The sequence below is a fragment of the Podarcis melisellensis genome (assembly GCF_964234715.1).
Source record: "Podarcis melisellensis genome assembly, chromosome: 7".
NCBI classification, from domain to species: Eukaryota; Metazoa; Chordata; class Lepidosauria; order Squamata; family Lacertidae; genus Podarcis; species Podarcis melisellensis.
In genome coordinates, this window is record NC_138539.1 from 7,549,614 (window position 1) to 7,621,702 (window position 72,089).

The 72,089-nt window shown below is 42.0% G+C and overlaps 6 protein-coding genes across 6 annotated transcripts; all 6 read right to left on the reverse strand.

Annotated features, from left to right (window-relative positions):
- Positions 1–2,374: 2,374 nt before the first annotated feature.
- Positions 2,375–3,343, reverse strand: LOC309374128 (proto-oncogene Mas-like; the record flags this gene model as incomplete). Its single annotated transcript, XM_081918982.1, has 1 exon — positions 2,375–3,343. The coding sequence occupies one exon, from the start codon at positions 3,341–3,343 to the stop codon at positions 2,375–2,377; it is 969 nt and encodes a 322-aa protein (XP_081775108.1).
- Positions 3,344–13,483: 10,140 nt separating this feature from the next.
- On the reverse strand, positions 13,484–28,014 carry LOC309374105 (proto-oncogene Mas-like). Its single transcript, XM_081918942.1, is given in 4 exon segments — positions 13,484–14,114; positions 14,644–14,925; positions 14,927–15,333; positions 27,704–28,014. Coding segments are annotated over 4 exon segments (1,059 nt in total). The 5' UTR covers positions 27,732–28,014; the 3' UTR covers positions 13,484–13,772.
- LOC309374126 (mas-related G-protein coupled receptor member H-like) lies at positions 23,453–25,553 on the reverse strand. Its single transcript, XM_081918980.1, has 2 exons — positions 25,285–25,553; positions 23,453–24,506 (listed from the first exon to the last, which is right to left on the reverse strand). The coding sequence occupies exon 2, from the start codon at positions 24,464–24,466 to the stop codon at positions 23,495–23,497; it is 972 nt and encodes a 323-aa protein (XP_081775106.1). The 5' UTR covers positions 24,467–24,506; positions 25,285–25,553; the 3' UTR covers positions 23,453–23,494.
- A 3,437-nt stretch (positions 28,015–31,451) lies between the features above and the next one.
- LOC309374127 (mas-related G-protein coupled receptor member H-like) lies at positions 31,452–32,420 on the reverse strand (the record flags this gene model as incomplete). Its single annotated transcript, XM_081918981.1, has 1 exon — positions 31,452–32,420. The coding sequence occupies one exon, from the start codon at positions 32,418–32,420 to the stop codon at positions 31,452–31,454; it is 969 nt and encodes a 322-aa protein (XP_081775107.1).
- Positions 32,421–38,694: 6,274 nt separating this feature from the next.
- LOC309374796 (mas-related G-protein coupled receptor member D-like) lies at positions 38,695–39,663 on the reverse strand (the record flags this gene model as incomplete). The annotated part of the gene is made up of 1 exon (XM_081919976.1): positions 38,695–39,663. The coding sequence occupies one exon, from the start codon at positions 39,661–39,663 to the stop codon at positions 38,695–38,697; it is 969 nt and encodes a 322-aa protein (XP_081776102.1).
- Positions 39,664–44,110: 4,447 nt separating this feature from the next.
- On the reverse strand, positions 44,111–45,061 carry LOC309374797 (mas-related G-protein coupled receptor member D-like; the record flags this gene model as incomplete). Its single annotated transcript, XM_081919977.1, has 1 exon — positions 44,111–45,061. One exon carries the CDS (start codon positions 45,059–45,061, stop codon positions 44,111–44,113), a length of 951 nt encoding a protein of 316 aa, XP_081776103.1.
- Positions 45,062–72,089: the final 27,028 nt, after the last annotated feature.

Genomic DNA, 72,089 nt, shown 5'->3' on the forward strand with positions numbered 1-72,089 from the left:
AACCAATGCCTAAACAACCACTCACGGTTTTGTATTTAAATAAAGTTGCGGCCAAAATTATGCCAAAAACCTTAAACAAAAATTAAGTGTGCATTGTGAGTTATTTGGGGGGTGGCTTGGGGACCTCGACATGCAGTTTGGTCAGGCTCATGTTTGCAGCTTCGAGAACACTGTCCAACCATCTTGTCCTCTGTCGTCCCCTTCTCCTTGTGCCCTCCATCTTTCCCAACATCAGGGTCTTTTCCAGGGAGTCTTCTCTTCTCATGAGGTGGCCAAAGTATTGGAGCCTCAGCTTCACGATCTGTCCTTCCATTGAGCACTCAGGGCTGATTTCCTTAAGAATGGATACATTTGATCTTCTTGCAGTCCATGGGACTCTCAAGAGTCTCCTCCAGCACCATACTTCAAAAGCATCAATTCTTCGGTGATCAGCCTTCTTTATGGTCCAGCTCTCATTTTCATACATCACTACTGGGAAAAGCATAGCTTTAACTATACGGACCTTTGTTGGCAAAGTGATGTCTCTGCTTTTTAAGATGCTGTCTAGGTTTGCCATCGCCTTTCTCCCAAGGAGCAGGCATTTTTTAATTTCGTGACTGCTGTCACCATCGGCAGTGATCATTGAGCCCAAGAAAGTAAAATCTCTCACTGCCTCCATTTCTTCCCCTTCTATTTGCCAGGAGGTGATGGGACCAGTGGCCATGATCTTCGGTTTTTTTGATGTTGAGCTTCAGACCATATTTTGCACTCTCCTCTTTCACCCTCATTAAAGGGTTCTTTAATTCCTCCTTGCTTTCTGCCATCAAGGTTGTGTCATCTGCATATGTGAGGTTGTTGATATTTCTTCCGTCGATCTTATAAAAGCAATGCCTATACAAACAATGTTTTATCTTGCTTGTGTATTTCTCTCCCTACAATCCCTAATAAGCAGGCTTCTGGGTGTTTTTTTAAAAATAAATGTATATTTCAACCTTTTTTAAAGTTCATTATATATCATTTCCCAGAAAGCCTTCACCTCCTTACACACTCACCACATATGATAAAAGGTACCATCTCTTTCCTTATATTTCCAACATCGGTTATTTGTTCTATACATTTTTGCTAGTTTCACTGGTGTTAAATACCATCTATACATCATTTTCATTACATTTTCTTTGAGCAGTAAAATTTATCCCATCTTTTCACAATCTTTCCCAATCTTCTAACTGTATATTATGCCTCATATCTTTTGCCCAATATATCATTAACGATTTAGCTTCTTCATCTTTTGTATGCCGTTCCAAAAGTAACATGCATCTTTCACAACATTTTACCTTTATTACTTAATAAATCCAATTCAAACCTAGATCTTATATATTCACATCCATTTTTCTTGTTGTCTTCTTTAAACACTTCATTTATTTGACGATAATGGAGCCAATCATTTACCAAGGTATTTATATCCTCATAAGATTTTAATTTCCATTGATTATCCATCTCCATCACCAAATCTCCATAAGTGGCCCAATTTCCACCCCATATTTAACTTTTTTATAGTTGTTGCCTCTAACGGCAACAGCCACCATGGTGTTTTACATTCTAATAAGTCTTATATCTATTCCACACATCATATATTGATTTTAGAATTATGTGGTTCAGAAAACCTTCATGGACTTTTACCTTTTCATACCATAAATATGCGTGCCACCCAAATCTATTATCAAATCCTTCCAGATCTAGTAAATCTGTATTTTTTAACAATATCCAATCTCTTAAGAAACAAAGGCAAGAGAGAAACCTCCTCTCTTTTGGTATCTGTAATTAATTTAAATTTTATTCTTGGTTTCTTTCCTTCCCAGGTAAATACTGTAATTACTTTTTGCCACTCTTTAAAATCACGAACACCATTTATAATCTCCTATGTCTTCCTACAGGGAAATAAATCAAAGGGTTAACACAGCTTTTCAGGCAGGCACCAAAGTGGTCGTAATATAGGATATCCAGGGAGCTTCTGAACTGAAATAAAAAATGCTGATGCATAAGGCATTCAAAGTGTGTGTAGAGGTTCCTTTCTGCCAGCCAAATCTACTTTCCCACCCTAGCCTACATCTTTCCCCAGCAACTCCAACTGCAAGCTCAGAGCTCCCTGAATACATTAAATGCTCTTCTCGTGAATGGACCCAGGCTTCCTCCATAGTCGTATACTATCTAGATTTATAAAATAATAGGAATAATAAGAAGTTCATCAAGTCCATCCATCTGTTCAAGACTGAGATTCTATGCACACTCTGAAATCAATAGCCAGCACTGGGCACAGGTCAACAAGATTACAGACAGAAAGTTTCTGTCATCAGAATCACAATGATAAAGACATTTTGGCAATATTTTTCAGCCATCATAACTGAGTTTCCAAAGAGATCTCCCCTGTTTCTGCAGGGTTTTCTTCCTCTTTGAAAGCATTCTGGAATATGGCTTTCATGCTCTGCCTATGTCTGCCTCTTTTCTGTCTTCCAACCAGGAAATAAATCAAAGGATTAACACTGCTGTTCAGACAGGTGAGTATGAAGGCATATTTTGAGAAAAAATGAAGACCTGAATCAAGAACAAAAAGAGTGATGAAAACGGCATTGAGTGGGAAAGAAAAAATGATGAAGAAGAATAGAGCAAGCAGGACTATAATTAGAACTTTTCCCCTCCTCCTCTCGTGTGATTTAAAGCAGACCCTGACAAAAAGGATCAGAGTGGAGACAGTCATGAGTGGGAGGCAAAGGAAGCCATTCACAATAAACTGAATGCCCAGTATGTTAGAAAGATTGAAATCAGCCAGAAGGAGAGTGAAGTTAATTGCAAGGGGAATAGAAGAAAGTCCCCATATTGAGGCACAAACAGCGGTGGACATATTTGGTGGTCGGTGGCATCGATGCCAAAGTGGGAAAAGGACAGCCACACACCTGTCAATGCTGATGGCTGTCAGCAGAAATTGACCAGTGGTGTACATAAATAGGAAAATCAATTTAAGCATGTAATCTTCAAGGTAAGTGAAGTATTTTCTCACTATGAAACACATTCTATTAATCGACACAACTGTGAGTAAACCAAAGTCAGCTATGGAGAGGTTCAGGATGTAAGTGGTCGAAGGAGTCCTCTTAATGCAGAAGCCAAGCAGCCAGATGACAGCCCCATTCTCCAAAAGCCCCAAAATGCTGATTAAAAAGCAAATATATACACGTATAAACCGTCCTAATGTCAATCTTGAAACATTATCAGTAAAGCTATTGTTAGAGAGAACAGTTCCATTGTCCGTTCCGTAATATTCCTCTCCAGCATTCATTGGGGACGGTGATGGGAGGGTGTAATTGATCATCGTGATCAATCTTTGCTTTTCTACTTTGTCCAGTGTTTTCCTGCTGGAAGAATTTATAGGATGGTGGAATTAGTCTTTATTAACGGAAATAAGCAAAGACAAAGCTAAAGCTTTCGAGATTAGTCTTTCATGCTTTTATAGCTATTTTGGAGTGGGTTGTTGAGGTGAAATGACTTGCTCTTTAACTGCCAGGTGAAGGGGCCAGTGGGGCTTGCAGCTACCTGAATATATTTGGGGTTTCAGAGAGTCTCTATGATAGGGTTCCCCTTTTCCCCAAAGTAAAAAATGCTTCCCAGGGCAAGCAACATAGATCTGTGGTGCAACATCTGCCTCCTGTGCAGAAGGGTTCCATCCCTGGCACCAACCATTAGGGCAGACCCTTGTCTGAAACCCTTGAGAAGTGCTGTCAGCCAGAGTCACACAACCATAGAATCTTAGAGTTGGAAGGGACACAAGGTTTATCTAGTCCAACCCCCTGCAATGCAACAATGTAAAGCAATACTGGGCAAATTGGAAGCAGCCAATGTGGCATTGTGATTCCAATTTTGGAGTAAGATCTGCTAGACCAGCCATCAATTTCCCACACAGACATAAAACTCACTGGATAACCTCAAACCAGAGTTCCTCAGCCTGACCTACATCACAGGTTTGTTGTGAGGAGAAAAAGAGGAGCAAGACGAACCATGTACACCACCTTGAATGCCTTGGAGTAAAGGTGGGTAAAAATAAATAAATGGACTGAATTTTAGAAGGCAGCTTCCTATACTTTTCTGTTTCTAAAACCTCATACAGAATCTTTCACAGCTGTGTTATCTTTGAACCTTTTAACCCTAGGCGTTGAAGCTGTGCTTGTCAATCATCATCATCAGTGCGAAATTTTGCCACACCAATTACTCCTCCTGATTAATTTCTAACTTGAGCTTTTTGCTTACCTGTGACTAACGTTGGATCAGATACTGTGGTAGAGAAAGAGAACCAGAAGTAAGTAATCCTGTGCTGGAAGATTTGCAGACACCAATGCAACTCCCAAGTCTCAAGGAAACATTCAATGCATTTAAGAGCTCATGACAAGATGTGCTGGAATGTGCCTGTTTCCATTCCTTTATGCTTAATCAGTTTGCCAGTGTCACGTGGCAAGAAAAAAAATGATTATCAGTGGGTTGTCAATATAATGTTTAGATGATTATGATCATGCACAGTAACAGCTACATTTGTAAAGTATACAAAAGTGCTTTGAAAGGCTCCATTACACTTCAAAAGCCTGCAAGTAAGTTTTAAGCACTGAGGAGCACTTTGCTCCCCACGCAGGAGATTTCCAAAACACCGGGGGAAAGAAAGCCCAGCTAATTACCTGGAAAGTGCAGGATGATGGTAAGCTTAGGGATACAGAACCTTTTACCAGCAAGAGGACATCATTCTTTTCTGCGAAACCTCCTAGAAGGAAATACATATAGCCAATCTACTCCCACTCTTAATCAGAGAGTCCTCTTTTGATAAAAGTAGGATGCTTGAAATCTCTCAAGCCTCTTTGCTCCCAGATGCAAGCTACAAAAATTTTATGCATGGCAGGAGAGAGTGCAGGTAGGTAAGGAAGGCCCTTCTCATGGCAGAATTGGGGTGAATGGGAAGGATGAAGGCAGGAAAAGGTGCAGCAAGGGTTTGTGAGTACATTTGCTCCTCTGCTACAGGCAGCAAAATGTCTTGCGCCAGCACTAACACATCACATCCTTTCTTCTTGCTTTCCCACCCTCATTGGTGTCCTCACATATTTCTTTTCTTCATGCTCCTCCTCAAAGGCAACCTTTATGGTGAAGCATCTGGACTCCTTTGTCTTCATCTCTTCTTCAGTCTGTGTTGGTATCCAGCCCAACCATGTTGTTGTTATTGTTGTTGTTTAGTCGTTTAGTCGTGTCTGACTTTTCGTGACCCGATGGACCAGAGCACGCAAGCCCAACCATACACACATCAATTCTCAAGCCATGCATACGTTCAAAACTCTGAATATATAAATACAGAAAAGTACCTTGTACAAGGCAAGACCTTTTTTCTACCCAGCTCACATTGCTGACACTGACCAGCAGGGATATAGGCAGGAATCATTCCTGTCCCTACCTGGAGCTGCCACTGAGTGAATCCAGGACTTTCTGCATGCTAAGCCAAAGCCCTGCAGATGAGCAAGAGCCCTCAAAACACCTGCAAGCATAAAGTGCATATGTCTCTTGAGACTTTGATAAGTGTTTTCGCTTCTTCTTCTTCTTTTTTTTGGTATATATATATATATATATATATATATATATATATATATATAGGCTATAGGTTCATTTCCTGAACACACAGGAGATTGCTCAAGTATCTAGGCCGAGAAAAAAGAAACCTGCCCATGACTTATTGGAACACCAACTAGCGGATATGAACACTGAATCTGGAATCTTCTGCATGCAAACCACCTAGCCTCAGATTTTGAATACAAAACTCTATGTATAACTCTATATCATACACTGAACTGTGATTTCTATGCAAGGATATGAGAGGTTATTCTTTTGTTCCATTGCTCTCCTAATGAAAACCTGCTGTTTACTGTTGTTTAGGGCCAAACATCTGCAGGGTCTTTGAAGGGACATTCAACATCCTAGTGTTAGACCTTAAGCTACTACGGCTATCAGGCACTGAGATTTCCAGAACTCATTCTTTCCTAGCCTGCCACTTGGGATCCCTATAATTATGTTCATGTTAGTGTGCAAAATGCTTGCTAAATATACAAAAAAAGTACAAAAACACAGGGAATATTGCAGCCAATGGATACAGTAACATAAGAGCCATGAGAAGTTTCTTCTGGAAAGTGGCGAATTCCTGTAGATTGTTCCCCACTCCCACATGTCACCCCCTGCTAACGACTCAAAACTCCTGCCATTTCTTAAAAAGCTCCACTTTCCTCATATTAGATTCCCCCAAGGATGCAGCATCCTCAAATATACCATTGCTTGAAGGTATGTAACTCAAACCACTGCCATTTCCCCCCTCTCAGTTCCCTCCATTCGTACTTTACTCAAATGTCTGCTGTTGTTTTAAGTCACAATTTTCCCCTTGAAAAGTGCCTCTTCTTTCATTGGTATCTCTTCTTGTTTCCATCTTTGGGCTAATAATATTCTTGTTGCAGGGGGGCTGCTACGGGTGCATTGGAAGATGGCCGACAAGACCATCTCTCCAGCTCACACGAGGTAATTAAGAGGCAAATATGGGAGTAATTAGCCTACCGAGTTTTTCCAGGTGGAATGGAAAAACACTGCCTCGTCTGCGGTTGCCTATAAATCACCTCTGAGTTCGAAAGAAGGAGGGGCTGTGGGCACTAGACGGATAGCACTCGTGTGGGTTTTTCGCACTGCCAGACGCTACTTCTGATCGCGACCTAGTTGCAGGAGCTCAAAATAAACAATTGGAGAGTAGCAAATGCACATGTTTCGAGTGAAGAAAGGGAGTATTGATTGCTAACTGAAACAACCTCTCTGAAGCTGAGCGATGGGTTGGACTGAACAAGAAAATAAATCAAAGAAGACTACATCAAAGATGTTGGCATGTCGGAACGGGGTGGAAAGGGGGTGGGGACTTTTCTTTTTTTCTCTATGTGATTACCTAACACCCCCCCCCCCAAGAAGAACCGTTGCAATAATCGACAACAAGTGAGATGGATTAATGAGCTGTGTGGAAATGAATTATTAACTAAAGGCTTTGCTTTGGGGAAGATCTGGAAAGGAAATGGAAGGCATTTGGGGATGACGCAGTTCTAAAAGAGAATCGCCATGACAAGACAGGCTCTGTTGCAGGATTGACGGTCAAGACGGGGAGGAAGCCATGGCTTTGTTATCATATTTGACTCTGTGTCTGATCTGGCAGAACCCCCTGAAAAGATTGATGTTGGAACAACAGGTCTGTGAAAGCTAACGAGCAAACGCTGAGACACTATTTTATGGAAGTGCCGAAATGGCGTCTGCCGTTTGAATATGACTTTTGGATTAATGTGAAAATCCACACAGGACTATAACAGTGTTTGTTTCAACTCGCTTGTGGAGACTTTCAGAGGTTATAAAGAAAGGAAAAAAATACGATAAAAGCAAGAAAATTGGAAGATGATTTGCAAAGGAAAACAACAAAGAGATGAATGGACAGAACTGTGAACATCAAAGCAGCAGAAATAAAAGATGATTGGACCCTTTCTGAGCTCGAAGCATGGGTACCCCCAACAAATTTTTTTTAAAAAAATCGGTTTTGTAATTTGTAATTCGGAATTAATGTGATTTGATTGGTCAGTTAATAATAATTATTTTTTTAAAAAAAATAATATTCTTGGTGCAGTTGTTGCATATAAAAACAATGTTTTATCTTGCTTATGTATTTCTCTACCCACAATACATAATAAGAAGGCTTCTGGGTTGTTGTTTTTTATAAATGTATATTTCAACATTTTTATTTTATTTCATTATATATCATTTATTTTATTTATATATTATTTATTTATTTCATTTCATTTCATTATATATCATTTCCCAGAAAGCCTTCACCTCCTTACACTCCCACCACATATGATAAAAGGTACAGTACTTTTCTTTACATTTCCAACATTGGTCTTTTGTTCTATACATGTTTGCTAGTTTCACTGGCGTTAAATGCCCATCCTTGCTTATAAAACCTAGCCAGGAAGGGCAGGGCAATGGGCTTCGCGGCGTGGTGAATGCTTCTATGAGGGAGCCTTCCCAGACCCACTGAAAGAGGAGGTTATCAAACAGATTCTTAAAAAAACATATTTAGATGCGGCCAATATGGCCAACTATTACACAGTCTCAAATCTTCCATTCCTGGGCAAGGTGATTGAGCACTTGGTTGCTGAACAACTCCAGGCACGCCTGGAAGAAGTGGACTATTTGGTTCCCTTCCAGTTGGGATACAGGCTTCATAATGGGACTGAAACTGTCTTGTTCGCACTGGTTGATGATCTCTGATGGGCTAGGGACAAGGGTGAGAGCTGCTTCCTAGTTCTGCTGGATCTCTCAGTGGCTTTTGACACCATTGACCATAACATCCTTCTGGACCATCTAGAGGAGCTGGGAGCTGGGGGCACTGTTATACATTGGTTCCGCTTCTTCCTCCTGGGCTGTGTTCAGAAAGTGGTGGTGGGGGATGAGTGTTCAGACCCCTGGGCTCTCACTTGTGGGGTGCCTCAGGGTTCTGTCCTCTCCCCCATGCTTTTCAATATTTACATGCAGCCACTGGGAGAGATCAACAGGGGGTTTGGGCTGGGTGTTCATCAGTATGTGGATGATACCCAACTCTACCTCTTTCAAATCAGAACCAGCGAAGGCAGTGAAGGTCCTGTGTAAGTGTCTGGAGGCGGTTAGAGAATGGATGGCGGCTAACAGACTGAGGTTGAATCCTGACAAGACAGAAGTACTGTTTTGGGGAGACTCCCAAAAAGAACAAAAACAGTGATGAAAAGTGCATTGACTGGAAAAGAACAAATGACGAAGAAGAGGAGAGACAACAAGATAACTGCTATAAGTTTAGCCTGCCTCCTTTGTTGTGATTTAAAGCAGACTTTGATGAAGGGGGTGAAAGCGGAGATAGTCATAAGTGGAAGGCAAAGGAAGCCATTCACAACAAGCTGAATGTTTATGATCTCACTTCTTTTAATTTAGCTAGGACGAGCATGAGGTGAATTCCAGGGGAAAGGAAACAAAATACCCATATTGAGGCACACATAGTGGTAGACATATTTGGTGGTCAGTGGCATCCATGCCAAAGTGGGAAAAGGACAGCCACACATGTATCAATGCTGAGGGCTATCAGTTGAAATTGACCTGTGCTGTACAAGAATAGGAAGATAAGAAAAAGAATGTAAACTAGAAGGGGTTTCTGGATATATACTTCTAAAAGAACCCATACTTCTAAAATAAGATTCACTATGAGTAAACCAAAGTCAGCTATGGAGAGGTTTAGGATTTAATTGGTGAAAGGAGTCCTTTTAATGCAGAAGCCAAGCAGCCAGATGACAATCACATTCCACCAAAGTCCCAATATGCTGATTATAAAATCCCAAAGTATATACCAATGACCATTTGGATGACTTTGAAAGTGTACTGAGCACATCAATGGATGATCAATTTATATTCTGCCTCCTCTGTGATGCAGTATGCCTCTGGTAACCAATATGCAATATATACTGTCCGAATGTCAATCCTGAATTATCAGTGTGGCTATTGTTAGAGAGAACAGTTTTATTGAAAGTTCCATAATATTCTTCTCCATCATTCAAAGAGGGCAGTGATTGGATGGTGTTATTGATCTTTGTGATCAGTCTTTGCTTTTCTACTTTGTCCGGTGTTTTCCTGCTGGAAGAATTTAGAGAAAGGTAGAATTAGTCTAACGGAAATTAGCAAATACAAAGCTAAGGCTTTTCAGATTAGTTTTTCATGTTTTGAAGGTATTTTGGAGTGGGTGTTTAAGGTGAAATGACCCTTGCTCTCTAACTGCCAAGTAAAGGGGCCAGTGGGACTTGCAGCTACCTGAATATCTGGGGGGTTTCAGATCTTATCTGTGATACGGCTCCCATATTCCCAAAAGTAAAAATGCAATATTATAACAAATGTAAGAACCTAGGCAGGTATAGGGTGGTATATAAATTTAAATAAGTAATATTAATAATAATTATTATTTATGATGTCATATTATTATTTTTCTCACTCTCCTATAATACTAGAAATCAGGGCCACCCAGTGCATCTAAATGCTGGACAATTCAAGACAGACAAAAGAAAATGCTTCTCTGCACAGCAGATAGATAAACTGTGGAATCCACTCACAAAGTATATACTATTGGCCACCAACTTGTTTCCTGTAAATTTCTGTGTGAGATGTTTATTTTCCATTTTTTTCTTCATTCTTCCTGTTGTAATCCAACATATACAGCATCTCTGCTTCCACTTCTACTTTTTTGTTCTCTCTCTCCTGTTCTCAAAGTCTGCAGTTTTTCCTGCGTCACACGCCATCTTTGTTTGTCAAAGTCTAACAAAATGTCTGGAGTCCTGCCAAAACCCCGGGTAAGTCTCCAACTTATCTTTCTCATCCAACACTCAGCCGCTAATGATCTGGTATCCCTCCAGAGCTGTGGTACATCTTCAAAAACCATAGCCCTAATTGTGATTCAGTGGAAGATTGGTGCTTTAAATTGTATCAATATTGTCACAGAGTTCTATTTTTGTAACGATTCATATATATTATCTTATTCTCATTAATTTTCTTTTGCTTTTTATCAATCCATTAGCACCCAGGGGGAAGTTTTCCAAATAATTAAGGCAGCAAACACCATGTATATGAAGAAAGGGTAAAGCCGCCCCTCCCCCAGCATACTGCACTTCACTATGAAGAAAATCTTCTCTCCAGGTCGAAATGTTGCTGCTCAGTGGCTGATTCATTTAGCAGATTATCATGTCCTATTAGTCCAGTACACATCTCTAAATTACATCCAATTTCATTCTAAAAAACAGAAGAACCTCTGCCCATAATGGCTGCATCAGATGGTTACCAATAAGCAAATTGCTTTGCACTCAGCACCTCCTGTAATTCATGTCGGGATGAGAGCTAGGTATCAGACGATCTGCAAGTGGAGTTCACCCCCTCCCGAACACTGTGGGGGGAGGGCTTGCAATGACAATTACCCTCAAATCGTCCTTGTTTATGATCTGTGATCGATATCCACTAACATGGGAGCTGCCTTCATTATGGCAGAAAGCACCAGAAGTCTCAGGCTTCACTCATCTGAGACCTCTGGGTATAGGGCAGTATATAAATGCAATAAATAATAATAATACATACATTCAATAAATAATAATCTGCCGATAAAAAAATGGAAATGCAGTTTATATCGGGGCCCAGTACGGGCCACATGTTCTCCTGCAATGATTTTGCAAAGTTTTTTGCAGATAAAATTGCTCAGATTCGGGAAGAAGTAGACTCCACCGTGGGTGCAGGGCCGGGGCGGGAGAGTGCTAGAGTCCTGTCTAGTCAAGTTGCGTGGGATCAATTCCAATCTGTTACCTCTGAGGATGTGGACAGGCTGCTTGGATGAGTGAAACCAACCACCTGTCTCCTGGATCCTTGCCCATCCTGGCTTATAAAAGCTAGCCGGGAAGGACTGGGCGATGGGCTTCGCGGCGTGGTGAAGGCTTCCCACCATGAGGGAGCCTTCCCAGACCCACTGAAAGAGGCAGTTATTAAACCGCTTCTTAAAAAAACCATCTTTAGATGCGGCCACAATAGCCAACTATCGCCCAGTCTCAAATCTTCCATTCTTGGGCAAGGTGATTGAGCGAGTGGTTGCTGAACAACTCCAGGCACGCCTGGAAGAAACGGACCATTTGGATCCCTTCCAGTCGGGATTCAGGCCTCATCATGGGACTGAAACTGCCTTGGTCGCACTGGTTGATGATCTCCGGCGGGCTAGGGACAAAGGTGAGAGCTGTTTCCTAGTTCTGCTGGATCTCTCAGCGGCGTTTGATACCATCGACCATAACATCCTTCTGGACCGTCTTGAGGGGCTGGGAGCTGGGGGCACTGTCCTACAGTGGTTCCGCTCCTTCCTCCTGGGCCATGTTCAGAAAGTGGTGGTGGGGGATGAGTGTTCAGACCCCTGGGCTCTCACTTGTGGGGTGCTTTTCAACATTTACATGCAGCCACTGGAAGAGATCATCAGGAGGTTTGGGCTGGGTGTTCATCAATATGTGGATGATACCCAGCTCTACCTCTCTTTGAAATCAGAACCAGTGAAGGCGGTGAAGGTCCTGTGTGAGTGTCTGGAAGTGGTTGGAAGATGGATGGCGGCTAACAGATTGAGGTTGAATCCTGACAAGACAGAAGTACTGTTTTGGGGGGACAGGAGTCGGGCAGGTGTGGAGGATTCCCTGGTCCTGAATGGGGTAACTGTGCCCCTGAAGGACCAGGTGCACAGCCTGGGAGTCATTTTGGACTCACAGCTGTTCATGGAGGCACAGGTCAAATCTGTGTCCAGGGCAGCCGTTTACCAGCTCCACCTGGTACGTAGGCTGAGACCCTATCTGCCTGTGGACTGTCTCGCCAGAGTGGTGCATGTTCTGGTTATCTCCCGCTTGGACTACTGCAATGCACTCTATGTGGGGCTACCTTTGAAGGTGACTCGGAAACTACAACTAATCCAGAATGCGGCAGCTAGACTGGTGACTGGGAGCGGCCGCCGAGACCATATAACGCCGGTCTTGAAAGACCTACATTGGCTCCCAGTATGTTTCCGAGCACAATTCAAAGTGTTGGTGCTGACCTTTAAAGCCCTAAACGGCCTCGGTCCAGTATACCTGAAGGAGTGTCTCCACCCCCATCATTCTGCCTGGACGCTGAGGTCCAGCGCCGAGGGCCTTCTGTCGGTTCCCTCATTGCGAGAAGCAAAGCTACAGGGAACCAGGCAGAGGGCCTTCTCGGTAGTGGCGCCCACCCTGTGGAACGCCCTTCCAGCAGATGTCAAAGCGATAAACAACTACCTGACATTCAGAAGACATCTTAAGGCAGCCCTGTTCAGGGAAGTTTTTAACGTGTGATATTTTACTGTATTTTTGGTTTTTATGGAAGCCGCCCAGAGTGGCTGGGGAGGCACAGCCAGATGGGCGGGGTATAAATAATAAATTATTATTATTATTATTATTATTATTATTATTATTATTATTATTACTTATATGTCTCTCCAGAGATATACAATCTGTAGAAATTAACAAATAGATTTCTAATAAGTTAAACTAATTATAAAGGAAGCATTGCCACCCACCGCACCTCACTCATGTTTAGCCCTCCACCGCTTTCCCCCTTTTCTTCACTAATGTTTCAACAAATGAAATTTGAAAAATGAGACATTGCACATACTTTTGTAAACCAAGAAATCTTTAATTGAAATATTTTAAGAAGAAAAGGAGGAGGAAAAGGGTGAGGGGGAGATACTGAGTTCAGAGTAGAACAAGTACCAAGAAATATAATAAGCATTTTTTAGGGGGTGGGAATTAACAAGTCATTTTTTTAATTAAAGCCTTTGTGTTACAAAGCAAACAGATAAGCAGGGAAAGCTTATGTCGTCTCCACTTTCAATACATAGTATTTTTCACAGCTCTATTCTTCTTTGAAGTCATCAGATCCAGGTTTGGACTTGAACGTCTCACTTCTTTCTCCCATCTTCCTCCTCCTTAAAAAGCCTCTGTAATATGACCTTCAAGCTCTCCCTTGTTTCTTTTTTCCAACCAGGAAATATGGATTAATAAAATGCAGGTATATGGGTTTCTTTGAACTTCTGAACAGCCCCAGGACCTTGCCAAAAGTATCAGAATAGCAAGAGGGAAAAAGTGAATCATTCTGATTCTGTTGAAGCATCATATCTGCGGGCTGACCCGGAGTTCTACCTTCTCTCTTCCCTGTTCCTCCTCCTTGAAAACCCTTTGGAATACGACCTTCAAGCTCTCCCTTGATCGACTGTGTTTCTTTCTTCCAACCAGGAAATAAATCAAAGGGTTAACACTGCTGTTTAGGCAGCTGCATAAGAGCCCAATAAATATTTTAGTACTGTTTCCACTTTCAACGGAAAAATGGATTAATGAAATGCAAGTAAATGGGAAAGCTAAGAAGAGGAAGAAGAGGAGGGCAAGTAGGATGGCTGTTACAGTTTTCCCCTTCTTCCTCTGTTGTGATCTAAAGTAAACTTTTATAAACAGCAACTTGCGATCTCGGTCACACGCAGTCTGTAGTCCGCTGGCAGCAGGAGTTCAATATGGGTATGTCTTTGAGTTAACATCTTACATCAAAAACCTGACAGTACCTAACTATCGAAGGCTTTTCACCAAAGCCAGACTAAATGTCTTCCCCTCTGCAGTGCTGGATGGTAGGTTGAGAGGAGTTCCCTACCAGGACAGACTTTGCTCGTGTGCTCAAGACATCGATTCCATAAATCATATTTTGTTGCATTGTGCGAAGTATGAACAGGCCAGGGCTGAACTGATACTACCCTTGCTGGTGCCTTTCCCGGGAACATCAGAGGCTCACTATGTCAGGTTCCTACTGGAAGACCGGACAAAAGCTAGAACGTTGGCAGTGGCAAAGTTTTTATCGGTGGTTACAAGAACAAACGAGCCCTATATTCTAAACAAAGTGCTTGATTAACCTGGAAGTAGGCTGTATGAACTCTGTATTGATTTGTAATGTTTTGTTGGGTCTCTGGACCGTAATAAAGATTGTTATAAACAGGACCAGAGTGAAAACGGTCATGAGTGGGAGGCAAAGTATAACATTCGTTAGAAACAGGTAGAAAAGGGGATTCGTTATAACTAAAAAAATAAAAATAATCATGCTGATTACAGTGAGCAGGAAAGCAATGATCCATATTAAGGCACACACAAGGGTGGAATAGTGTGGTGGTCGGTGGCATCGATGCCAAAGGGGAAAGACGACAGAAACACACCTGTCCATGCTAATGGCTGTCAACAGATATTGACCAGTGTTATACATGAACAATAAAGCAAAGGTGCCAAAAGATATTGAAATAATAATCACTGGCATGTAAGAATGAAAATGACTCCGGAAGATATATAATGCAAAAAGTAAATAAGCATATGAGAGCCCCAAGGTCAGCAGCAGCCAGATGCCAGATGAAGGTGGTGAAATGATTCCTCTTCATGCAAAAGCCAAGAAACCAGATGACATTTCCATACCCCATAAGTCCAAAAATGCTAATAAATAAAATGGAGACGGAGATAAAAATGTCTTCTATAGGATATGGTGATGATTCATGATCAAAACCATCCTGGGGGGTTAGGAGGTCAGTTACATTTTCTGCTCCAAGATCTTCCCCTGAAGCATCCAAAGTAGACCAGGATCCCAGGCCATCATTGCTCATTTTGCTTAATCTCTTCTTCTGAACTATTTCTTCTATGGATCTTCCTACCAAGAGAAAATAAACAAATGTGGAGTCAGTTTTGGCTATAAAGCTCAACCATATTAAACTGAGACACTCAAACAATAACAAAAGAGACATGCTGTTTAGTGGGAATTCATGACTGATAAACAAAGAAACAAACAAAAACTTTAGGAATATTCTTCTTTAGAATGTTTTTCAAAATTTATCAGTTTCAAAAGTTATGGGGGGGGGGTGCAGTTCGGCGGTGGGTTGTGGATTTTTTTCCCAATTAAGGAATCTGCAAGCACAACATCAATAAGCATATCATTTTAAAACTAAAATTCCCCTCTTCTGCTCTCTGAGTCAGACATAACATCTGAAATTGATGTGTTGTGTGCTATCCACTGAGAGTGGGGCGGTTGGATGGGGTCAATGTTTCAAATCTGGAGTGGAGAAGAGGAACGGGAGAAGGAGTTGAACATCAAGAAAACAAAAGCCATTATCAGTAGTACTACCCCAGCCACATTGGACAACTTCCAACATATATAAAAACATAACAATACATTGCACTGGGTAGGCATCTGTAAGTTTTTATTATTATTAAAATGTGATTTTTAACAAAACCAGATTAAATAAAACTCAAGTCAAATCCACTGTCCTGGTCTCACAGTGGCCAAACAGATGCTTAAGGGACCCCTACAAACAGCTTTGGAACACAAAAGTCCACTCCTCTGCTGTGGTTTTCTGCTGCCCCAACAGCTCTTTGATCTCCCAACCCCACTCGGGGCAACTTTGACATTTCTGGGTGACCAATCTGCTTTTTTTTACGAGGGCATGGGGACACTTCTCTCCAATCCCAGATTTGACAACATGACCCCTAACATTCCTCAGAAATAATCTACACAAGTTAAAATGAGTTTAAAGCAGCAAAATGAGAGCTAATATCTCTGTGTGTGTGCATGCTCACATGTGCTGATGAGCCTGACATTGAGATTTTTTAAAAATAAGGTTGTACCCCTATAGTAAAGCACTTGTGAGGCAGATTATGTCGGAAATCAAGCCTTTATCAGGAGAAACTGGCAACTCTCCCAGGCACCCGGCATGATTCCCTGTTGACCTCCCTGGCTGCATTCCCCAGCAAGATCCAGGCTAGGTCGTGATAGGCGATTCTTCTCAAACATGGGAAGAACACACACCCTCTTTCCTGCCCCCACCCCCGGGCAGGGGAAAGAGATAGACAGAAACGTATTTACATGCTTTTATTTCTGTCTTTGCAGCATTACAAAAAACATGACTGCTCTCTTCAAACTCCAGCAGTCTAGTGACAAACACTTCCTGCACTTCCTGGACAGGAACAAACGGAAGAGCTCATATTACACTCTGAGCTAATTCCGGTGCTTCACACTGTGAATTGACTGTCCCTCTGTTTCCCATGGGCAGTCCCAACATTCCCATTACGTTTTGCTTTCAAGCTAGCAGTTTGCAGCTGCATTGCTTCTATATCGTAACAGATTATTGGTTTCTCCAGTCCTGCATTCCCTTCCCCAGGGATTCAGCCTAGGATTTTCTGCCTTCAATGCATGTACACTTCTGCTTATGGTTCCCCTTCTGCTTTTGCAAGCGAACTATGTTAACTTGAGACATTCACATGCCTGTGAGCAACTGTTGATCAGCAGTCTAATACAACATCAACCTCAGTGCAGTCCCTGCCCTGCTGGAGAAGGCAAAACAGAAATGGGGAACACAGAACAAGATGAAAAAATTGCTGAAACTGATTGAGTGTGATAAGCAATAGACTTCTAGAGGTATTCATGGTATTTTAAATAGTGGACGTAAGTGGGCAAGTGACAGCAATAAAAGCTTTTCTCATATTTGCTTTGATTTAAGAAAAGAAAACATATCCAGGTAACTGAAAAGAAATGATATACTTGAATATACGCCTTATATGAGCCCCCTCTTCACTCGTCATGCATTCAGTAAGTGCATAGGTTAACATAATAAGCAAATACAAAGCTAAACCTTTTCATATTATTCTTTCATGTTTTGTAGCTATTTTGGAGTGGGTTGTTAAGGTGAAATGACTCTTGCCAGGTAAAGGGACCAGTGGCGCTTGCATCTACCTGAATATATGGGGGGCTTCAGAGAGTCACTATGATAGGTTTCCCATATTCCCCAAAATGAAAATCCCTTAACATTCCTGGACATTTTGCCAATTTCGTGAAAATCCAGCAGGACATCATTATGCTGCCCAATACCCAGACATGTTCAGGAAAATCTGGACATATGGCAGCCCTACTCTATGAAACTCATCGTCTTCCTTGGCATAAGCTCTCAGTTCCCTTTCCCTGTTAAGCCTGTAACCCAACCAAAATACATCTTATTGAAATAACTGGCTAATATTTCCCTGTTAGCCTCACCTCCCATTCTATCTTTGTTTGCTTCTCCATTGTTCAATTTTAGATTGAACACAGCCTCTCCAATCCAACATGAATGCAATTCTTTCGTTCCCCTTTTCTATACATTTATGCAGGGGCAGAGGAAGGGTGTGTGTGGTGGGGGCAGTTCTCCCTGGGTGTCACCACTGAGGGGGGTGACAAAATGCCAGGTGGCACTCACCACGGGGCTTGCAGCACGCCAGAGCCACATGTCTCTGCTGGTAGTGACACGGTGGCTTGGGCACCCATAGGCTCCAGAGCCAGTTAGACTCCAGAGTGGTAGACTCGTAATCTGGGTAACCAGGTTCGCGTCTCCACTCCTCCACATGCAGCTGCTGGGTGACCTTGGGCTAGTCACACTTCTCTGAAGTCTCTCAGCCTCACTCACCTCACAGAGTGTTTGTTGTGGGGGAGGAAGGGAAAGGAGAATGTTAGCCGCTTTGAGACTCCATCGGGTAGTGATAAAGCGGGATATCAAATCCAAACTCCTCTTCTTCTTCTTCTTCTTCTTCTTCTTCTTCTTCTTCTTCTTCTTCTTCTTCTTCTTCTTCTTCTCCTTCTCCACAGTCTGCCCGCCTCCTCCCCCTTAGCTGTAGGGTGGCTGAGTGGGAGGAGGCAGGCAGACTCCTTGGAAGCCCCACAGAGTGTCCTGCCCCAGTGCCCGGTTGGCTTGTTCTTTTTTTTCCAAGTGAATTTTTATTGTTTTCCTTACATATTCTTTTCCAACAAATTGTAATAGCACCATACATTCCCTTTGACTCTGCCGAGTCGCGACCCCCCTCCCTCCCCACAACTAGTATATTTATCCTCTTTCCATCACGCACATCATTCTCATATTAGTACTATTATACATTGGAGGTATTATGGCAATCCTGCTAGTGTCTTGACCTCTTTACAATTCTTCTTTAAATATTCAATAAATTTACTCCAGTTATTTTGGTATCTTTGATCTCCCTGGTCCCGGATGCTCACTGACAGTTTGGCAAGTTCTGCATATTCTGTCAACTTCGTCTGCCACTCCTGAATAGTTGGTATATCTTGTACTTTCCATCTTTGGGCCAGAAGGGTCCTCGCGGCAGCTGTAGCATACATGAACAAATTTTGATCTACTTTAATTTCTGTTCCTATTAAGCCTAATAGACACGCTTCCGGTCTTTTGGGGAAAGTGTATCTAAATATTTTTTTGAGTTCATTATAAATTGATTCCCATTTTTTTTTATCTTATCGCAGGTCCACCACATATGGAAATAGTCCCCATCTGCCTTTTTACATTTCCAACATTTTCTTTCTTTTTTCCTATACATTTTAGCTAATTTTACTGGCGTCAAATGCCATCTATACATCATTTTTAGCAGGTTTTCCTTTAAAGTCATGCATCCTGTAAATCTCAAACCCTCCTTCCATAATCTTTTCCACGCATCCAATTCAATGTTATGCCCAATATCAATTGCCCATTTTATCATTGATTCCTTTACTTCTTCGTCTTTTGTATACCATTCTAGCAATAAACTATAAATTCTTGATAAAATTTTATCTTTACAGTCTATTAACTCGATTTGGAATTTCGATTTTTTATCTTCGAACCCATTTCTCTTTTTATCTTCCTTTAATAAGTCACTGATCTGGTGGTATTGCAGCCACCCTGTTAACATCTTTTCAATTTGGTCATATGGTTGGCTTGTCATACGGTTGGCTTGTTCTGCCGCTGCATCTATGAGAAGTTGCCTGTTGAGAAAAACTATCTGTATGCCAAAAGGCTACATTTTTAGTTCAGCAGGAAGCAGGGCTGTCAGAAGACTGCGTAGATACTCCGTCTCCATTCTCTGTCTCTGTAAAGCAGTTTCATGCAAAATGCACGTGTGCCAAATGCATGCATGATTCTGCCACTTTGCCATGGCTCACCTGCCACCCTTGAATGAAGTATGTTCACATACGTACTGTACCTGTGAGAAGCTGTGGTTCAGATATCATGAGAAGGAGAAAGCAGGAGTCACAGAATTCTGTGCCAGGAAAAGTAGGAAATTGGAGGATTTGCAGGAATTCATGCAATTCCCAAGTTGCAAGGGAAACTTCTAAGTCTGACCAAGCCGATTGCAAAATGTTCTGTAACCTACCCTCTCCTCTTCATTTTTGCTTAAACAGCTTGCCAGCATCTTGTGACAAGAAGAAAGTGCATTTACTGGTGAACAAGATAGTCATCAACAAAATTAGGAGGAGGCTGTTGCCCTCTAAGTCTCACTGTTGTAGAAAGTACTCTTGAGAAAAGCTGGTTTGCCAGTGTTAGGGATGGGGGAAGAAGCTAACACCTTTGTGACTTGATCGGGAGTAATTCATTTATTGATTAAAACCATACCATTTCCATGCTCAATATGGTTAACAAAATCACAGATATACATGACAGTAGAAAAACACATGGAATATTGCAGCCAATTTATATAACGATTAACTATCATAAGGGGCATGAGAAGTTGCTTCCAGAAATTGGTAATTCCCTTTAATTTTCCATCCACTCTGAGGAATTCATGGAGGGTACAACTACATATCAGGTTCTTCTTCTGCTCTTATATTCACTTGCCTGGGTGTAGGTCAAATGCATCTCTTAAGTTTTCACTGCAGAGTAGATGAGTACATGGTTTGCATGCTGTTATTTATTTGTGCTACTGGATGTGTATGGCTATATGTAGAAATTAAACATTATTCTTGGATTCAATTAACTTTTTTTTTTCTAGCTCCATCTTAGAGCAGAACACGAAAAACAGACAATGTAACCACAAAACCTTTGAAGTGTCTGGAAGAGAAGACAGTTTTTCAAACCTGTTTTTGTTGACAACAACCAATAATAATTTTTTCCCATATGTGAACAACAGAATAAACCCAAAAATATACATACAAGATTATTTCATATGTAAGAAGCAATGTAAGAGTAGAAGACCATATATTATCAGTAGGGCCTGATGATACATACACTTGAGAAAAGTTGGTTTCCTAGTCATCAGGAAGCAGGAAGCAGCTAAGAACTCTGTGACTTGATTGAGTGATAATCATTTATTGATTACTAATAGCATAGTATGCTTCTTTCTGTCCATTCTCAACCTGGTTAACATAATAATGTATATACAAAAAAGTACAAAAACACAGGGAATATTGCATCCAATGGATAAAGTAACATAAGAGCCATGAGAAGTTTCTTCTAGAAATTGGGGGTTTCCTGCATACTTTTTCCCACTCCCACACGTCACCCCCTGCTAACTACTCAAAACTCTGCCATTGTTTAAAACCTCCACTTTCCTCATTTCAGATTCCCTCAAGGATGCAGTGTCCTCAAATATACCATTGCTTGAAGGGATTTAACTCAAACTGCTGTTGTTGTTTACAATTGCCATTTTTTCCCTCTCATTTTCCCCCAATCCTGCTTTATACAAATGTCTGCTGTTGTTTTAAGTCACAATTTCCCCCTTGAAAACTGGCTCTCTCTTTTTTAAAAAAAATAATTTTTATTAACAGGCCAATCACATCACATTAATTCCAAATAACTATAATTCCAAATTAACAGCCAATTTTTTTAAAAAAAAAATTGTTGGGGTACCCGTGCTTCAAGCTCCAAAAGGGATCGAATCATCTCTCTTACTGCTGCTTTAATTACACAGTTCTGTCAAAATAATATTCACAGTTCTGTTCAATCTTCTCTTTGTTGTTTTTCTCATCTTCTTGTTGTTATCTCCTTTCTTTGTGATCTCTGATAATCTCCACAAGCGGGTTGAAGACAAACGTCGTTATTTCCTGTGTGGATTTTACACTCATCCAAGAGCCATAAAAGTAGACAGACGCCATTTCAACACCTCCATACAAAACATTCCGACAGTCTGTCCTGATCTCCCCAGGCCCGCCGCTCCCTCATAAATTTTCTCAGGGGGCCCTGCTGGGCCGAACCCACACTCCAACATAGTAACAGCCATAGTCCTCCTCCCCCTGGATTCCTGCGGGTGGGCCTGCCATGATAAAGTTTTTCTCCCCCTCCTTTTCAGTCCTTTGATGAATCTTCTTCTTGATTTATTCCTCTTCTTGATTTAATGTTAAGTCCAGCCCGTCGCTCCTCTTCCCAGAGATCCCTTTAGTTAGCAGTCCTTACTCCCGATCATCGCTTGAAGTATGTGTGTTTGCTTCTGTTCTGATTGTTTATTTTGAGCTCCCGCAACTAGCTGCGCAGATCAGAGACAGCGTCCAGGAGAGCAGACCCACACGAGGGCTTTTGTGCCTAGTGCCATCACCCCCTTTCGAATCTGGGGGTGAATTATGGGCACAGCAGGCAAGGCAGCATTCCCCATTCCCTTGGGGTAACGAGGGAGGCTGCATACTCCCATAACAGCCTCTTAATTACCTCGTGTGAGCCGGAGAGATGTTATTGTTGGACATCTTCCGATGCGCCCCCTTGAAAACTGGCTCTCACTGGCATGCAGTGATGGCCACCAACTTGGAAGGCTTTAAAAGAAGAATACACAAATTAACTCCGAATAGGCCTATCAATAGATACAAATCATGGTGGAGGCTGTGCTCTGCTTCCACAGCACAAGGCAATGTGCTTTTGGATACCAGCTGCTGAAAATTGCAGAAGGGGAGAGTGCCTTTGTGATCAGGCCCTGCCTGCACATTTCCATCATGTATCCGGTTCAGCAGTGTGAGAACAGGATGGTGGAATCAATGGGCAATTGGCGAAATTCATCAGGTCCTTCTTATGGTCTTAGATTATCTTTCTTGGGAGTAGGTCCTATTGAATTCTAAAGGACTTACTTCTGAGTAGACATTTATAAGATTGCTCTGCATGCATGCCATTTATTTGTGGTGCTGGATGAGTATAGCTATGGGCAGAAATTAAACATTATTCTTTGATTCAGTTAACAGCAGAAACAGACAACGTAGCAACCAAGATTTAACAGTGTCAACAAAAACCATAGAATAGATTTTTCCATATTATGTGATTCCATCGCACTTCTTTTTATGCTGCTTTTGAGGCAGCAGTCAATTTGTGTTTTGTCATATCCATGATAGTCATTTTCTGACTTTACCTCTTGAACATTTCAAAATGTGCCTCCACTGGCGAAAACTGGCTTAGTCGGAGCTAGAATCCCTAGATGGGACTGAAGTGATAAAGCTCAAAGTGATGACCTTTTAGAGCTTCTATAGCTTGAGTTTCAGTGGCGGTCTTGACTCCGTAGAGTTTTTCTCATTCCAGAAGGCTTCTGGGATATGACTTTAATACTCTGCCTACACCTGCCTCTCTTCTGTCTTCCAACAGGGAAATAAATAAAAGGGTTAACACAACAGTTCAGACAGGCACAAAAGTAGTCATAATATAGGATCTAGGGAGGTTCTGAACTGAAAACAAAAATGCTGTTGCATAAGGCATTCAAAGTGTGTGTAGAGGTTCCCTTCTGCCAGCCAAATCTACTTTCCAACCCCAGCCTACATCTTTCCCCAGCAGCTCCAACTGCAAGCTCAGAGCTCCCTGAATACATTAAATGCTCTTCCCATGAATCGACCCGGCTTCCTCCATAGTCGTATAGTATCTAGATTTATAAAATAATAAGGATAATAAGAAGTTCATCAAGACCATCCTCTGTTCAAGACTGAGATTCTATGCACACTCTGAAATCAATAGCCAGCACTGAGCACAGGTCAACAAGGTTACAGACAGAAATTTGTAAATTGGGAACTAGTTTGTGCCATCAGAATCACAATGATAAAGACATATTTTGGCAATATTTTTGAGCCATCATAACTGAGTTTCCAAAGAGATCTCCCCTGCTTCTGCAGGGTTTTCATCCTCTTTGAAAACATTCTGGAATGTGGCTTTCATGCTCTGCCTACACCTGCCTCTTTTCTGTCTTCCAACCAGGAAATAAATCAAGGGGTTAACACTGCTGTTCAGAGAGCTGAGTATGAAGGCATATTGTGAGAAAAAAGGAGGTACCGAATGAAGAACAAAAAGAGTGATGAAAACGGCATTGAGTGGGAAAGAAAAAATAATGAAGAAGAAGAGAGCAAGCAGGACCATAATTAGAAGTTTTCCTCTCCTCCTCTGGTGTGATTTAAAGCAGACCCTGACGAAAAGGATCAGAGTGGCGACAGTCATGAGTGGAAGGCAAAGGAAGCCATTCACAATAATCTGAATGCCCAGTGTGCTAGAAATATTGAAATCAGACAGAAGGAGAGTGAAGTGAATTGCAGGGGAAATAGAAGAAATTCCCCATATTGAGGCACAAACAGCGGTGGACATATTTGGTGGTCGGTGGCATCGATGCCAAAGTGGGAAAAGGACAGCCACACACCTGTCAATGCTGATGGCTGTCAGCAGAAATTGACCGTTGGTGTACATAAATTGGAAAATCAAGTAAAACATGTACTCTTCAAAGTAAGTGAAGTATTTTACCACTATGGAACATATTCTATTAATAAACACAACTGTGAGTAAACCAAAGTCAGCTATGGAGAGATTCAGGATGTAAGTGGTGAAAGGAGTCCTCTTAATGCAGAAACCAAGCAGCCGGATGACAGTCCCATTCCCCAAAAGCCCAAAAATGCTGATTAAAAGGTAGCTGATATTCAATATATACTCTCCTAATGTCAATCCTGAATTATTATTAGTGAAGCTATTGTTAGAGAGAACAGTTCCATTGTCCGTTCCGTAATATTCCTCTCCAGCATTCCTTGGGGACAGTGATGGGAGGGTGTAATTGATCATCATGATCAGTCTTTGCTTTTCTACTTTGTCCGCTATTTTCCTGCTGGAAGAATTTAGAGAATGGTAGAATTAGTTTTTACTAACGGAAATAAGCAAAGACAAAGCTAAAGCTTTGGAGATTAGTCTTTCATACTTTGTAGCTATTATGGAGTGGGTGGTTAAGGTGAAATGGCTCTTGCTCTTTAATTGCCAGGTAAAGGGGCCAGTGGGGCTTGCAGCTACCTGAATATATTTGGGGTTTCAGAAAGTCTCTATGATAGGGTTCCCATATTCCCCAAAGTAAACATGCTTCCCAGAGCAAGGAACATAGCTCTGTGGTGCAACATCTGCCTCCTGTGCAGAAGGGTTCCATCCCTGGCACCAACCATTAGGGCAGACCCTTATCTGAAACCCTTGAGAAGTGCTGTCAGCTAGAGTCACACAACCATAGAATCTTAGAGTTAGAAGGGACACAAGGTTTATCTAGTCCAACCCCCTGCAATGAAACAATGTAAAGCAATACTGGGCAAGTTGGAAAGAGCCAATGTGGCATTGTGATTCCAATTTTGGAGTAAGATCTGGGAGACCAGCCATCAAATTCCCACACAGACATAAAACTCACTGGATAACCTCAAACCAGAGTTCCTCAGCCTGACCTACATCACAGGTTTGTTGTGAGGAGAAAAAGAGGAGCAAGACAAACCATGTATAGCACCTTGAACGCCTTGGAGGAAAGCTGGGTATAAATAAATAAATGGACAAAATTTTAGGAGGCAGCTTCCTATACTTTTCTGTTCCTAAAACCTCATACAGAATCTTTCACAGCTGTGTTATCTTTTTACCTTTTAACCCCAGGGGTTGAAGCTGTGCTTGTCAATCATCATCATTATCATCATCATCATCATCATCGATGCTTAATTCTGCCACACCAATTACTCGTCTTTCTGCTCTTGCAAGTGAAGATTTCTAAGCAGCTTTTTGCTTACCTGTGACTAACGTTGGATCAGATATTGAGATAGAGAGAGAGAAACAAAATAAGTAATCCTGTGCTGGAAGGTTTGCAGACACCAATGCAACTCCCAAGTCTTGAGGAAACATTCAATGCATTTAAGAGCTCATGACAAGATGTGCTGGATTGTGCCTGCTTGCCTTCATTTATGCTTTAATCAGTTTGCCAGTGTCATGTGACAGGAGAAAAACAATTGTCACTGGATTGTCAATGTAGTCTTTAGGGGATTGTGATCATGTACACTAACAGCTCCATTTGTAAAATAACAAAAGTGCTTTGAAAGGCTCCATTACACTTCAAAAGCCTCCAAGTAAGTTATAAGCACTGAGAAGCACTTTGCTCCCCATGCAGGAGATTTCCAATACACCCGGGGAAAGAAAGCCCAGCTAATTGGCTGGAAAGAGCAGGATGATGGTACAGTAGGGATACAGAACCTTTTTCCAGCAAGAGGAACTCATTTTTTATGGGAAACCTCGAGAAGGGAATACCTACTCCCACTCTTGATCAGAGAGTCCTCTTTCTATAAAAGTAGGAAGCTTGGAATCTCTCAAGCCTCTTTGCTCCCAGATGCAAGCTACACAAATTCTATGCATGGCAGGAGAGAGTGCAGGAAGGTAAGGAAGGCCCTTCTCATGGCACATTTGGGGTGAAGGGGAAGGATGAAGGCAGGGAAAGGTGCAGCAAGGGTTTGTGAGTACATTTGCTCCTCTGCTTCAGGCAGCAAAATGTCTTGCACCAGCACTAACACATCACATCCTTTCTTCTTGCTCCCCCCCCCTTTGGTGTCCACACATGTTTCTTATCCTTCATGCTCCTCCTCAAAGGCGACCTTTATGGTGAAGCTTCTGGACGCCTTTGTCTTCATCTCTCCTTCAGTCTGTGTTGGTATCCAGCCCAACCATATACACATCCATTCTTAAGCCATGCATACATTCAAAACTCTTAATAAATAAATATAGAAAACTTCCTTGTGCAAGGCAAGACCGTTTTTCTACCTAGCTTAGAGTGCTGACACTGACCAGCAGGGATATAGGCAGGGATCAATCCTGTCCCTACCTGGAGCTGCCACTGAGTGAATCCTTTCTTCACACTAAGTCAAAGCTCTGCAGATGAGCAAGAGCCCTCAAAACACCTGCAAGCATAAAGTGCATATTTCTCTTGAGACTTTGATGTTTCCTTTCTATATATATATATATATTGCTGAAGTGTCTAGACTGAGAAAAAAGAAACCTGCCCATGACTTATTGGAACACCAACTAGTGGATATGAACATTTTTCAGGATATGAAAAATATGCCTACCCGGCAGAGACTGAATCTGGAATCTTCCGCATGCAAACCACTCAGCCTTAGATTTTGGATACAAAACTCTATGTACAACTATATAACATACATTGAACTGTGATTTCTATGCAAGGAAATGAGAGGTTATTCTTTTGTTCCATTGCTTTCCCAATGAAAACCTGCTGTTTAGATAGATAGATAGATAGATAGATAGATAGATTCTTTATTGTCATTACACAAGTGCAACATTGCACAAGTGCAACGAAATTGGATGCCATCCCTTAAAAACAAGAAAAGCAAAACAACAACAACAACCAAACAAACCACATTCCAGCCACACCCACACCCACACCCATCAAACTCCCAGGTCACACTATCGAGTTACAGCATTCAAAAAGGCCACAGCTCTTGGATAGAAACTATTTTTCAGTCTATTTGTCCTTGACTTGATGTTTCTATATCTCCTGCCAGAAGGCAGTAGTGCAAACAGACTGTATCCCGGGTGAGATGAATCCTGCAGGATGTTGTTTGCTTTCCTAAGACAACGGGAACCGTACAGTTCTTCCAAAGATGGGAGAGGATGACCAATAATCCTTTGGGCTGTGGTTATGACCTTCTGGAGCACCTTCCTCTCCCTAGCTGTACAACTGGAGAACCAATCACAAATACAGTATGTGAGAATGCTCTCTATGGAGCCTCGGTAGAAGGACACCAGCAGTCTCTCACTCAGATTTTTACTGTTGATTTGGGCCAAAGATCAGAAGGGTCTTTGAGGGACATTCAACAGCCTAGTGTTAGACCTTAAGCTACTAAGGCTATCAGGCACTGAGATCTCCAGAACTCATTCTTTCCTAGCCTGCCACTTGGGATCCCTATAGTTATGTTCATGTCAGTGTGCAGAATGCTTGCTAATTATCCCACTGAGTAGTGGCTCTCCTGCTACCATTGCATGTTAAGTATATCCACATACCTGTGAGAATCTGTGGCTCAGATATCATGAGCAGGAGGAAGCAGGAGTAAGAGCGTTCTGTGCTGAGGAAAGTAGGCAATCGAAGGATTTGCAGGAATCAATGTAATCCCCAACTTGCAAGGAAAACCTGTAAGTCTGACCAAGCTGAATTCAAAATGTCCTGTAAATTATCCTCTTCTCTTTGTCTGTGCTTAATCAGTTTGCCAACATCTTGTGACAAGAAGAAACTATTTTTTTACTGGTGATCAAGATAGCCACCAGCAAAATTAGGAGGAGGTTGTTGCCGCCTTAAGTCTCACTGTTGTAGAAAGTACTCTTGAGAAAAGTTGATTTCCTGGTCATCGGGAAGCGGGAAGCAGCTAACAACTCTGTGACTTGATTGAGTGATATTCATTTATTGATTAATAGCATAGTATGATTCTATCTTGGTTAACATAGTAATGTATATACAAAAAAGTACAAAAATCACAGGGAATATTGCAGCCAATGGATAAAGTAACATAAGAGCCACGAGAAGTTTCTTCTGTAAAGTGGCGATTTCCTGTAGATTCCCCCCCCCACTCCCACACGTCACCCCCTGCTAACTACTCAAAACTCCTGCCATTTCTTAAAACCTCCACTTTCCTCACATCAGATTCCCCCAAGGATGCAGCATCCTCAAATACAGTATACCTTTGCTGGAAGGTATTTAACGCAAACCGCTCCTTTATTTAAAATTGCCATTTCCCCCCTCTCAGTTCCCTCCATCCCTGCTTTACTCAAATGTTCACTGTTGTTTTAAGTCACAATTTCCCCCTTGAAAAGTGCCCCTTCTTTCGTTGGTATCTCTTCTTGTTTTCATCTTTGGGCTAATAATATTCTCGCTGCAGTTGTTGCATATAAAAACAATGTTTTATCTTGCTTATGTATTTCTCTCATTATTGATTAATAGCATAGTATGCTTTTACCTTTCCATGCTTAACTTGGTTAACATAATAATGTATATACCAAAAAGTACAAAAACACAGGGAATATTGCAGCCAATGGATACAGTAACATAAGAGCCATGAGAAGCATGAGACTTACAATATCTAATAAGAAGGCTTCTGCTTGTTTTTTTTAAAATAAATGTATATTTAAACATTTTTTAAAGTTCATTATATATCATTTCCCAGAAAGCCTTCACCTCCTTACACACCCACCACACATGATAAAAGGTACCATCTTTTTCTTTACATTTCCAACATTGGTTATTTCTTCTATACATTTTTGCTAGTTTCACTGGCGTTAAATACCATCTATACATCATTTTCATTATATTTTCTTTGAGCAAACTACATGCAGTAAAATTTATTCCATCTTTTCACAATCTTTCCCAATCTTCTAACTGTATGTTATGCCCCATATCTTTTGCCTAATATAGCAAAAACTGTTATCCACCCAAATCTGTTATCAAATCCTTCCAGATCTAATGGATCTGTATTCTTAACCATATCCAATCCCTTAACCAACGAAGGCAAGAAGCTCCATACTGTAATACACTTTCAAATCTGGTAGAGAGAAACCTCCTCTCTTGCTGGTATCTGTAAGCAATTTAAATTTTATTCTTTGTTTCTTTCCTTGCCAGATAAATTTTGTAATTACTTTTTGCCACTCTTTAAAATTACAAACACCATTTATAATCTCCCTGAATACATTAAATGCTCTTCCCATGAATGGACCCAGGCTTCCTTCATAGTCGTATACTATCTAGATTTATAAAATAATAAGAATAATAAGAAATTCATCAAGTTCATCCATCTGTTCAAGACTGAGATTCTATAGAGACTTCCGGGTTAGTGCCAACGTCTAATGGCGGATTTCCTCCGAGCTCCGGAGGGAATCGGCTCAGTAGGGATCAGGTTCTACCGTGCCGGCGACGCGGGGACCCTTAAAAACCACAGGTGCGAATGCCTGTGGACGTGGTGACTCGGCGGGCACCATTAACGCTCCCCCCGACCCGCAAAGGAGCCTTTTTAAAGGCTGCGGAATGGGGGACGGGGGGTGGCGCGGTGCTGAGAGTCTTTCACTTCCCCTGCTGAGCGAAGCCGCATGCCATGGACGGAGAGCGCTGACTTTTTCCTTTAAAAATTCGGACTAAAAGCAACAACCCGTAAGTAAAAGGAAAAAAACTCTTAAATTCGGCACGAACGGGGGAGGGATAAAAAGGAAGTCTGCCCCCCCCCCACCTTGTAGATATTTTAAAGCAAAGATCGGAGAACTAAAGTCGAGAGAACCATCTTTTCTTTTCTTTGGAAGAAAAATTAATATTTCCGCGATTGGACTGTACAATTGAATTTGCTGGAGGATAAGAGCTAACAAATTAAAGTACAACCCCCCCCCCCCCGGGAACCGGGAGTGATCTGTGAGAGAGCCTGTTGAAAAGATACGGACTTTGACAGCTGTCAAACTAGCTGTCAAAGTTGGGAATAAAAGGAAATGTTGTTTTTGGTGACTCTGCTGGCTAGATCTTTTTTAAAATTGGATACAATTTATCAGGAATAAAGGAAAATAAGCTACATTTGGACTTTTGGAAGTAAGTGGAAAGATACTAAGTAAACAGGGTCCCCCTAGAGGGGACTTTTGGGATACTGTAAGAAATGGCTCTCAGTGGGAAAATACTGGAGGAACTGAATAGGACTTTTTATCTCCTGGGAAAGCTTCATGACCAAAGTGGTATCTTAGCAACAACGACAACAGCATTGAACAATACTGTCAACAATCTTATGGGAACAGGAACTGAATTGATACAAGTTTTTGTTTCCGAACCAGAAGTTTTGGAAGGTGAAATAGAGGCTGCTACAGCTGAGGAAACGAACTTTGAAAAATCCCAAGAGACACATGAGGACTTGTTGGAAATTGAAGGAGAAGCCACAAGGTTGCAGAAGATCAAGGCTGACCAGAGGCCTGGCAGGATAAATTTATCGAAGATGGAAATCGGAGCTTTAGGGCCATATAGATCCAAAAGATTTAAGAAACAGAATTTGAGCTCCACTTTTAAATACAGAGGCCTGCTGGCCAGAAAAAAGAATACTGTGGTGATAAGGCTTCCTCGAGAGTTGGTGCTGAAAATAAAGGACTGTTAAGAAGACCGGCAGAGAGAGACTAAGAGAGAGCTAAATGCCTCAGGCGTTTGGGACACAGGCTAGAATAGCTGTACTGACATTGGTTTTAGAGACCACAACCGGGAAAGGGAGGGGGGGGGGACTTGGGAATCCAAAGGGTGTTTAAATATAATTTGTTCAGATCTTATACATATGTTTATTCTGTGTAACCTTTATGGAAGGTGGGAAAATCGCGGAAGGGAGATTTGGGTCGACTTTAGGAATAAGGTTTAAAATTAACTCAAAAGTGGTTTTTCTTTCCAGATTAAATAGATACAAGATTTTAAATAAGTATTTGCTGAATGGATAAAAATGAAGTTATAATATAGAAGGGGGAGGTGTGAGGAGGTCGGGGAAATAAGGTTCAAGAAAGAAAGGATTGAAATTATACTTGTTTGTCTGTTTGTGTATGTTTGTATGTGGGTTTGTGTTTATGTGTTTAAAACCTCAATAAATATTATATTTTTTTTAAAAAAAGACTGAGATTCTATGCACATTCTGAAATCAATAGCCAGCACTGGGCACAGGTCAACAAGGTTACAGACATAAAGTTTGTAATTTGGGAACTAGATTGTGTCATCAGACTCACAATGATAAAGACAGATTTTGGCAATATTTTTGAGTCATCATAACTGAGTTTCCAAAGAGATCTCCCCTGCCTCTGCAGGGTTTTCATCCTCTTTGAAAATATTCTGGAATGTGGCTTTCATGCTCTGCCTACGTCTGCCTCTTTTTTGTCTTCCAACCAGGAAATAAATCAAAGGGTTAACACTGCTGTTCAGACAGATTAGTATGAAGGCATATTGTGAGAAAAAAGGAAGAAATGAATGAAAAAAATAAACAGTGATGTAAACGGCATTGAGTGGAAAAGAAAAAATGATGAAGAAGAAGAGAGCAAGCAGGACCATAATTAGAAGTTTTCCCCTCCTCCTCTGGTGTGATTTAAAGCAGACCCTGACAAAAAGGATCAGAGTGGCAACAGTCATGAGGGGGAGGCAAAGGAAGCCACTCACAATAAAATGAATTTTCACTATGTTAGAAACATTGATATCAGCCAGAAGGCGAGTGATTTCAATAGCAGGGGAAACAGAAGAAAGTCCCCATATTGAGGCACAAACTGCAGTGGACATATTTGGTGGTCGGTGGCATCGATACCAAAGTGGGAAAAGGACAGCCACACACCTATCAATGCTGATGGCTGTCAGCAGAAATTGACCAGTGGTGTACATAAATAGGAAAATCAAGTAAAACATTTCATCTGCAAAGTAAGTGAAGTATTTTCCCACTATGAAAGACATTCTATCAATAAACACAACTGTGAGTAAACCAAAGTCAGCTATGGAGAGGTTCAGGATGTAAGTGGTAAAAGGAGTCCTCTTAATGCAGAAACTAAGCAGCCAGATGACAGTCCCATTCCCCAAAAGCCCCAAATTGCAGATTAAAATGTAGCTCATATTCAATATATAATGTCTTAATGTCAATCCTGAATGATTACCAGTGTAGCTATTGTTAGAGAGAACAGTTCCATTGTCCATTCCGTAATATTCCTCTCCAGCATTCATTGGGGACAGTGATGGGAGGGTGTAATTGATCATCGTGATCAATCTTTGCTTTTCTACTTGGTCCTGTGTTTTTCTGCTGGAAGAATTTAGAGAATGGTAGAATTAGTCTTTACTAACGGAAATAAGCAAAGACAAAGCTAAAGCTTTGGAGACTAGTCTTTCATACTTTGTAGCTATTTTGGAGTGGGTGGTTAAGGTGAAATGACTTGCTCTTTAATTGCCAGGTAAAGGGGCCAGTGGGGCTTGCAGCTACCTGAATATATTTGGGGTTTCAGAGAGTCTCTATGATAGGGTTCCCATATTCCCCAAAGTAAAAAACCCACATAGCTCTGTGGTGCAACATCTGCCTCCTGTGCAGAAGGGTTCCATCCCTGGCATCAAACATAAGTGCAGACCCTTCTCTGAAACCCTTGAGAAGTGCTGTCAGCCAGAGTCACACAACCATAGAATCTTAGAGTTGGAAGGGACCCAAGGATCTTCTAGTCCAACCCCCTGCAATGCAACAATGTAAAGCAATATTGGGCAAATTGGAACTAGCCAATGTGACATTGTGATTCCAATTTTGGAGTAAGATCTGGGAGACCAGCGTTCAAATTCCCACACAGACATAAAACTCATTGTTGTTGTTTTAGTCGTTTAGTCGTGTCCGACTCTTCGTGACCCCATGGACTAGTTGCATGCCAGGCACTCCTGTCTTCCACTGCCTCCCGCAGTTTGGTCAAACTCATGCTTCTAGCTTCGAGAACACTATCCAGCCATCTCGTCGTCTGTCGTCCCCTTCTCCTTGTGCCCTCCATCTTTCCCAACATCAGGGTCTTTTCCAGGGAGTCTTCTCTTCCCATGAGGTGGCCAAAGTATTGGAGCCTCAGCTTTACAATCTGTCCCTCCAGTGAGCACTCAGGGCTGATTTCCTTCAGAATGGATAGGTTTGATCTTCTTGCAGTCCATGGGACTCTCAAGAGTCTCCTCCAGCACCATAATTCAAAAGCATCAATTCTTCGGCGATCAGCCTTCTTTATGGTCCAGCTCTCACTTCCGTACATCACTACTGGGAAAACCATAACTTTTAAAACTCATTGGGTAACCTCAAACCAGAGTTCCTCAGCCTGACCTACCTCACAGCTTTGTTGTGAGGATAAAAAGAGGAGCAAGACAAACCATGCACACCACCTTGAATGCCTTGGAGGAAAGGTGGGTATAAATAAATAAATGGACAGAATTTTAGAAGGCAGCTTCCTATACTTTTCTGTTCCTAAAACCTCATACAGAATCTTTCAAAGCTTTGTTATCTTTTAACCTTTTAATCCCAGGGGTTGAAGCTGTGCATGTTAATAATAATAATAATAATAATAATAATAATAATAATAATAATTGCTTAGTTCAGGCACAGTAATTACGCCTCTTTCTGCTCTTTAAAGCAAAGAATTTCTAACTTTTTGCTTACCTGTGACTAACGTTGGATCAGATACTGTGATAGAGAGAGAGAGAGAGAGAGAGAGAGAGAGAGAGAGAGAGAGAGAGAGAGAGAGAGAGAGAACCAGAATAAGTAATCCCGTGCTTGAAGATTTTCAGACACGAATGCAACTCCCAAGTCTTGAGGAAACATTCAATGCATTTAAGAGCTCATGACAAGATGTGCTGGAATGTGCCTGTTTGCCTTCATTTATGATTAATCAGTTTGCCAGTGTCATGTGACAAGAGAAAAATGATTATCAATATAGTCTTTAGAGGATTGTGATCATGCACACTAACAGTTTCATTTGTAAAATATACAAAAGTGCTTTGAAAGGTTCTGTTACTTCAATAGCCTGCAAGTAAGTTTTAAGCAGTGAGAAGCACTTTGCTCCCCATGCAGGAAATTTCCAAAACACCGGGGGAAAGAGAGCCCAGCTAATGGGCTGGAAAGAGCAGGATGATGATACAGTAGGGATACAGAACCCTTTTCCAGCAAGAGGACCTCTACTCCAGCTTGTAAGCAGAGAGACCTCTCTGGATAAAAGTAGGATGCTTGAAATCTCTCAAGCCTCTTACTTCACATATGCAAGCTACACAAATTCTATGCATGGCTGGAGAGAGTGCAGGAAGGTAAGGAAGGCCCTTCTCATGGCAGAATTGGGGTGAAAGGGAAGGATGAAGGCAGGAAAAGGTGCAGCAAGGATTTGTGAGTACATTTGCTCCTCTGCTTCAGGCAGCAAAATGTCTTGCACCAGCACTAACACATCACATCCTTTCTTTTAGTTTTTTCTCCTTCTCTTTGGTGTCCTCACATATTTCTTTTCCTTCATGCTCCTCCTCAAAAGGCAATCTTTATTGCGAAGCTTCTGGACTCTTCTGAAATATAGAAAACTGCCTTGTACAAGACAAGACCATTATTCTACCTAGCTCAGATTGCTGACACTGATCAGCAGGATATAGGCAGGAATCATTCCCTACCTGGAGCTGCCACTGAGTGAATCCAGGACGTTCTGCACGCTAAGCCAAAGCCCTGCAGATGAGGATATGAAGTCAACAAGGTGACAGGCAACAAAACCCAAAGCTATGTATATTTACTAATGATGAACTAGTTGAATCTCTTGCTCATGGGTGAAATATTATGTACAGCATGAAAGCAGTAGCCCAATGAACATAGGTCAACAAGGCTAAATACAATGCAACAGAAACTTATGGGCTCAGTCTAAAAACAAGAATGTTTTTAGAACTATAATGATACATCTAGACATGATCTTTTGGAACCATCACAACTGTGTTTCAGCAGCAGTCTCCTCTTCCTCTGGAGAGTTTTCCTCAACTCTGAAAGCATTCTGGAGTATCACCTTCATGCTCACTATAGGTCTGCCTCTTTTCGTTCTCCCAACCAGGAAATAGATGAATGGGTTAACACTGCTGTTCAGAGAGGCACATAAGAACCAATAAAATGCAAGAAAGGGAGCTTCTGAATGGAAAATATGATCAGTGATGACGTTATTAGTAAGCACTCTTGGAAGAAGTTGATTTGGAAGCAGTAGGGAATCGGGAGCTGCCTTCACTGAGTAGAATCTTGTCATGGTTCCATATTTCCATGTTCAACATGGTGAAAAGGGTTATGAATACAGTATACAACACACACACACACACACAGAGAGAGAGAGAGAGAGAGAGAGAGAGATATTGTGGTCAAGCACCATGAAGACCATGGCAAGTTGTACAGCATCACCCCTCTGTTACAGACAATTGGTGAAGTCTTATAGTTTTTCTCCCTCTCCCTCTTGAAGCATGCAATTGTTTTGTTGCTGTTGTTGCTTTCTGCTGCTGTTGTTAAATTTATTACCTGTACTTCATCAACAGGTCCCAGGACAGGTTACAACAATTTAAAATTAATAACAGATTAAAAAATAATAAAATAACAGGAATGGGACTGTGAAGAGGTGTGTGTGAATATGAATTTATGATACGTTTCTTCACTCTAGCACCAAAAATCTTATCCGCATGTGTCAAAGCAAGATAGCTATGATATTAGACCACAACTGCCTAGCAGTGAACGGCTGAGGAGATATATAGATTACTAGCTGAAAACTGCCTATTTGTCTTGCTCTGTTTCCCCGGAGATTTTCTGCGTAATTACATATCCATCTACAAGCAGAATTGTCCAGAAAGGAAAGTCTGCTTCAAATTTTGGTTCAACACAATAGTTGCAGGATGAGAACTTGGCTTCATGACTGCTTCCTTTCATTTTGATTAACCCAAGAAAATATTTCTCTTCCAACAACTGGTATAGGGCCCCATCTCTTCCCAGTTTTCTCCCTAAGCTTTGAGCCTTCCTTCGACAACCAGTAGCAGACTTACTTGTGCTATTACAGAAGGCAGTGTGCATGACTGACAGGGCTGTAGGAATTTGACTAGGATGAAGGATTGAAATTCTTGCCTAGGTCTTCAATGTCTTTCTTACTCATCTCTAACATAGAATTCATGTTTAAAACAAGAAAGGGAAAGACAATGGAACAGGAGACAGAGGGGGAGAGAGCAAATAATGATGACTGTTAGCAAAGACATTTGGAGATTTATTTTGGTTAGGATGAGGGATAAGAACTTAAATCAAAGGTTTAGAGAAAAGGTTTTTTGTGAGTTGTGCAGGAGGAGGAGAAGAGAGATGGTGCCACACAAAAAAATGAAAAAAGGGAAAAAAGGAATGTGGTATCAAGGGGGTGGGGAGAATACTTACATGGAATGTCCTACCTACCTTGTTTGAGCCACATCCAGTTTGCTCACAAGTGAAAGTGACAATAAAACAATGAACAGGGTGGTGTTACAATGAGTACTGCAATCAACAAAAAATATGGTGGACAGATATACAGCTGCTTTAAGTTGTTTACATACTCTCTTCTCTTGTATATCATTTACTACAAAGATTTTGACAGTAAAGTCCAACTCCAATTTGATTGATGGATTCATTCATTATATTTATTCATTTAAATACATTAAATTAATTTGTATCTCGAGAGCGGCCCAGGGTGGTACAACTGAAAAATTCAAAGGAGCAGAGCTAGTGGAGGAGTCAGAAGATTTTATCGCTTTCCTCTCCTTTGAGGAAAGGAGTCACTACAGTCACTAATGCCCGTTACCTGAGTGAGATTCCAGTGATATTCTGCAGCAGGGTTGAATACCTGTGAAAAAGCGTAGTCTTCAGATACGGTGTGTGGGAAGCCGCAGGGCTATTGTACTCTGTGCCAGAATGATGAATGGTGGACAGACTTGTGGGGGAAACATTGCAGCTCTGAAATTTACATGATTTTGACCAAATTCACTGCAAGATGCACAGCTGATTCCATTGATCTCCACCTCTTCTTAGCTTGCCAGCCTCATATAGGGAGAATAAAATGTAATTTTTTCACCTGTCAATGTAGTCATTAGTGACCTTAGAGGAGAAGCCTCTTGCCCCATGAGGTTTTCTCTCCTAAAAGAGCAGAGTGAGTTTTCTGCTTTAGGCAGCTGGTTTTTGGTATCATGTATTTGCCCTGGCTGGTGCATTACGTGACCCACAGCAAAATGGCTGTGAGCTCTGGGGGAAGCAGTCTTACCTAGTCTTTCCCCTCCCCTCTTTGCCCAGTATTTTGCTGCAATCTATGGGCCACAGTGCCACCAGACAAACGTGCCCCATGCTTATTGGGCATGGAACGGGACTTAACAGATTCACATCCTGTTCTGCCATTAGCACAGCAGATAGCAAGCCCACTACTGTAAAGGCCAGTTACAGGAAATGAGAGCCATCATATGGAAAATAAACCTTATTCTGAAATTGGTGAGCTGGACTTAGACACTTGCCCTGTTCTCACAGTAGTACATTTTGAGCTATGATGATGTGCTATGGCTGTCAGCATCGCCCTTGAGCCAGTGCCACTAACTGGACTCATACACTTCAGCCCCGACTGGGCTAGGCGAGCTGGGTAGCACTTCCAGAGACCACCTTCTGCACCGGAACAGGTCAAAGTGCTGGAGTGAAAGTCTGCATGGTTTTCCTCTTCAGAAACTGACTTGCATTGAAGCTGTATGTTGACCAGGGTATAGTCCTTTCTGCAGTACTTTCTTTGGTAACTTGGAGTTTGGATTACTGTAATGAAGTCTATGTGGATCTGCTCTTGGCATGGGCTGTAAACGTCAGCTGGAACTAAACGCAGCAACTTGACTGCTGATGGGAACAAATGGGGACTCCTTCCTTGCTAAGCAAGTCTTAGGTATGTGAACCCAACAGGCACATCTGGGCCCCAGAGTCCACCATTCACCAAGGTGACCCAAGAGTGCCCTTAAACCTAATAATGCCTCAGGGTGCCTGCCAAGATCCATTCCTGTAGATGAGACCAATTCATGTCTTCTCCAAAAAAAGGTTTTGTAGCAAATTCACCCCAGCTATATATCTTTTTGTCATTTTTTGGAAGAATTTTTATTTAGGATTTACAAAGCTTTATATCATATATATCGCCCCCCAAAAAAGTAAAACATTGATCTGAAAACAATAAGAACATAGAGAAAAAGAGAGAAAAGGAAAAGCAGGAAATATAGAACAAGCGAGAGAGATAGAGAAATAAAAGAGAAACAGCCATATTTCTGATCACACCTTCCATAATCTGCATCTTCAGGAAAAACACTTAGAGCAAGAGGGAAGCTTGTAGTTACCTCAGATATGGACAGGCAAGACACACAGCCAAAAACTGTGAAACTTGAATCCAAAACTTGTGGTTCTTTTGAACTACAATGTCCACCACAGCGGATGGAGGGAACCAAGTGTGACAAAGCTGAACTATATAAACTCAAAGCGGGGAGCTTAAACTTCTATTTAGCCTATTACATTTTGACTGGGGAATTCCGGTTCCTCTCTGCTTTCTTCCTCCTCCTTTAAGATATTCTCAAGTATACTTTTAACTAACTCCCACAAACGATGGCCCTTCTGTCTTCCTACTAGGAAATAAATCACTGGGTTAACAGTACTGTTAAGAGAGGAACATATGAATGCATATTCTAGGACGTAGGGATTTTTAGAATGCAAGGTCTGGTACTGAACAGCATCCATTGGGATAGCAAGGAGGAGGAAAAGCAGGAGAGTAAGCAAGATGGCTGTTAAAAGCTTCCTCTGCTTACACTGTTGTGGTCTGAAGTAGACCTTCCAGGACAGGGTTGCGGTGGAGAAGGACATTAACAGGGTGCAAAGCAGGGCATTGGCAAGAAACTGGTAGGAGCTTAGATAACAATACTCCCCAGTTAGCCAGAGTGTGATGTGAATTCCAGAAGGTAGGAAGGCAAGGATCCATATTGCGGGGCACACGATGGCGGACAGGTGTTTGTGCTTATGTAAGTGATACCAAATGGGGGAAAAGACACACACGCACCTGTCAATGCTGATGACCACCAGTAGAAACTGGCTAGCACTGTATGTGAATAGGAAGCCAGTGTAAAACAATGACCTTAGAAGCTCAAAATGCAAGGGATATGACTGACATACAATCCAGTTCAAATCAATAGCAACCACAGCAGTGAGTACGCCAAAGTCAGCAATGGAGAGGTTCAGGATGTAGGTGCTGAAGTGATTCCTCTTGATGCGGAATGCCAGGAGCCAGATGACTGTCCCATTTCCCACAAATCCGAAAAGGCAGATAAGCAAAGTGAAGGTGATCATCAAAAACATTGCTAAAGAACTAGTGGCACAGCTCCTTGGATCACGGTTGTTATTTGTTGGGATACTTTGTGTTCCATTGTGTTCTTTTCCAGCATCCATCTGGGACAGAACTGACTGGCAGAAATTTGCCATCCTGGTCAGTTTCTGCTTTTCTGATGTAGAGAGACTTGCTAGGAGAAAAGAAACACAATTTCAAAAGTATTGAAATATTTATTATAATATTTGCGGTGCTCATTTCCTGCATGAAGAATTCTGCAATTACCTATTAACAGTCGGGAATCCCTTTACCTTTACCTTTACACATGTCAATAATCTTGTCTCTAAAACAGTCAGCTTCTGCCATAAATTATTTGCAGAGGTCAACAAATCTTTTGGACATAATCACAGCATTGTTGATATACCAGTTCTCAGATATTAATGCAGAAAGCTACTACAGTGGTACCTCTGGTTAAGAACTTAATTCGTTCTGGAGGTCCGTCCTTAACCTGAAACTGTTCTTAAACTGAAGCACTACTTTAACTAATGGGGCCTCCTGCTGCTGCTGCACTGCCGGAGCACGATTTCTGTTCTCATCCTGAAGCAAAGTTCTTAACCCGAGGTACTATTTCTGGGTTAGCGGAGTCTGTAACCTGAAGCGTATGTAACCTGAGGTACCACTGAATTAGATATTTGGAGGAAACTGCTTTGAGGCCAAACTGAGAAACAAATCCAGTTTTGCCATGCTTCTTATGAAACAACAACAGTGTGAATCATGGCATTGCCCGAACAATTTAATTTTGTAAGAAACTGAGGCTTTATTTTAGGGGGGAATCTACCAACTTCTTTGCCTTTATTGTTGCCAGAAAAGATAAATTACAGTTTAAAATTATAAAAGATAAAATTTCAGAAAACATGCAAACAGAAGGTCTGGAAAGAGGCTCATCACACCCAAAATCTTGTTATCAAAGTAGTCAGGTAAGTACCACGGAAGCCTTCAAGCAGAATCCAACTGCAATAGCTCTCTCCTCATATGAGATTTCTAGCAATTGGCATTCAGAGACATACTGCCTGCAACAATGAAGGGTGAACCACAGCTAGCATGGCTAGAAGCTTTTGAGGCAACCATTACAGAGTCATTAGCATTCATCTCTGAGTTGGGAGTCCAGAAAATTTCTCCAGCAGTTTTTCATACCTGTGAGTAGGCACCGATCAGCAGTCTTCAGATGTGGTGTGGGGTTGTATCTCGAATGGGAGTGCTGTGGGGAGTCCTGAAGAGAAAATGCTGCAACCATCAAGGGAATATGAGGTGATTTCCACCAAATTCGTTGCAAGATGCAACATAGATTCTGCTTTTGCTTGCCAGCCTGGCTTTTTCAGCTTGCCATAGAAGGGAACTAATGTGCTGTTTTATTGCCAATCAAGATAGCAATCAGTGATTTTAGGGGGAGGAACCTCTTGACATATAAGTCTTTCTGTCCTGAAAAGGTCTAGTCCTTTCATTAGGCAGAGTGAGGTTACCAGTTCAGGAAGCAGCCCCCCCCCCCCCATTTTCGTTCATCGGGTTCATATGCTATCTTTTCATTATCAGTGTACACACCCATGATTACGCACGTAAACTGTAGGAAACAAGAGTGTCATCATTTGCCAGCACACCCTAAAAGAAGAACTAAGAAACCATAACTGGTGTAAAACGATAAATTAATTCAAATATAATGAGATGGAGGATCTGCAAAGAAACAAATAAATATAAATATCCAAATCAAAATATAAGCCAGGCAAAAATGTTTCCTAAAGCAGGAGCCATCAGCTCACTTCCCAATTCCTAGACACGTGTTTAGGTGCCACCTGTGACCCAATAGCAAAGGATAGGAAGGGATACTGTGAGAACTGTGTGGATGTGAATCGTGACCACATACTTTTTGGGGCAGTTGCACGGCTTCATTACCAACCTGGGAACATTCTGCTGAAATTCTGGAAAAAATTATGCCACGACACAAATGCTCCAGATTGTTTTTTTGTCCCACTTTTTCCAGCTCTAGCCCCTCCTTGCAGCAGGGATATGGTAGCACTGGGGAAGCATCACAGAACAAAGTAAAGTAGAATAAACCCATCACTTATTTATTTAGATCTTTTGCAATCCGCCCAACACTCAGAGGTTTCAGGGTGACTGGGTGGGAACATATGCATATTGGAGCAAAGTAGTGCACTAAAAGAGAATATTACACAGTCAATATAAGTCACCATAAAAATGACTTATATTGACAGAGGATGCGGGTGGCGCTGTGGGTTAAACCACAGAGCCTAGGACTTGCCAATCAGAAGGTCGGCGGTTTGAATCCCTGCGATGGGGTGAGCTCCCGTTGTTCAGTCCCAGCTCCTGCCAACCTAGCAGTTCAAAAGCATGTCAAAGTGCAAGTAGATAAATAGGTACTGCTCTGGCAGGAAGGTAAACAGCATTTCCGTGCACTGCTCTGGTTCGCCAGAAGCGGCTTAGTCATGCTGGCCACATGACCCGGAAGGTGTACACCGGTTCCCTCGGCCAATAAAGCGAGATGAGTGCCGCAACCCCAGAGTCGGTCACGACTGGACCTAATGGTCAGGGGTCCCTTTACCTTTACCTTTAAAAATGACAGAACACTATTTACTGTGGGGGTGGGCTTGGAGGAGAGGGAAAAGTGGCAATGCATCAAAGGGATGTACCAGGTTGTAAAGGTGGTGTTTCCCCTTCGCATTAACACCATGGCACAGTCAGCTTGATATTTACATTCTTTATTACATATGTACAAGAAACAGCGACAGGGTTGTGAATCTGAACCCGTTGAGTCAGATTCAGGGAGTGGCTTGCTTTGATTCCTAAAGGTAGGCGGGGGAATTGTGTGAGACATATTTGACCCTTAAGTTTTATTTCCCTCCTTGTCTGTGCTAATTTGAAAGCCCCCTCCCTTCCAGAGTCTGAGCTCCCTTCCTGGGCCTCTGGGCGGTAGAAGGACTCTGCAACATCCCTGAGCCCTTCCTCCTCATGGCTAAACTCCACCCTCTCTTCCACTTCCTCTGTCTCTGGCTGGTTGAAAGGCTCCACAGCATCCCTGACCCCCTGCTCTGCCTCTTCTGTCACTTCCTCCTCCAAATTCTCACTGACACAGGTGTCCAGGCAGGTGTGTGTGTGTGTGTGTACACACAAGGTGTGACTGAACAATTTGGTGAATGGTCACAGAAATCATAGAATCATAGAGTTGGAAGAGACCACATGGGCCATCGAGTCCAACCCCCTGCCAAGCAGGAAACACCATCAGAGCACTCCTGACATATGGTTGTCAAGCCTCTGCTTAAAGACCTCCAAAGAAGGAGACTCCACCACACTCCTTGGCAGCAAATCCCACTGTCGAACAGCTCTTACTGTCAGGAAGTTCTTCCTAATGTTTAGGTGGACAGGGAGAAATATTTGAACATACAATTGGCATTGGAAACCCATGAAATGGTTAGAATTGTGTACCGAGATGAAGCTGTAACTCGAAATACAGTGTATGAGTGGTTTTACGCATTTCCATGAAGAGTGGAAAACCATCAAAGATGACCCTCGGTCTGGTAGACTGTTGACAAGCAGAACAATGGCAAATGTCGACAGAGTTCATGAGTTATTGATGCAGGGTCAGTGTCTGTCCATCTGAATGGTGGTGGAAGAATTGTATATTCCGTGCGAAATTGTTACTGAGGTTACTGAGTTGTCCCACCCTCCATATTCTCCTATCTGGCCCCAGATTTATTTTTCCAAAACTGAAATCTGCACTGAAAGGGCACAGATTTTCACATGTCCAAGCTGTTGTGAACTGTGAGCAGTACAAAAAGAGGACTTCTCCAGAAGTTTCCAACAGTTCTACAAATGTTGTCAATGGTGCCTTGTATCAGAGGGGTCTACTTTGAAGGCCTGTAAGGTATGTATGTTTGAATATTTCTCGCTGTCCGATTTCTGTGACCCTTCACTGAGCACACACACACAACTTTCCATAATCCATATCCTCACCTCAAACACTCAATGCAAGGAGCAGCTTGTAGCTACCTCCAGTATAGAAAAACAGACCAAGCAAAAGTCTGTGGAACATGCACACAAACATTGTGGTTCTTTCCTGAATTCCATGCAAAGAATCAGTTTATATGCTCTTAGCATCACATATAACTCCACATGTGTGCATGCACACACAGCGTATAATATGAAAGGTGCTCATGGCCAGCCATACTTCCAGTTTTAGCCCATACCAGTATCAGCCCCTAGGCTAGATTTTCAATGTTGCAGGAAAGGAACGAACACCTACAGTGAGGTAACTCTTTGCTGCCGAGTTCAGAGTCTGTCGCATTAGAACCATCCCTCTTCAAAAGCAAGCAGTATCTTATTAGATATGGTAACTTTAAATAATCTGTACATGCATATATTTTTTTCAGAAAACAACAACAACTAGGAAATTCTTCTGCCACTTAGACCACAACTTCCATAACACCAGATAGAGGGCACAGACTGGGGAAAGGCTCAACTATACAGTAATAACAAAAGGAGAGAGCTTAAGCTTCTATGGAGGCTTCAATATTTATTTTCACTGGGGAACTCCTATTCCCCTTTGCTGTCTCCCTCCTCCTTTAAAACATTCTCAAGAATACTCTTAATTCTCTCCCGGGAATGATGACTCTTCTTCCTTCCTACCAGGAAATAAATCGCAGGATTAATGGTGCTGTTAAGAGAGGCACATATGAACGCATATTCTAGGAGGTAGGGATCTTTATGAAATAGAGCCAGGTACTGAACAGCATCCATTGGGATAGCAAGGAGGAGAAAGAAGAGGAGTGTAAGCAAAATGGCCATTATAAGCTTCCCCCGCTTACACTCATGTGGTTTTAAGTAGACCTTCATGGACAGGGTTACGGTGGAGAGGGACATTAACAGGGTGCAGAGCAGGGCAATGACAAGAAACTGGTAGGAGCTTAGATTGCAATATATCCTGGTTAGCCAGAGCGTGATGTGAATTCCAGAAGTCACAAAGGCAAGGATCCATATTGCGGCACACACGATGATGGACAGGTGCTTGTGCTTATGGAAGCGATACCAAATGGGGAAAAAGATGCACACAAACCTGTCAATGCTGATAACCGTCAGGAGAAGCTGGCTAGCACTGTATGTGAATAGGAAGCCAGTGTAAAACAATGACCTTAGAAGCTCAAAATGCAAGTAATGTGACTTACATACAACCCAATTCAAATCAATAGCAACTACAGCAGTCAGTACGCCAAAGTCAGCAATGGCGAGGTTCAGGACGTAGGTGGTGAAGTGATTCCTCTTGATGCGGAATGCCAGGAGCCAGATGACTGTCCCATTTCCCACAAATCCAAAAAGGCAGAGAAGCAAAGTGAAGGTGATCATGAAAAACATTGCTAAAGAACTAGCGGCACAGCTGGCCCTTGGATCACAGCTGTTATTTGTTGAGGACTCCGTGATACTTTGCGTTCCATTGTGTTCTTTTCCAGCATCCATCTGGGACAGAACTGACTGGCAGAAATTTGCCATCCTGGTCAGTTTCTGCTTTGATACTCCTTCTGCTGTGGAGATTCCTCCTAGAAGAAAAGAGAAGAGCTGGATTTGTTTCTTGCTTTGGGGCTAAATGTATAATGATGCTCCTCAAGTTCTCAGCTGGGTCTTCTTGGATCCCCACTATTGATCAAAGTTAAAAGCGATTTAGATAATTTCAGATCTGTGTTATTTTCAGATCAGTTCATATTCATACTACACTCCTCCAGAGAAAATTTCTCTGGTGCAGAGCGATTGCAGAAGGGACCACAAAAAATTAAAACGATAGAAATGAAAATATAGCTCCTTTCATTTAGAGAGTAATCCTACTCATAGGACAATTCAGGTGATGGAACTCAAAGAGTCATTTTTAATGCACCAGAAATTGTGTTCAAGCCCATCCAAATAGGAAGATGCATGCTGGACTTGCAACTTTCATGGTGTTGGAAACATACAAAGCTTTCATATTTGGAATATACCTTGCTTGTATTGTCTATACTAGGTTGAATCCATTTTAAATGAGTTACAATTAGTTTCCATTGAAATCAGTGGGACTTAAGTCATGGTTTGGGTCAGCTAACTTGGCTACCACTCCAATTTCCTTTGAATTCATTGGAACTTGAAGTGGGCATGGTGAGGATTGCATTGTGAGCTATTCCTTAACTCTAGCCTTCAGAAATTTCTTCCAACCAACTACTTTTTGACTAAAGCACACATTTCTGCATTTTATTTTCACTGATATATTTATTTCAATCCACAATTTCAATTAAATACAGTGGTACCTCGGGTTAAGAACTTTATTCGTTTTGGAGGTCCGTTCTTAACCTGAAACTGTTCTTAACCTGAGGTACCACTTTAGCTAATAGGGCCTCCTGCTGCTGCTGCGCCGCCGGAGCACAATTTCTGTTCTCATCCTGAAGCAAAGTTCTTAACCCGAGGTACTATTTCTGGGTTAGCGGAGTCTGTAACCTGAAGCATCTGTAACCTGAAGCGTCTGTAACCTGAAGCGTCTGTACCCCGAAGTACCACTGTATATGTGTTAGTTTAAGCATTCTTCAGTTGAAGAACTGCATCACAAAATTCAGATAAGTGTGAATTTTGAAGGACAGTTCTATTTCACTTCACTTATGGTTCCAGTAAGTGTTAATTTGACAGATTCAGCTTTAAATGCACATTGAAACAATTTCTCCCCCATTTCTTAGAATGAGGACTAAGAGGATGAGCCAAAGGCGTTAGAGAAAATATTATCTTTGAATAGGAATCAAAGAAAGAGTAAATGAGAGCATGTTGGAACCACAGGAGAATTGACCATTAATAAAAGTTGTCATGCACAGAATGTCCTACCTTTACAAATCACACCTGTTGGCTCACAACTGGGTATAGATATACTTCTGATGTTCTCCTCCTTGATTTTCAGGACCTCAAGCCATACATCTCCTTTCTGCTTCAAAAAAGTGCCAACTACAACATGCCCATGCATACTGAGCATACTACCTGGAGCCGGGAGGGTCAGGGATGGGCTTTATGTTCAGACAGGGTGGGGCACAATCTTCACATCATGATGAAATGTACAATAAATCCATTAGTTGGTGCCTCAATAACCAAGGTCAGGGCTCTGCAACTTTCTGTGTGGGCAGAAAAAAGATGCTTCTCAAATGTAAAGTCTCGAGGGAAGTTTGCACTTATCCTTGCAGGTTTTTCAAAGCATACTCCAACTCTCTAGGATGAGAATCTTATTTATTACCCTGATCTTATTTATTAACCTGATTTTGACCACCATGCCCTAACAAAGAAATGATTTTTGCTTGATCATATTATTCAATCCTATTCAATCAAATTACACATTCTAAAAATCTCAAATTAGACAAGACCCCCCTAAGACCCCCACACGTGCACCTGATAAACTGGTGATGACCCCTTTCCCTGTACTTACTACCTGGGCATCTTTTATTCATGGACAAAGGGCCCTTTATGAGGTGCATCTGAAATTCTCCTTCTTCCAGAATACAGTGGTACCTCAGGTTACATAAGCTTCAGGTTACAGACTCCTCTAACCCAGAAATAGTACCTCGGGTTCAGAACTTTGCTTCAGGATAAGAACAGAAATCGTGCTCCGGTGGCGTGGCAGCAGCAGGAGGCCCCATTAGCTAAAGTGGTGCTTCAGGTTACGAACAGTTTCAGGTTACGAACAGATCTCCGGAATGAATTAAGTACTTAACCCGAGGTACCACTGTACTGGAGTTCTGAATTGCCTTGTCTAGTTTCTTGTTTTTGATCTCTAAACTTCCCCCACTCTTTCCTGCAGAGCTTTCTGTTCCTTTCAGTTACTTCATTCCACCCTCTCTCTATATCCTCAAATCACGTAGGGCCATTGATTTTAAAAAATGTTTGTGTGGGGAGAAAACTTAATACGTGATTATATGAAGAAAATTGTGAGCATTTGAGAAGTATTGCTCTCAAAAGCAAACACCTATGCTTGGAATAAGATAAGTACAGCCTTGACTCCCAAAGGAAGCTGTGTTATCATGCGGCAAATTGCTGAATCATTCAGCCCAGTATTGTCTTTTGGGGGGCTGCTATCTAAGATCCTTTTAACTAGAGAGTGAACCTAGGAAATTATACTTGCCATATTTTTGCTCTATCATTGGATTAAGATCATTTTGCCCCCTTTGAACCACACAAATTTCCTTTAGAATACCATGTCCCCTTTAGTATGCTTTGCCTGGTAAATGGTTCTGAGTTACTGATATTTTCCTTCATACATTATGAGAGGAAATGATTTTCATTCTGCCATGTAAGTATTTCCTGACTTCTTTCTCCCATTAAATGTGCAGCGCATAAATGAATTCCTCTCACCCCGCCCCATTGTACTTTTGCAGAAGCCAGTTGCAGCAAGTTCTGCTCATGACTTCTGCTAAAGCTTTGTACGAGGCCACAGAAACAACTCCCATTTGCCTTCCCGACTTCTCTTCAACCCCCCTAAAACTTAACAAGCAAAGATTCGCAGCAACATTAAATAATGAATAGACAACGAAGTCAGAACTAATTTCAGCACGTAAAACCTTAGAGCTTCTCATCTTAATTATTTTTCCCTTTTAATAAACACTACTATTCTGAATCGTAGCTGTCATAGAATCACAGAATCACAGAAATGTACAGTTGTAATCGGGTGGCACTGTGGATTAAACCACAGAGCCTAGGACTTGCTGATCAGAAGGTTGGGGGTTTGAATCCCTGCGATGGGGTGAGCTCCCGTTGCTCGGTCCCTGCTCCTGCCAACCTAGCTGTTAGAAAGCACGTTAAAGTGCAAATAGATAAATAGGCACTGTTCCGGCGGGAAGGTAAACGGCGTTTCCCTGCGCTGCTCTGGTTCGCCAGAAGCAGCCTTGTCATGCTGGCCACATGACCCAGAAGCTATACGCCAGCTCCCTCAGCCAATAAAGCGAGATGAGCGCCACAACTCCAGAGTTGGTCCTAATGGACATAATGGTCAGGGGTCCCTTCACCCAGTGGCGTAGCGTGGGTTATCAGCACCCGGGGCAAGGCAAGTAATTTGCGCCCCCTAACCCATGGATTTGCACCCCCTAACATGTGGATTTCCCTAACCCCCAGATGTTGCGCCCGGTGCGGCCGGCCCCCCCTGCACCCCCCACGCTACGCCACTGAATTAAGTTATAAGTAAGAAAAGGTCGAAATTTAAGCAACACTACGTTTAATTTTAAGGTATGAGCAATTGATAAAAATTGTTTTAAATTTAGAAGTATAATATTTGGAAAGTACAAAATAAGGTATGAAACAAGGTAATAATTTGCTGACATTCTTATTATAAATAATGCAGGGTAAGGAGATGTGAGGAAGTCCAATCAGTTATATAAGAAAAGTTGTACTGAATGGTTGGTTATATTTTTCTCTTTTTTCTTTTTTCTTTTTTATTTCTTTCTTTCTATATGGCTCTTTGGTATTTTGGTTCTGGCTTTTTGGTGTAGGGATCTTGTATTATGTATTTGAAAATTTAATAAAATATTTATAAAAAAATAAATGAATATTTTTATGGGTGTGGACAATGAGGAGCGTTTCTTATGCTTAATATCTGCAACACATTGAGTGCTCGTCCAGAAAAGTTGAGACTCACCCTCCAGTGCTATGCTCATGAGGCGCTTTCCTTCTCGTTGCTTAGGACTTCGTAGCAGCGGGGGAACCGCCAAAAAAGCCCCTTCGGGCGCACGGGAGGAGCGAGCCGCCCGCTTTCCCGCCCTCGCCGGCCTCCTGGGGCGCACACAGCGCTCGCGCCCTCCGCAGCCCGCCCAAACGCGCGCCAATGCCGGGCGACGCGCCCCCTCCGGGAAGCGCGACGTAGGCGCCGCTCCTGCACCCGACGGCCTTTTCTGCAGGGCTTCTAGCTGCAAGCGAGTGTGCGCGCAGAAGGCGGCGCCTGGGCTGGGGAGCGCGCAGCCTCGTCCTTTCCTTCGCAGCCAGCACTGTGAGAGAGAGAGTGAGCCACCAGGACCAGGTAGGGGCAGAGAGCTCCGAGTGCGCCCCCAAAAATGTTGCGCCCGGTGCGGCTGGCACCCCTTGCACCCCCCACGCTACGCCACTGCCTTCACCTTTAGCTTAATCCCAAAGGATCATCTTTTCCTCACTTGTTTCAAGTTCTCTGCACATTCGAAAAGAGAGAAGGTTATGTTGATATCAAATAATGGATAGAACCAAACTTTGCAGATATAACCACTGACTAATCAATGGATACAAAAAATAAATAAATCACATCGCCATCTTGGTTGAAGGCCATCACTGCCTCCGGTGGAACTTGGATGTGAGGCTGAGGAAGGGTGAAGCTCTCTCAGGTGAGAGCTAGAAGGATTCAAGCCTCTGTATATGGATTGACGATGAAGATAAAATGGTGATAAAGGCATACATATACTTATATGTGTGTTTTGTTTTGTTTTGTTTTGTTTTGTTTGCCTCCCCTCCCCTCCCCTTCCCTTCCCTTCCCTCCCCTCCCCTCCCTTTTCTTTTTTATTATTCCTTTCCAGATTAGTTGGATAATATATTGTATTGTATAATAAGTTGAAAACCTTCAATAAAATTGATTAAAAATAAATAAATAAAATACAGTGGTACCTCTGGATATGAACGGGATCTGTTCCGGAGCCCCGTTCGCATCCTAAAGTAAACGTAACACACGACTGCATGTCTGCGTCCGGGTCACCGCAGAGCGGAATCCAAAAATACTTAACTTGAAGCTACTTTAACCCGAGGTATGACTGTATGCCTCACAAAGAATACCCTATCTTCTACAGTAACCCTGTGTTTGCTGACAAGTGGGAGTAGACAAGAGTCTGATTTTCTCCTCCTAGAATGACAGGATCTTGAGTCGTAAGTCCCCTCTCTTCTTCCAAAAGCACTTGTCTATCCAGCTCTTTCCATCCAGAACTGAGCACACAAGCTTGAGCAGAGGATTTCGGGAAGAGGCTTTATGCATTTACATCATGATGAATGAGCAAATAATTGGTATATGTCCAATTAGCAAAGCCAGGGCTCTTCTGCATTTCCTGGGTGCTCCAGAAATTGCCTGTGCACAGGAGAAATTGCTGCCCAAAGTCTCAAGAGTGGTGTGTGCTTTATACATGCAATTCAATTCAAAGTGCTTTCCAGCGCTTTGTGCAATTTGAACATAGTGCTCTTAGCACATAGATCTGATCTCTGGGCTCCGCAAAACACAAATTTTAAGTAGAAAGCTCAATCATACAAATGTCCACTTTCAAACTCTGATGGCACGGAAGAGAAATGAACCACAAATTTGACCACCAAGAGATGGGCAGAACTGGAACTGCAGTCCTATAACATTCTTGGTTTAATGGTAGCATTAGGAATCTGCATCATTATATTAGGATTATTATTAATTTCATTTCTATACTGCTTTATATTTTTAAAGAAAAAAAATCTAAGTGGTTTCTAACCCACATTAAAACTGTCCAGCATAGATCCAGTGGGTGGGGGTCACTTCAATGGTGCACACCATCCGGGGTACCATTGAGGTACGTTCCACCACTAGAACTGTACAAAGTAAATTTATTCTTCATGCCCAAAGAGTGATATTGATGCACTGGAAAGAGAAGTCTATGTCCCTCTTTAGTGAATGGTTTGCATATATGACAACATTTGCAACTTATGAATGGATTGCTTACGGACATAAAATTTGTATGGACAAATATAATGTTATTTGGAATGCATGTATTAAAAATATAGTAGGTTATAAATAACCACATGCGTACTTGGATCATAATAATTTTCATTTCATTGAAATACTTTCATTTTTAAGGGATACATTCAAAGTAACATAATTAGCAGAAAAGTAGTATATTATCTTAAAGATTTCAAAATAAAACATTGCAAAGGAAGTCAGCTACAGAATGCACATTTAATGCAGCAATGAATTGAATTTATTTATTACGGTCGGTGACCAGCTTGTGAAACACAACATGTTTCGCTTCCTGTTGAGTGTGTTCCTTTTGTAAATTGAGTACCCCGCTGCTATGGGAAAGCACGCCTTGGTTTAAGAACAATTTGGTTTAAGAATGGACTTCCGGAATGGATTAAGTTTGTAAACCAAGGTACCACTGTATAGCATTAAAGTTTGAAGCACGCCTTGGTTTAAGAACAATTTGGTTTAAGAATGGACTTCCGGAATGGATTAAGTTCGTAAACCAAGGTACCACTGTATAGCATTAAAGGTTGAAGTCATATCCGTGAAGGGCATCAAAGGTGACATGGGGAATAATCCTTCCTCTCTACAGCATTCCTCTTCCTGGAAAAGTGTGCCATCATGCTTTCCCTACAACAACCACTCTTCTTTCTACAAGTTTGTTAATAAATCAATGGTTTAATGCTGGAGTTAATGCAAGCACACAGAGCCTAGGACTTGGCGATCAGAAGGTCAGCGGTTGGAATCCCCGCAACGTGGTGAGCTCCCGTTGCTCGGTCCCTGCTCCTGCCAACCTAGCAGTTTGAAAGCACGTCAAAGTGCAAGTAGATAAATAGGTACCGCTCAGGCAGGAAGGTAAACGGCGTTTCTGTGTGGTGCTCTGGTTCGCCAGAAGCGGCTTAGTCATGCTGGCCGCATGACCTGGAAGCTGTATGCCAGCTCCCTCGGCCAATAAAGCGAGATGAGCACTGCAACCCCAGAGTGGACCTAATGGTCAGGAGTCCCTTTACCTTTACTAGAAAGCCAAACTCTATTACAGAGTAACAGCTCATATAAACTTCTGCAAAGTTAAAGGGGATGACTGGAAACATAAGGAGGAGGTAAGAGAGTAGAATGAACAAATAGGTTTTTAAGAGCAGCTGGTGTTGTGATTTAAAAGAGATTCCGACTAAAAGTGTCACAGTGGAGACAATCATGAATTTTGTGGAAATTAACATGTTGATCATGAAGCAGAGCGTTAGGAAAGAACTGGCAAAGGGATCAGTAATATCCAGAGCAACTTGGATTCCAGAGAGTAGGAAAGCAAAGACCCATATTATGGCACATGCTTTGAAGGACAACTCTCGGGCCAGGCTGAGACTGTGCCTATTTGGAAATAGGACAGACCCACAGAGGTGAATGCTGATTCCAGTCAGTAGAAGTTGACCAACGGTGTACAGAGACTGGAACAGCTCCCAAAACACAGATTGGACAACATAACTTGTTTTGTAAATACTTAGTGTTATGTACTAAAGTTCTCACCCAGGGCCAGCAGGGGAATACTGTAAATAGTTTTCACTCAGGTCCACATTTGCAAATAAGGAATTGAAAGTGATGTTCAGTGATTGGATAGTTACAGAAAGTTGTTACTGTTGCTTTGTAGTTGAGCTCTATATAAGCAGATTGGTTGAACCCTTCAGCCCAGTTCTGCTCTGGGCCTGTGAATAAACAAGAGCTGATTGAAGAATCGCTGTGTCGTCTGATATGTTCACCCACAACTTAACACTTAGAACATGAGTTATAAAAAATGAGAAAGGGGGGAAAGGAGTATAAGCAAGTCAGCAACAGTAAAATTCATCATGTAGGTCTTGAAAGAATTCCTTTTTATATGGAAGCCAAGAAGCCAGATGATGGCTCCATTTGCTAGAAATCCCCAAATGCAGATAATAATAATGATGATCCAGATAGAAAAATCTGCCATGTTCTCATAGAAATATACAATGAAGCCAAGAAAATTGTGATGTTCATGCAGGCCACTACTGCCATCCTTGTTCTGTTTAAAACTGACCATTATCCTCAGATGTTTTCTTTTGGCACGTTGATTCCTCTTCCACTATAGATAGCCCTGCAATGCAAAAAGAGATGGTTCAATTCAGTTCCTGCTGTCACTCTAACAAAGTAATGCACCACAAGGCTCTAGCAATCTATTTATTAGTGCTTTGCCCAAACCTGCCCTCCAAATTCTCTGTTCCTCTCACCCCCATTAAGGGGCAGGGGTGACATCTAGCCCTCAGTATTGTGGGTACCCACCACCATAGCGCAGACATGTGATGTCACAGGCATACGCCTGCAGGTAGTGCATATGATGTCAAACACACCACATGCAGCTGTCTGCCTGTGACATCATACATCTGCATAGTGGCAGTGGTGACGGGCTCCTCTTCCCTTCTGCCAGGATTCCCATTCTGTTTGTCTTCAGTTCCCTGTGTTTCTCCCCCCAGCCACTATCTCTTGCAGTGATTTTACTGTGTATCCTCCACCTTTCTGTCTCCCTGGTCCCTGAAATTCTCATCTATACACCTGCTTGCTCATGTGTGCTCCCTCTTGACTCTCTCAAGAAATGCAGCCAACTGTCTTTTAATTCCTCAGCTGTGTGCGTTGCTCACTTCTGCATGCATTGCTAGGAAAGAAGGATGTGTGCTTTCTGCTAGGCTAATCAATCCTGATAGCAGCTGCAAAACCAGTCTCTCTCTCTCTCTCTCTCTCTCTCTCTCTCTCTCTCTCTCTCTCTCACACACACACACACACACACACACACACACACACAGAGAGAGAGAGAGAGAGAGAGAGATTGTTCCAAATTATAATACTTGAAATTCATATACAGCTTTGGCTGTTCCTGTTAACCAAGGAACCCACAATTCTCTGACTTCACATTTTGGAATAAGATACATGCAAGAGGCGTTCTATGGATGGATAATTATCATTAGCCATTACAGGTGAGTGGTTTTTGCCTATATAATTTTACATTTGGATGATATCTAGATTTGTTATTTTTATTATGTAGTAATATTGTCTCATCTTTCTTTTTTTTAAAAAAAAAATGCAAGTGTTGTTACTGCACATATTCTGCAATTTATCTTTCTACTGCTTATTGTTTAGAAATTATATTTTGATATTTTAAAGATAGGTTACACTGGGGATGTGTATGTGTGGTCCTGACATGCAATCAGGACCACTGAAGAAGACTTGAAGGTCAAAACATGTTTGGCCATGTTTAGATGCTCCTTAGTTATTCAGGTCATTTTGGGGGGCAATCCTATTGCAGGGTCATCAGGGATAAGCAGCTGAGGAGACAATGGATCTCTGGCTCAGGTGGCTGATTCCTGGCTCAGCTGACATTTACCGTATTTTTTGCTCTATAAGACTCACTTTTTCTGTCCTAAAAAGTAAGAGGAAATGTGTGTGTGTCTTATGGAGTGAATGCAGGCTGCGAGGCTATCCCAGAAGCCAGAACAGCAAGAGGGATTGCTGCTTTCACTGTGCAGTGATCCCTCTTTCTGTTCTGGCTTCTGAGATTCAGGATATTTTTTTTCTTATTTTCCTCCTCAAAAACTAGGTGCGTCTTGTGGTCTGGTGTGTCTTATAGAGCAAAAAATACAGTAGTTCCCAACCCCAAGTCAGCTGAAGATTTGCCAGTGTAACTTTTTCATTCTGGTTTTGCCAAGGCTCTGCCAACAGAGCAAAAGGTGGCTTAGCAGGGATCAGTATAAGTTCCCCGAAGGGAGAATTCTGGGGGTTTGGTGAGGACAGGACCAGATTAGAAAGACATAGGATAGCTCCTAAGCCCATTCAGCTTGGTCACATGGCACTGATACCCAGAATAGAACACAAATTCTAAACGCTCGTTTTCCCTCTGCTAGACTTAAGGCAGAGCTCCAGCAGCAGCCCCACAAATGAATGGGCTGCAGATTTCACATAATTTTACACTTCTTTCCATAGGATTTCTTCCTTCAAATTTAACTGTTAATTAATCTTTTTATTAGCATTTGTTATATACAATTATGTGCAATAGATTCTTGGCTAATTGTGCTTCCTGTGCACCCTAGATTCGTAATGCATGGCTTTCAAACTGTTTGGGTTTCTCTGCAAATACACAAATTGAGTAGAACTGGAGGGAAAAAAATGGTAGAGCACACATTCTGGCAGCAAATCACTGTCCCTGCATTAGATCTCCAGGGGGCTGCAACACCCATGTATGCTTTTAGCTTGCAACTCCAGGTTTAGCACTATCTCTCTCTCTTTCCCCTCCAGCTTGTTTCTTACATTCTCCCAGCAAACAGCAGATCTTTACAAAAGCATCCTTTGCTTGAGGCAGGGGGAGGTGTGTTCCCAACCTCAAGAAATATAAAGCTGCTTCTTGGCTGCTGAAAATGTAACTGGCTTATTTAGAAGGATGCTTCATTCTCCTAACCTCTGCTCTGCTGCTGCAACTGCAACCTCACTCTCTTATGTATTGACAGAATGTACCTGGATGTCTCACCCAGGGGACTACCATGGCACATTCAACGTTTGCTTGGCATTTGAAAATGGTACTGTCTCTGTGTGTCTCTGAAAACTTGCTTCTTTCAGCAAATAATAATAATAATAATAATAATAATAATAATAATAATAATAATAATAATATATTTATACTCCACCCATTCCAACAAAATATTAAAATGCAATAGTCCTTCAGATATTAAAAGCTTCCCTAAACAGGTCTGCCTTCAGATGTCTCCTAAAAGTCTGGTAGTTGTTTTCCCCCCCCTTTGACATCTGGTGGGAGGGTGTTCCACAGGGTGGGCACCACTACCAAGAAGGCCCTCTGCCTGGTTCCCTGTACCTTTGCTTCTTGCAGTGAGGGAACCACTGGAAGGCCCTCGGAGCTGGACATCAGTGTCCGGGCTCAACGATGAGGGTGGAGATGCTTCTTCAGGTATACTGGAGCGAGGTCATTTAGGGCTTTAAAGGTCAGCACCAAAGCTACTAGAAGCAAGGCTGTTCCCATCACAGGCCTTCATAAATCATCCTTCAGGCATTAGCATATGAAGTTGGCTTAAGGAGGCTCCCCTTGTGATATAATCAGACTGTTGATCAGTCTAACCTTGCATCTCTCTCCTTTCTTCAGAGCAGCAGCGACTCCCGTGTCCCAGCCATCCTTTTCAAGCTAACCCCCTCAATATCCAGCAACTTGGAATTAACCTGGGACATTCTCCATGCAAGGACTGTATGCTTCCAATGAGTTATGGGATTTCTCCTCTTTTCACGTGCCTGAGATGAAGAACAGATCAGCAATCTTCATAGATGATGAGAAATCAAAAGTGTAGAGCAATATCTTGTGATGCAAAGAGAGGACATGCAGAAATATTTCTGTACACCTCAAGTCCCAAGCAGGAGAGGAAACTGGGTTGTTTTTGAAATTCATGGCAAGATGAGGAATGGAAAGTCCCACCCACCCTTCATCATGACTTTATCAGTTGCCAGATTCATAGCACAAGAGAAAAATGCTCCATTTCTGGTCAACAAGATAAGCATCTATGAATTGAAGAGGAAGAGACCCTTCTTGTGCAAGACTAGCTATAATCTTCAGAAAGGTGCAGAGTCTCAGCCCATTAGATTAACCTCAGTAAAAACTCAGCTATCTCCTAGTTGTTGAGAAAAACGGCTCCTGGATTTTCTGGGTGAAGAAATTCCTGGCAGATATGGGTACTATTGTCCAAAATGTTTTCACCACTTTACGAGTTGATTCTCTCTGCCCATTTTCTTTTGCACAAGTATTTTAAATACGTTCTTAAAAGATTTTTAAAGGTGACTTAATATTACCAGCTTGTCTGATCCATCCTAGCACAGCTTGACCCTGAGCAACATAGTGCAGTAAGCAGGAAGGATACTCCATTAAAATAACAGCATATAAAATAGAAGCAAGAAAACAGCTTTGCATTAAAATGAGTTCTTTTCTCTATATTAATTTACTCCAGTAAGTATGTGGATATGTAGCAAAGAACCAGCACCACCCACAAAGAAAAGTCAAGTTAAAGTTTAATAAAAACAACAACTGACAAGTTGTGAAATATTGCAACTATTCATTTAAAATGGTGATAGTATGATACAAAATAGAAAAATCATATGAAAATGATTACAGTACAACAGATGAAATATCCTTCTAATAGCTTCCATCCATACCTTCCATAAACATTGTCCTGGGAGGATATAATATGTTAACTACACTATGGATCTCCTTTTCCCTTTTTGGGGAACTGGAGTTGAAGGGAGTTGAAGGGAAGACCTGAATTTTGAAATGATTCTGGTGGTCTGCTTCTTCTCTACAGCAACACAGGGCCCAGGAAATAAGTCCCAAATGGAAATAACTAATGCCTGAAAGGCTCACACCTCCAAAAGGGATGAACAGTTCCAAACTAGCCAGTTGAGTTGAAAGGTATAATATAGCGTAATGTAGGTATGCTTTATGTTATGAAAATAAGGCATTGTGTTATGTGTATGCACTGTGTAAATGTAAATGTATGCGTTCTATATGTTAATAAAATATTTTAATTAGGAAAAAAAATGAAAGCCAAAATGAAGAGATGGCTTAAAATCACACTGGGAAGTTGGTTCTAAGACCACAGAGCAATTTACATAAATGCGTGGTTCTCATTGTACACATTTTCATTTGTAGGTTCTGCTTCTTAGAAGACCCTCTGGAGAGCAACCTTCATGCTTCCCCAAGAACAATCCATTTTTTGTCTCCCAACTAGGTAATAGAGTAATGGCCTAGTGCTGCAGTTGCAGATAGCCGCTAGGAAGTAAAGCACTTGTGTAAAATAAGGATGCCAAAATACGTCAGTGTTGAAAATGACAGTCCACAGGTAACTAAAGAAAAGGGAGTAGAGAAGAGTGAGCAAGATCACATTTAAAAACTTTCCCAGTTTCTGTCATTGTGATTTCAATGAAATTTTGATGAAAGTTGTCAGAGTGGAGATAGTCATGATCTTCAGGGAGATGGCGTTGACAATGAAACTGGGTCTTAGGAAAAAAATTACAGGGTCATCAGTAACACCGGAAACAGTTTGAATCCCAGTGAACAAGAAGGAGAGGACCCAAATGATGGCACATGCCTTGGTGTTTGTGTGTGATGACTGATTGACACCTTTCAAAATTGGAAAGAGGAAAGACCCACAGAGGTCCGCACTGATGGTTGTCAACAGTAGTTGAGCAGTCAGGTACATAAACCAAATACGACCATTGAAAACTTCAGAGAAAACAAGGAAGCTAAGATCATCTGGTGTATTGCTATCCACAATGCACAGCATCCAGAAAACAAAGTACAACATGAGGACTCCCAAGTAAGCAACAGCCAAGTTCAACATGTAGGTCTTGAAAGGAATCTTCATTCTGGAGCTGAAGAACCATGATGACTATTCCATTGCCCACAAGTCCAAAAATGGTGGTAAATAAACTAATATACCCAATTGTGGTGATCACACAGGGTCCCCAGACGTTTGACAGTCTATTGATCCCTGTGGCACCACTATGATCACTTTCCCGCTGCCACCAACCCGTTTCTCTCAGGTACACACTAAGTCCAGACAGTTGTTAACATTAAAACAAATAATCAAGTTTATTTTATAAGCATGAACAAGTTTATGGTTTCAGTTAATTTTTCTTGTCAGTTTCTTTTCCTTAGTTTCTATACCGGCCTATACCTTCCTAATAACTGCTAACTGATTATCCCAGCTGTCTATCTGACTCCTCCTATCAGTTTCTCTCACTCTCTCACATCAAAACACGACCAACCCACAGACTTATCCTCCCTCTTCCTCTAACTCACAACTCACAACAACTCCAACTGTAACTCTAACTCCTCCCCTTGGGTTCCCACTGGCCAATCACTTCACACTCATTTAACCCTTCCCTTATGACCCACCTAGGAGAGCAAACGCCACACCAATGATACAAGAGAAGAATATGGGATCAATGTTGAAACTACTCATTATGCTCCGGTGTTTTCTTTGGGGAAGCCTTAATTTCTCTTCCTATATAATAGACGCACCTGGTCAGACAAATGAAATGGGTGGATTCAGTTATGAGTATATATAATTGAAATTAAATGTAAAAGTGGATTGTGGACGGAATCATTGGGCAGTATTCAACTAAACCATCAGTCAACCAAGGATTACTGCTAATGTAGTGGACTCCCCCCCCCCCGGCCCCCAAAAAATCTATCCATGGGTGTCCCCCTACTCCACCAATTTCTTCTGGGGGTTAGGGAAACCCTATAACCGATTTATGGGCATATGAGGGGAGGGTAGAAAAGCTATGTGACACAAAAAGAAAAATATTGTGATTAAGTAAAATAGAAACATTGCCACCAGACTCCATCTCCACTCACCATGGCCCCTTCCACCTCTTTCCCTCTTTTTCTTCCTAATGTAACACTAATGTCTCAACAAATGAAACTGATTTGTAGAAAACGTAACTTGAAAAAAGAGATACTGCACATACTTTTGTAAACCAAGAAATATTTAATTAAAAAATACCCTGAAAAAATAAAAATCTTGTGATGAGTGAACTACTGACTTAGCATTACTTTCAGCACAAGCCAATATATTTAAAGTGAGTTGCAAAATATTTGCTCCTTCCAACCTAGGCTGTTGAAGCATACATAGAATTAATATGGATACAGGAAAATATGAGAGATTTCTCATAAAGACTGTCTTCTCAATCTATTAGTAGATTTAAACGACCTTAACTAAGGACTTTTGCTTGCCCCTCTGCTGTCCCCCAGGGAAAATAGCATTTCAGTGCTCAGTCGGAGCAAATTGTAATTTGGGTTTTCTCCAGATTGACATTTGCTTCAATTTAGCACTAAAGAGTGGGTTTTCCCTAGGAAAGGAGTGGGGAAAACCACTCAAAGGGTGGTATTTAATTCTAGTCCTACTCAGAGTAGACTCAGAGTCCTACTCAGAGTAGACACACTGAAATGAAATTAAAATTCATTAATTTTAATGGGTCTACACTCAGTAGAATATAGCAGAAAATGAAATTAGATTGGGGCGATAAAGCCCCATCATTGCATACATTGTATTATACATAAAATACATTTTAAACACATAAAGCCCAAGTTGTGACTATGGAATCGATGATGAATGATTGACACCTTCCATCTGCCTTTGGCATCCATGAAACAGTCTTTCTATCATCATATACCTATTTGAAGAATTCAACTGGGTGGTTTATATAAAATGTCAGCTTTGTGACTATGGTGATATATTTGACATTTGATTTGCATCTTAAAATGTCCCAGCCAACTAGAAATAATGATTTCCTTGTTACAGCCAAAGCTATACAGTGGTACCTCAGGTTAAGAACTTAATTCGTTCCGGAGGTCCGTTCTTAACCTGAAACTGTTCTTAACCTGAGGCACCAATTTAGCTAATGGGGCCTCCTGCTGCTGCTGTGCCACCGGAGCACGATTTCTGTTCTCATCCTGAAGCAAAGTTCTTAACCCGAGGGACTATTTCTGGGTTAGTGGAGTCTGTAACCTAGAAGCGTCTGTAACCTGAAGCGTTTGTAACCCAAGGTACCACTGTATTTCATTCATGCACATATGAAGCTGGCTTTCCCTCATTCAGACCATTCATCAATTTAGTCCTGAATTTGTCTCCTCAGAACCCAAAGGTTGCAGCCATCCTTTCCCAGCTAAGCTTGCAATATCCACACTACTGGACTAAGTTTTAATTTATATATTTTTTAAATGTTGCTATATCTGTATTGTCCCTGTTAAAACTAATTGCAAACTCAAATGTATCCCTTTTGTGTTTTATGACTTCCTTGACTTCCCAGATTGAGATTGAATCCTGACAAGACAGAAGTACTGTTTTTGGGGGACAGGAGGTGGGCAGGTGTGGAGGATTCCCTGGTCCTGAATGGGGTAACTGTGCCCCTGAAGGACCAGGTGCGCAGCTTGGGAGTCATTTTGGACTCACAGCTGTCCATGGAGGCACAGGTCAAATCTATGTCCAGGGCAGCTGTTTATCAGCTCCATCTGGTATGCAGGCTAAGACCCTATCTGCCTGCGGACTGCCTCGCCAGAGTGGTGCATGCTCTGGTTATCTCCCGCTTGGACTACTGCAATGCACTCTACGTGGGGCTACCTTTGAAAGTGACCCGGAAACTACAACTAATCCAGAATGCGGCAGCCAAACTGGTGACTGGGAGCGGCTGCCGAGACCATATAACACCGGTCTTGAAAGACCTACATTGGCTCCCAGTACGTTTCTGAGCACAATTCAAAGTGTTGGTGCTGACCTTTAAAGCCCTAAATGGCCTTGGTCCAGTATATCTGAAGGAGCATCTCCACCCCCATCATTCTACCCGGACACTGAGGTCCAGCACCAAGGGCCTTCTGGCGGTTCCCCCACTGTGAGAAGCCAAGTTACAGGGAACCAGGCAGAGGGCCTTCTCGGTAGTGGCACCCGCCCTGTGGAACGCCCTCCCACCAGATGTCAAAGAGAACAACAACTACCAGACTTTTAGAAGACATCTGAAGGCAGCCCTGTTTAGGGAAGCTTTTAGTGTTTGATGTATTGCAGTATTTCATTATTATTTTTTGGAAGCCGCCCAGAGTGGCTGGGCTCTATTTCCTCTCAGCTCTATTTCTTAACCATCAATATATTATTATATTGATATTGTATGTGGGCTGGAACTGGTCTATGACTGAAATAATAAAATTCACTGATCCACATTACTGGGAAGTAACCTGGGGCTTTCTCAATGCGATGAATGCAAGCTGCTGGTGAGTAATGGCATTTCACCTCTTTTCACATACCTGAGTGGAGGAACCGATCAACAGTCTTCAGATAGGATGATGACAACATGAAAGTGCTGAACAATATTGTGTGCTGGAAATACAGGTACCGGGAGGACATGCAGACAAATCCTTGTGCACCTCAAGTCCAAGAGGGGTGAGAAATTGTCTTGTTTTTATAGCTCACTGCAAGATGTAGAAGTGCCTGTCCACCTTTCATCGAAGCTTTAGTTGCCAGCTTCTTATCACAAGAAGAAAATGTTATTTTTTGGTCATCAAGATAATTTTCTGTGAACTTAAGAGGAGGAAACTATTATTGTGTAAGACTCCATATTCTAAGATATAATATTCAGATGAGCAGCTACACATTGGGTGAGAAAAAGGAAGTCAACTGGACCAATCATTTTGTGATTAGATACACAGATAGGCTTCTCTTTCTCAAAACAGTTACAAATATCTATAAAAGATTATTTGAAGCATCATACACACAAACACACACACACTCCTCTCAGCTCTATTTCCTCTCATCTCTATTTCTTAACCATTTCTTGAATAAAAGGGAGCCTCTCCTTTTATTTTATGGCTGCTAATCAAACACAGTAGGCTTTCCTGAGATACTTTGTCTCTTCTTCTCTCCAACTCCTTGACAGCCCCAGGTTGTTCTGGGAAGCCCAACCTGGTTCCTCCCAATTTAACCAGGTACAGTTCAGGATTTCGGCTTCAGCCAAATCCAGTGCACAGCCCTAATGAATGTGCATTGAAAGGTGAAAACAAAATCCTGTGCTTCAGAGCTCAGATTTCAAGACGTACATTATTGCAAGACAATAGCTTGGAGGCTATTGCATTTATGAAGGGCAAAATTTCTCCTGATAATGCCTGAGAGGAAAGTTCTTCTGCACTTAAGGGGATACTGAAGCACCTTTCTAGAATACCAAGAAACCTACCCATGGCTAATGGGGTGCCACTTATAGAATGATAAATTTCACCCTGAGGTGGTGTTTGTGCCCCTCCCTTGATGTCTGAAACATGTCTGAAACAATTCTCTTTCCAGATTGGGGAGCTCAGAGCTGGATAACGTCTTTTGAATCCAGATAAGAGATTGCAGCCATGATCCAGTTGCAAATGTCTGGATTGGAGGGCATACTCTGTCACAATATTTTAACAGTGTAATTCTCCTGATTTGTGATGCTCTCTTTCCTCCTGCTTAGGCAATCTTTTGTTTCCAAGACATAACATTTCCATAAAGGCAACATGTTTCCTGCTTAGACATCGTAGCTCCAGTGAAGCTGATAGTTGTATGCTCGTTACTCAAATATATTAGAACAACCAGCTTTTGCTTTAGGGTCTACAGGGTTACTCCATAGCTAGGAGGGTGCAGGGGTGATGACTCAATCGTCTTGAACAGGTCCACCCCACCCATGAGGTGAGGTGAGGTAAGGCAGTAGCCTCACAGGGAGGCAGGCTTTGGTCAGCCAGGAGAGGCGGCAGATCTGGCTTCCATGGAGAATGCCACTTTCTGCCTCCTGCACTCTTCAACCAACTACTCCTCCTAAACTCCATGCCCACCATCCACCTGTCTATTGACACATCTTTGTTGCCACACACACTCATTGCTGCCAGGCTTGCAGAGGAGGAGGAGGGAGACAGGGGATGGTGGTTCTGTAGCTTTAAGAGGTGTTGTGCTTTTTTTCACCACAGATGCTTCAATAATCCATATTTAAATGAGAAAAAGAAGAGAGTCCAAGTGTCCTGTTTAGCAGAGTGAATTGTTTAATTCACACTTAAAAAGAAGAATGCCTGTGTGTGTTGCTGAAGGCTTTAACATGGGGATTTTCCATGGGGATATATTAAGTTCTCTGAGCTTCTAGATGGGTTGATAATTAGCTCTTTTACTTTTTTGTGATACACATTTTTCAATATACCAGATTTGAAGAGAGTAGCATTTTGTTGTTGTTGTTTTTTTTAAAAAAAGTGTGTTATGCCCAACCAGAAGAGTGCCTCACCCATGGAAGAAGAAGGTGGTGGAAATCATGACCAAACACACTGGGGGGGGGGGAAACTCACTACAGCCATTCAAAGACAATTGACCACACCCTAGGCCACCCCAACCTCTCTCACCACCAGTGGTGGAGCAAGCCGATCGGGTGCCTCGGGCGGTATGCGTGCCCTGTGCCCAGTGGCAGGATACTTCGCTTGGCCTCCGGGGAGTCTACCTGCCTCCTCTCACTCAGCCGCCCTATAGCTGAGGGGGAGGAAGCAGGTGGACCATTTGAGGGAGCATGGAGCCTGTGGGTGCCCAAGCCACCATGTCACTCCCAGGAGAGACACATGGCTCAGGTGTGCTGCAGGTCCCACGGTGAGTAATGCCCACCATTTTGTCACTCCCCTCAGTAGTGACACCTGGGGCGGTCCGTCCCTGCTCACCACCAAGGAAATATAACAATCGAATGGAAAGAGAACCCACGCAAGTGATGCTGACACAAAACTCCACACACACATACACTAAGTAGAAAAATAGAAGCATTGCCACACCGCCCTTCTTTTTTCCCCAACCTAATACTGCATGCAACACTAATGTCTCGAAACAAATGTAACTGATCTGTAGAAAACACCAGTTGAAAAAAGAGACAATGCACACATTTTTGTAAACTAAGAAATCTTTAATAAACATTATTAAAAACAACAACAACACCTACCCACACTATGGACTTCAGTGCATCCACAGCTGGGTAGCATGCACTGGAAAAAAATCAGAATTAAATTGAAGCAAGGGTAGTCTGCCACTTGGGTGGGGATAACATCATGTGGACAATGCAAATAATATGAACAACTGTACTGTACTGTATACACATCCATCCATAGTCTAGCAACAGCTAGTATTCTCCCAGGACACACTTCATAGGGGCTAGACTTTTCATTCAGTTCTTTTCCTTTATTTTTTAAATTTTCTTAATACCCTTCATACAACATCAATCATACACATAACTCTACCAGCTGGAACAGCAGACCTAACAAGAAATTTGGTAGATAAGGAACTTTTTGAACATTTCTGCCTCCTGTAGATGGAGGCAGAAAATGGGAGGAAAGAAGATTTTTGGTTTTGTTTTCCCCCATGATTGGTTATTTTGGCAAGGACCTACTATTTTCTTTGAGATTTTTCTTCTGCAGCTTTATATGGTTAATATTTTAAATTTGCAATCAACTGTCCTCATTATTCCTCAAATCCATTAAATCCATCTCAATATTAGGAGAAAATAAACATTAAACATATCATGCATTCTCTTTAAAATCTTATGTAACTTTTCCTCTGTTGTTTAACATACTGCATAGATGACTTTACAATGTAGTAAAACAGTCTTCATGCTTTTGATCTGAAGATACATGTACGAACTGCAGAGAAGGTATTAGAAAGACATTTGCTTTCTTCTATGTCAGGTTTCATCTATGATTTTTTTGTTGATTTATTGAAGCAATAGATGCAAATGGTCTTATGTTTCTTTCTTCAGCCTTCCTAGTAGCTCTGTTGTAAATGCTCATCTATTATACTGCAATCCTTTTCAAGCCATTTACTATTTTGTATCATACTTTTGAATAACATTTTTTTCAGTTGTTTTTACTAAACTTTTGCTTAACTTTGTGAGGTGGATCTGGATTTTTGGTCAATATCTATACGCTCACTGTATCAAACAGAACTGAGAACTCTCACTAACTTTCTTAAGAAATGCCTTTATTATTGTTTCTAAGTGATGCCCACTGTAGTCTTGGATGGCAATTATAACAAAGTCCCATATGCACACCAACTTTGTATTTATGGTCAAACTCAGGGAGAAGACGTCACTCATTATCTCTTAGCCTGCCAGCAGCTTTCCATACTTATGGAAGCATCACAACTGTTCTTGAACTGGAAGTTCCAGTTCCTCTCTACAGACCTCTTCTTCCTTAAAAACATTTTGGAGAATGACCTTTATGCTCTCTCTACATAGATCTACCTTCTGTTTCCCAACCTGGAAATAAATCAGTGGCTTAACACTGCTGTAGATGGAGGCAGAAAATAAACGCAACTCCATATGATGGGCATGTGGAACAGGGAAATAAGTGATGTATAAGGCATTCAGTGGCAAATCAAAGAAGAGAGAGAAAAGGAGGATAAATAAGATGGCTGTCAAAAGTTTCCGTGGCTCTTGCTGCTGTGATTTCAGGTAGACTTTGTTGAAGAGGCTGAGAGCAGAGATAATCGTGACCGGGGTGCAAACCAAGACACTCACAATAAACTGGTAGTACATTTGGGGATAAAATTCAGTATGGAGACTAAGGACAATTCCACAGATCAGGAAGGAGAAGATCCATATTACACCACACACACCAGTGGACCACTGTAGGGGGCGGTGACAATGATGCCAAGTTGGGTAATAGACTGACACACACCCATCAATGCTGACGGCCATCATTAGAAGCTGACTGACACTGTACATCAACAGGAAAAGCTCTAGAGCTATTGGGAAAATAGCTGAAAGAACGAAGGTGCCTTCATTAAAAAATCCTACAGCAAGAAATGTGATAAGGCATACCAGGACCCCAAAGTCAGCAGCAGCCACATTCAGGATGTAGGTGTTGAAAGGATTCTTTGCAATGCGGAAGCTAAGAAACCAAAAGACAGTTCCATTGCCCAGAAGTCCAAAAATGCAGACTAAAAAGATGAAGACAGAAAAAACAATCCTTCCTAAATTGTCATAGATGATCCCCTCTGTCCTATTATCAGAGGGGTTCTTGGCGGGAATTGCAGTGGTATATATTCCGTAATAACCCAGTTCCACATCCATTGGGAACATGAGCACATGGCTGATATTGGTTACCATGTTCAATATCTGCTTCAATTGTTTCCCCCACTTCTGAGACAAGTACTGGTTCTAAGGTAAAAGAAGAGAGAGAAGAATTAATTTCCTGGCATGGTGCTTAATCAGCAATGATGTGGCTAAAATGTCCAGCCTGGTATAAGTGACCTGATGCACTGAGACCATTCGAAAAATGCATTATTAAAATGCATTATTAATGCATTTTACTTAAGATGAAATGTTTGATTGGAGGGTGTGTGTTTTTTTAACCCTATATGCTCACCTCATTTCCTTCCCCCTCCAACCATGCTGCAGAGAGCAGGAGTTGTTCAATGTTGCTTTGCCAGCACATACCCTATGAAGGACAAGCTAGAAAGTGTTACCCTATACCCAACAGTGCCACACTGCTTGCAAGAGGGCTTTCAAACAGCCCTATACTGCCCTTTGGCTGTGTGTGCCTGTTCGCAGCAAGAGAACACATGTGCATAGTCAAACTGAGGAACATTGAACATTCTGTTCACCACTTGCAATCTCAGTATTTTTGTTTGTTCCTTAGAATCACTGAGCAGCACTGGGTGCCTTTGGGAATCATCAGTTCAGTGCTTACTTTAGAGGTGGAGTGTGCAGATTTTTCATTTCTCTTCTAGGACTTGCCAAATGGAAGGTCGGCGGTTTGAATCCCCGTAATGGGGTGAGCTCCCGTTGTTCGGTCCCAGCTCCTGCCCACCTAGCAATTCAAAAGCACGTCGAGTGGAAGTAGATAAATAGGTGCCGCTCTGGTGGGAAGGTAAACGGCGTTTCCATGTGCTGCTCTGGTTCACCAGAAGAGGCTTAATCACGATGGCCACATGACCTGGAAGCTGTTTGCGGACAAACACCGGCTCCCTAGCCTATAGAGCGAGATGAGTGTGCAACCCTAGAGTCGCCCGCAACTGGACCTAACGGTCAGGAGTACCTTTACCTTTACCTTTACTCCTGAAAAATGCTACTTGCCACTCCTGATGGCTGTTTGCCTGTGCAATGTCGCAACCAGCTCTTTATTTCCCTTTCCAAACTGTCTATAATTTAAAACCCCAGAGTCTGTCTGCCTGTGCAGGTGACTCTTGCTATATATCCCCCCCCCAATGCCTCTGGATAGTGCTAGCATAGTGATGGGCATCACAGTACATCATGGGTGGGGAACTGGTGGCCCTACAGATGTTGTTGGTCAGCAGTCAGCGATGATGGGCGTTCTCCAACTGAAGCACCACAGGTTACCCACCTCTCCTGCCTATGGAGCTTTTTTAGAGTAGGATAAGAAAAAGAGATCATTTCCTGTCCCAAGGAAGACACAGTGTAACTATTAAAAGTGGGTAGTAGAAGAAAAGGAATGGAAGAGGAGAGACTAGAGTAACAAACAACAAAACAGTAAGCAATAACATCAAACATATAACTTTGGAAATAGCTGAGCTTCATTACGGTTAAGATGATTTCAAGCTAAAGGCCCCTCAGGATTTATGCCAGGAGTAGTCAGCAATATACCCTCAAGTTGCTGCTTGACTACAACTCCCATAATCCCTGACAATTGGTGATGCTGGCTGGAGCTGAATTGAGGTCCATAACATCTGGAGGGCAGCACATTGGTTAGCCTATACTGAAGGAGCAGTGGAAGGAGAAGGAGGAGGAGGAGGAGGAGGAGGAGGAGGAGGAGGGAGAGAGATATGACACCACAGCAGTGAAGACATCCCAATAAAATATTTAATTTCCTACCTTCTACTTATACAAACTTTTCAAAACAGGGAGAAAACAGGTCTGAGATGCACTCCACAATTTCATTGTCCCAGTGTCCAAGATGTCCTCTGGCTTCAAAATGCTTTCTCCTCAATCAGCATTAAGCACCTCTCTGAAGAAAGTCAGCATGGCATCTGGTTCAGCCAGGGTGGAGCAGAGAACACACATCATAGTGCAATTACCAATCAAAGCATTAGTGGATGCTCCATTAGCAATGGGCAGAGTTCTTTCACTCTTCCTGGATGATTTGGCAACCTTCTAAGCATGGGGTAAATTGTCTCCTGAAATGTAGGTCTCAAGAGAAATTTGCACTTTGGACCTGAGAAAATCGCGCGTGCTTCCAAGGCATGATAAAACACTTATGTGAAGCTTTAAGTGGGAGCTCTGATGACTTCTAGGTTGTTCCTCATACTCCGAGAAGAACATTTCCCTGAATATTTCTTTAGCAAATATGCTAACTAGCAATGTGTGAAAGGACAATGTGTTTTGGTAAATAAATAAATAAATAAATTTTCAATGATTTTGGCAAGCTTTCTACAAACACAACTCAAATTGTTTTTTTTGCGAAAGTTTGTATCCAGCTTAGTTCAGGTGTAATAGAAGGAAGGTGAAGGAAAAGGAAAATTCTAAGCAGATCAAGAGATTCCTCTTTGGTGAAGGAATCTGAGGCATTTCGAGAGAAAACAGAATATGGTGAGTGTGGAATGTCAGGAAATGTTTTGCATATTTTGCAAGTGCATCAAAGAGAAGAGTAATGAGTAGGGAATTGATGAATCTAGAGGTACACTCTCATCACCTATCAGCTGATTGGCAGAAGGAGCGCAACTTGCTCTAGAAGAGAGAAGCGGTTTCAGCTGAATGGAACCTGCTTCCCATTCCCAGAGCTGCTCCTTGTACCTCTGAAAATTTGAGGTTCAAAGTGCAGGACAGGGATGTTTTCATCCGCCCACCTGCCAAATATGACCTGGCATTGGTGGTAGAGAAGCATCTGACCTGCCAGCCAGAAAAGGTTTCCTTCCCTTGATGTTGAGACAATCTTGCTATAAGAAACAAGGCAGATGTGGCTTCAGTTCCTGCAAGGAGATCCTTTAGACACAATGTTCAACCTCTAGTACAAGGGTGTCTAACTTTTGACCCTTCAGTTATCAGATTCCAGCTCCCATCATCCCTGATTGTCTGTTACCTACAACCACTGGGGGAGGAAGGTGGGAGCAGGAGAGTGGGTTGCTCTGGGTACCATCCCAGGTGGGGTGCCATCATGGCCACCGTCCCTGACATGCACCACGCGCCACCTTGACTTGCACCGCTCAGCCCCCGCAATGGGTGCCACGTGGGCGGCGCACCACACCCCTGGGACGCACACCAGACATGCCCTCACCTGTTCTCTGCGGTGCTCCTGCACTGCCTATAACCTACCCTGAGGGTGTCAAGTGCCTTCAGAATTCTGGTCTGTTTCTTCTTTATCAGGAAGAACTGATAAGCCTCTGATGGTATTGAGTTCATACTTCGGTAACATATCTAAATGCTCCATCTAATATCAAGGTTTCAGCCATACAGTTTCTTTCTAAGATCCAGGGGCTGCCTGTCCTAACATGTGCCTCTGTCTCTTTGACCCAACACTCAGAAAATGGCCCTATATATCTCCCCTTTGCCCTTAGCTCCTAGGCAGAACTTGCCAGCAGTTATTTCCCCAAAGTCCCTAGTAGATCATAGTTTCTATTCTGCAACCCCTCAACCATTTCCCTGAGCAGCATGTACAGAAACCATATTTTGACCATTGGACCTACTGTTGGTTTTGCACACTCAATCTGCTAGAGCCTGTTTTTTCAGGGCAAACAAAGTCCCAATTCACTGAGGGTTTGAGACCCATTGGCTATCCTCACCTGGTTTAGCCAGCCAGTTGAAGCCATTTCCCAGGGTGTGGCTGTTTTCACATGCTGGCAGCTTCTAGGTGCCACAGGTGAGAGCTGACTGCAGGGTGAGGACCAAAGGTGGCCGAAATTACCACAGAAGGAGCATGACTTGTCCCCCAACAGAGATACTGCCCCGCCCCCAACATCCTTTACAACATCCCATACAATTTGCAACTGTAAAATCACACATTCTTCAAGCTGTAACATTTGGAGTTTCTTACATACCTGTATGCAAGTTCTACTCAGCAGTACAGACCAGCAATCTTCCAAAAAAAAGAAGAAGTGAATTTCTAATACAGTAGTACCTCTAGTTATGAACTTAATTCATTCCAGTGGTCCGTTCTTAACCTGAAACTGTTCTTAACTAGAGGTGTGCTTTCGCTAATGGGGCCTCTTGCTGCTGCTGCGCCACCAGCACACGATTTCTGTTCTCATGCTGGGGCAAAGTTCTCAACTCGAGGTAACTCTTCCAGGTTAGCGGAGTTAATATTTGTAACCTGAGGCGTTTGTAACTTGAGGTACCACTGTATCCCTAGTTGGAATGGCAGATGATGGCAAGATTTATAGAGAAGCATTTGCACTTATTACTCCTGATATCTCATGAAAGGAGCTGAAAGATGTGTGTTATGCTTTATGTCTTGGCTTAATCAGTTGGCCAACAACATGTGACAAGAAGACATCCTTTTACTGGCTGTCAAGATAACCATCAATGAGTTTAGGAGGAGATTCTAGCCATGAAAGTCTTTGTGTTCTCTAACATTTTATTTCCACAACCTAGCACCCTTACTAGCTGGAATAGAATCTAATAATTCAGTGCTATACTTCTCTTGGAACAAACACTTCATATAGCAGAGTTCAGCTGCTGGAATTATGTTTAGTGTTACATAAAATGCAGTATTTAAAATCACATTATGTTTGAGTTGTAAAAATAATGATATATTTTTCTGTGATGTATTTCCACACAAGGGTGGGGCAAGCTAGGTCTTGTGACTTAGATCACAAGTGTTAGGGCTGTAATGAGTATTATGCCAAAATTTGCATGTGCTAATAGGGTTTGTCTCAGAGGAAAGATGAGCAGAAACAGCACACAGGCAGTTTCTCTCCCTGGGCATCTGCTGAAGCACAGAGGTGAACAAGAGGGAGAGAATACTTTGGTTTCTAGCTGGATAGCTATATTTTCTTCTGTAAATATGTTTAGAATAATCACACTAGGACCAGTGTACATAGAGTTTGTAAGACTGGAACAATTGCAAAAGATTTATTGTTTTTGTAACATTGGAACCAAGTTTCAGCAAGGAAAGCTTGCAAACTTGTTTTTCTTGTGTTGAAGAATTTATTCTGCACAAGAGTCAGATTAGAGAGAAATATTCTGCTCACAATATATATCTGGCAACAACCAAAAAGTTAAAAATTCATAATAGTCATGCAAATCTTTGGCAGAGCAACCAATGTGACTGAGGAGCCTACATTTCATCCATGG

What these genes read in the sequence shown, in the direction of transcription:
- LOC309374126 (XM_081918980.1), bottom strand. Translation starts at nt 24,466, where the DNA reads ATGATGATCAATTACACCCTCCCATCACTGTCCCCAAGGAATGCTGGA.